The sequence below is a fragment of the Saccostrea echinata genome, unplaced genomic scaffold (genome assembly GCF_033153115.1).
Source record: "Saccostrea echinata isolate AGI-Se365-2 ecotype Australia unplaced genomic scaffold, CSIRO_AGI_Sech_v1 ptg000020l, whole genome shotgun sequence".
Classification (NCBI taxonomy): domain Eukaryota; kingdom Metazoa; phylum Mollusca; class Bivalvia; order Ostreida; family Ostreidae; genus Saccostrea; species Saccostrea echinata.
Window position 1 is genome coordinate 3,331,766 of NW_026889769.1, and position 72,089 is coordinate 3,403,854.

Sequence of the window (72,089 nt, forward strand, 5' to 3'; positions counted from 1 at the left end):
ATGCTACAAAGCATCATAGTGATCAACCTATAGTGACCTACATGTTGGATGTCATTTTTCTCAACCAACATTCTGCTACACTGCACATGAATCCCATAATTATTCTATTCATTTTTCTACATAAAATATCGCATCAAACAGGGGATATCTCAGTTTTTAAAGAAATTTGACCTAGCGCTGCAATATCTGATTGTTCACTATTTCATTTATAGATCTGTGCTTTTACAAAGAGTTTGTGAGAAAATTCTAAAATTTACATTATTGATAGGTTCCACTTACCGTTTTGTGAGTATTTAAATCGAGTAGTTCTTGAAAGGGAAAAAAAGAGTTCTAAATAGCTAAAGCCAAAAAGCACAATACAAGAAACACTGCTCTTGCATGTTAGTGTGTCTCCTCGACCCCAGCGGTGTAATATATGTATATACTCTTAGAGTTTTGCAAAATTTTAAATTTTTAGAAATTGACTCGTTTTTAGTTCTATGGCAACTGAAGCTATTTTGGATATTTAATCCCCCAAAACTTTGAGAGACAAACATCAATATAATGTACACTGTACATACAATTAAGAAACTAGATGTGTCGTAAAGCCACGAATGCCCCCACAGGCAGTCAAAATTTCAAATTGCAAATTGTAAATTGCACATTTGTAGCCGCCGAGATAATAATCAGAAATTGTGAATCGTTTCCAAGTTCAATGGGGATAACTGTCAAAAATTATCGGACCAGGACCAAATTCGAACTTGACCTGTACTTTCTGGTAAAATACCTGCATGTGAAATTTCAACCTTATACATACATCCCTACAAAAGTAAGAGAGCGAAAACTAAAAATTTTGTTACTTTTTTCCTAAGTTCAAGAGGGATAACTCTGTCAAAAATCATCAGACCACGACCAAATTCGAAGTTGACCTGTATTTTCTATTAAAATACCTGCATATGCAATTTAAACCTTATATATACATCCCTACAAAAGTTAAAGAGCGGAAATTGAAAATTTCTTTTTTTTTTCTAAGTTCAAGAGGGATACCTAACTCTGTCAAAAATCATCGGACCATAACCAAATTTGCACTTGGCCTGCGTATTCCTATGACATATCCATATGAATGTTTGCAACTGTTGCCGAGATAATGAACGAATTTCGTCATTGACAGAATGACGGAACAGGGTAATACTATATGCCCCGGCCATTTTATGGCGGGGCATATAAAATCCATTGAAAATAAAATTCCCCCTTTTGTTTCCATCAGGTTACAGTTTAAAATGTGCCCACCAATTACATTGTGCTATTTTTGTAAAAGTAGAAACAATGTGGACCAGATGCAAAAAATAAGACTTAAGGCCAGACGACACGTTCCTCGAATATCTGTTTTTGCATTCCTTTGTAATATACGAAAAATATAATATATAATTATCATTATATTTTGATTTCTAAACTATTTTTAAAATGTCTGAAAAACCCATATAGAAAACAAAAGATCATGATATCAGCAGTTCAAGCAATTTCTAGTATAGGATTATATAGGAAATACCATCCTCCGGAATCTTGCACAAATGCCTGGTAATGTACCCAAATTTTTTGTGAGGAAATTTCTTAAATTAGTAATATTTCAATCACAAAATCTTGGGAAAAGTTATTTATTTTTGAAGAACGCGTCGTCTGACCTTAATGATAAGTATTGGTTGGACATTTAATGAGAAAAATCTGATTTAACATTTTCAATTTTCATACTTCGTATCTCAATGGAACTGGTCGCCATTTTGAAAATTTTAGATGTTGAAGGCACAACTATACTTTTTGTTTGTTTATATTTTTTGGGAAGCTTTATTAAGATTGTCTACTGAAGATCATGTGTGGGAAAATCATAGAAGTGTCGCCCTTCCCCCCCCCCCCCAACCCCATATACATGTAAGTAGAGACATATTTTATTGGAGGGAAATTGGCTCTGGTGGAAGTCGCACAGAGTAGAATCTCCCCCCGGTAAATTGAATCTGGGGTAGGATTTCCGTAGGGGAAACCGTACTCTAGTGTCATTTTCCCGTGGGGGAATTCCTACACTTAGACCCTACGGGTAACACCCGTTTTGTATTCTATGCAAACAGTGTTACCAGACGATTTTATGACTTCAAAACAATCAAAATTAGAATATTTTCCAGGGAGTAGCAACTATCACACATTTTCTAAACTTTATGAATTAACTGAAAGCTCAAGTGTGCTTTTCTGATTGATCACCTGTTGTCCGTCCGTCTGTTAACTTATCACATTTTCGACCTTTTCTCAAGAACCATTGGGCCATGCAATTTTAATCATAGTATACACAAAGCATTGTGCAATTGGGCCAATTTTAATCAAAGTTTACACAAAGCATCCTTGAGTAAACTGAGAGGATTCTAAATTCTCCAAATGGACAAGCCCCCTTCCAAGGGAGATAATTAAGAAAAGACAAAATAAGGATGAGGTCATTAAAAAATCTTCACAAGAACCAGAAAAAGTGAAACTTATCTGAAAGCGTCCTGTGGTAGTGTAGATTCTAAATTGTTCAAATCATTACCACCAGGGGTAAGGTGGGGCCACAATAGGGGATGAACGTTTTACATTGAAATATATGAGAAAAATCTTTAAAAATCTTCCTCTTAAGAACCATGAAGGTTTAAACCATTATACCAAAAAAAAAAAAAAAAATTTCTTGGCAGAATATTTTGTGAAGTTGCCCCCCCCCCTTTTTTTTGTCAGTTTAGTTTTTTTTTTTTTTTTTTTTTTTTTTTTTTTTTTGCTTGTCAGATTTTTTTGGGGGGGGGAGTGCCCCCGCCTCCTCCACTTTTAAAACCTTTGCTACACGGGCCTGAGCAACACTGAAAATCAAGAGACTGAAGAGTATTCAAATGTGTTTCAGAAGAGAGAGCTCGAGAGTTCACCTGTTGTTTTCCGGAGTTAATGAAACTGTCCTGACTAGGTTTCTATATTGTGTAATTTCCGGTGCCGTGTGCAAATTTAAAGTTTATTTCCGTCGACATTTCCAGTGTGTGGAAGCAGGTAATCGTAGCTGAAATGTTATTGTGTATATGAAAATGATATATTAAACAAAATAATTATGACACCAAGACGATAATTAAAAAGTAAAGAAGAGAACGTTACAAATCGGAGGTCAGACTGGGGCGTACAGATCTCATGCAAACCATGTGTCAAAACGAGCATGTTACATTAACTCTTAACATCTGGATTAGGTGCAGAACCGTAGCTCTCTGGTTGAGAAAATTCGGACAGACATACCAGAGAGCTTCAGATCCAGGCATTGTAAAAACCTTCGATTTACGGCACTGCTGTTTTTGTCGCTTGCTTCGGATATTCTTTTTCAGGTCCGATACAGTACAATGCTAACAGGCTAAATTTAGTACATAGCTTGAATTACCTACACAGGATTGTGGTTAACTTTTAAAACCATAGGGGCCATGTGGGCCCCTAACTTTTCAAATTTTACAGGCCCAGAATGTGATCCATGGGCCCACATTATATGTAAATTAAAAAACAACCATAAATGTGATAATTTTTTTACCCAAATACTGCACAGGAGTTTTCAAAATACTGGAATTTTGGTGAAAATACTGTACATTGTTCATCTAAATACTGTACAAAATATCGACCAAAACTCAATGTAAGAGGTTCATTTTTTTAATTAATAAATTTCAACGAACAAGTGTACCACTGCATGCAGTGTTATATGTAAGTACTCATTTCAAGTAACTTTTGCAGCTTTTAGAATTTCAGCAATCCCCATGGTCAATGCTGAATTTCATAAAATGACTTCCATAGTATAGTACGTGTTTAATGTGAGAGTCTGGTCGTCTCCAGTCATCTGCATTTTTTTAATGATACTAACACAAAAATACGTGACATTTTGTGTACAGCCGGTACATATCACATGTATGAACAACAAAAAATCCTAAATTTTTCTACTTGATTTTTTTTATTTGTAGTATCAATATGTTTGCAGTATATGAATTTTTGTCATGTTTTCTCTTTTCAAAAAACTTTGATCCGATAATAAGTTCATTACATTTTGTAGTGTTTAACCTTATACAACCGAAGCGTCTATAGTTTAGCAAGGGGGCATATTAAATTATAAATTACATACAATGGTGAACCTGTGATGAAATTTGATTCTGTTATTTTATTGTGTGCATTTGACACGGTAATTCAAATTCTATCTGTGAATAACTAATCCGAATAGAGTGTGTGACAACCATGGCCGATTGTTACAATATTTCCATTAGAACATTCTCAAACATTTGCTCTCGTATCATCAGGTTTAATAGAGATTTAATCGCCATGTTTGATCTCAGTCATGTACATATTTGAATAATATGCTTGTATGCAACACAAATAATCTAGGTTAGTAGAGCATTTTCTTAAAAACTGAATTACATAAAATATGTGGTTATCCACAACCCTGCTACATTATGTAACATAGCTTTATTTATCTACCTGAAGTAACTTTACTTAGCTACTTATGAAACATGAAGATAACGAACAGTAATCAAGTTCAGAAGTCCATTGAAACAATACAAATTTGGAGCAGAGCAAACATGGATGTCTAAAATCATCAAAGGTGGGATCAAGTGCCATGGAGGAGTAAGCATCCCCTGTCAACAGATCTTACCTGCTGTGTTCTCATTGTCGTGATCAGGCAAATGGAAAAATCGTAGAGAATTCTGTGTAAAGATAGTAGCATAACAATTTGTATGAAAAACATCAGTCAGCATTCGACTTAATGATAGATTGTATTTGCTGACAAGGTCATTGTGTTGACCAGGGAATTTGTGTATTGTTGACTTTAAATGAGACTGTTGATATTCTTGTCTCATCAACTTATTTGTCAATAGCTTTTCTCATTTTAGAAATTGTTTGTACGTAGAACATGCTCTTGGGTACTGAATTAACTGGGAGACATAAACTGATGACAATGAATCATGCTTATTTTATAAATGAGCATTTTTTTCAGGATCTACAAAAATCACACTTTGATGTAGTTGTAACATAAAGGGCTGTTTGAATTTGTTGAATCTTATATAATGTAACAATATTATGTATAAAATGTAATGTTTATTAATAGACAAGTTTCACATTCTTAAAAGTTATCTCCCATTGTCGTCGTAACACTCTGTTTTCTTAATTTATCCCTTGTAACTTACCTGTAAATATTTTCAACCTTCAAACGCTATCGGACATTTTGATCCGTTCCTGTATTGCCATAGTATGGGGCAACATAAAAAACATAATGGACATATTCATTCAGATTAAAATTGTAAGACATTGTCCCATAAAGTTGGTAATGTTATAGAGGGAAAAGAGTGCCTTATGCTGGTTGACCCCAAATTGACCCCTCAGAGGGAAATAACTTTTGTAAATGTGAAAGTCGTCTATGAACAACATGCTTTTGGTGGAGGTATGCATATAATACAAGAAAGAATTCCTGAAGTAAGCAACAGAAAAGTGGCGACGTAAATCGAAGGTTTTTACAGAGTTTGGATTTGTAGGCACTAGCTCTCTGGTTTGTCAAATTTTCTCAACCAGAGAGCTACAGGTCTGCAGCTACATCTGGATATGTTCTTTTCATGTTTTTTTTTACAAGCCTTTACCATGTTTACAGGCTTGAAGTACACTTCCAAAATCTACACTATTTGGGGTTCTAGTATTAAACAGGGATGTTGATATTGCTCTTTGTTGGGCTGTCCAAAATACACTGTACATACAGTGTAAGCCTACTGAAGTACAGCAAATACACTTTAGGCATACACACTGAATTTCCTATAAAAGACTAAGGTCTTTGTTAGAACTGAAACGAATGTTCGAATATTCGCAAATGAATAAGTTAATGGCGAATATTCGAATGGAAATTTAGCATTCAAATATTCGGTCACATGATTTATACTTCAATGTTTACTTTGATGATTAAATTAAATTGGTACTTTGATGATAAAAACTTATAGTATTAATAAGGATTTAGAGCTACTTTATCCTTTCAGTATATTAATATTCAAGAGCTAATGATTTGAATTAAAAAATAAAACTCAAAATATTTGTTATTTCAGGTTGTAAAATACTATAATGGCAAGAGGACAACAAAAGATTCAGTCACAACAGAAAAATGCTGAAAAAGCTGCCAAAATGAAGAAAGCACAGGGCCATGATCAAAAGAAAGCAGCACAGGCTGCACTCACATACAAATGCACAGTGTGCATGGTGCGTATACAACTGTAACAGTACAGTTATGTATTAGACTGATGAGGTACCTCAAATTGTAGAGAACTTGTCTAAATTTTAGTGTGCCCTTAAATGGTAGGCTCTGGAAAAAAACAAAAACAAACGTAGCATATAGTGCCCTCTGAAATTACTTGAACATACCTACAGCTTGTTTATACATTGTATCATGTTCAGTGGTATTAAATTCTAAATAGTGTCGAAAGTTGTTATTGTTGTATAAGCGGGAATTTTATGTTTTCGCCATAAAATGGCTGAAATACTATGCAGCACAGTTAGGGCTACAAAAAGGGGGCGAAGCCTAATTTGTATGGGAAAAATTAACTATGACATCATTCAAAACCAACAATTCTTAAAAATACCACAAAATGAAATGATTTGCTATTTTAAACTGTAGGAGACCATCAAACTACATCAAAACTTACTACAACATGCTGTTTGTCGTTAGTTAAATCCCACATAACAAGGTATAAACAAGTCACTGGCGCAATGCACTTGTCGACGTGACGTCATTTCGTAAAATTTGACGCAGTTTGTATGCAGTGAGAGGCGGATCAAGTAATATTTTGTCACCGAAAAATGTATTCTACAATTAAATAAAATATTATTTACAGATATTTCATATGCCATTAACTTGGATTCAGTGTCTTCTTTACGATTTTATTAATATATTTTCCGTACATTTCCTATTTAATTGATACTGCCGTATATTTGTATGAAAGTACATCAGAGGGTAATGTAAGGGTCTTGATAAATCAATCTAGTGCAAGGGCATACACTTAATGGATCATAGTAAGCTTTTAAAAATCAACTCTAAAAGTATTAAGGTATCTGAAAAGTGCTGCGATCCTGATGAAATCCTCAAAATAATTTAATTATATCTATATTTAATGCCGTTAACCAGCAAAAAATACAGCATGCATATGCGGTCATACAAATACGATTTTAACAATGAAATAGCAGAATCTATATAGGATCGCAGCACTTTTCAGAAACTACAATGTGTTTTGAAAATATTTATACACTAAACTTAGAATTTTAACTTGGTTATGCCCTTGCACTAGTGAAATTTATAGATGACCTCAATACTGCAATTAAATGTGCTAAAATCACATGACTGTGGCATCACGTGACAAGTCTAAATATAAAATCTAATCGTCCTCAATATGTAGTTATTAACCATAACTGCATTTGTCCGATACATATAATGTACTAAAAATAGTCGCCATCCTGATTATGAATACATTTTTAATCACAAAAATTCGATGATATTTCCATTGCGCACCTTAACTGTACTGCGTACCAACTTGGCGAAATGTGCCAGACAAATAATCAATCAATTAATGTTTTTGATATGAAAATATATGTATGCAGGATTTTTGCACAATTTTGCAATTTATGTATATCTTTTTAATATGTCAATTTTCACTTCAAATAAATAATAAGGATGAAGGTAGAATGTAGACTAGTATTTTCTAGTATGCTGTAATCTGTTACAAAGTCTAAACATGCATATTTGTGCCTCTTATTTTAAGAGAAAAGGCTTTATCTGATGGTCATGTAAGATGTAAACCTTATATTTTTTTAATTTAAGACAAGAATTTCCATTGAAGAGAGAAATGTTTCTTTTTTGCTTTTCCAGTCCCAGATGCCAGACCCTAAGACATATAAACAACACTTTGAAAGCAAACATCCTAAGAGTCCATTACCAGACTGTCTAAAAGATATCTAATGGATTTACATGTATTAAAATATGTAAGTTTTGTTCAGTTCTGTTAAAGATGTTGAATTGATTAATTACAAAAGTACATGTATATTTTAAAACTTGTTTTACTGTAAATGTATTGTACAATATTTAGAGAAAGTTGACGTTACAACAAGTTAGCCAAGATTTGATTTACCTAGCACTTTCTGAATGTGCTAGATAATAAATATATACAAACATAGCATGCAGTGGTGTACTTGATTTAGCAGAGAGCGCTTTCCACCAATGCACTAAATAGAATAAACTGTCAAATATAATATGTTCACAGTATTTTCTAAAAAAATTTTAAAGATCTTTACCAGAATAGTTCATGTATTTATTGAATTACTGAATTGACTCAAAGTTTTCCAGTACAAGTCTGGATTTGTTTGGTTCTTCAGAAAGACATTTAGTGGACTAAAACATGTAATGTTTGTTAGTAGTAAGATCTCATATGGAAAATAATTGTACACCCATCTGGTAGGTGTGTTTTTAAATTGATATTAAAATATTTAAAAGAAAGTTAGTTTATCAGATATTTTTGAAATGTTGATATTTCAATGTGGTCATATGATTCAGGTTCAAATTATATTTCAGATTTGGTCATCCAAAAAGAAAGCAGGAATTTCTTCACTTACTTCTTTTGAGCTGATAGAAAACAAGTACATGTGTTGAAAAAAGAAATTTTCACGCTTCCAGAAGAACTGACACTCAACAAGTCTTTGGATTATTCATTTGGGTATCCTTGGTTTAAACATGACTATATGAGTAATATTTATCATAATTGATGAAATTTAAAGCACTGGATATTTATAAAAAAAAAAAAACAAAACAAAACTGGTTGTGATCTTCTGGATTTTAATGAACATTTTTGAATGTATACATTTCCTATTTCTTAAGAGCTAGGTTATTGTATTTGCCAATGCATTTAATGTGCAGGTTTGTTGCATTTTTTCCAGTTAGTAATATGTTTCTGAGTATTTTTGATAAAGGATCATGGTGTATGACAGGGAGGTACTCTGACATTGCAATATATTGAACAGTTATACTTTCTGAATTTTTGTGTTGTTTTGCATATTTGTTCATTGTATTTTGTTTTATTTATGCAAAACAAGAAAACATTATCAATATTTGAAATCATGAGATGGACATGTTAAAGCATTCATAGCATTCTTTTAATAACTGAAACAGTGAGTCAGTTAAATTTGTCTTTGCATTTACATATTAATACATTGTAATTGCATGAACTCAAAATATTGTTATAAACCTTTTGAGTAAAGTATTTTTTTAAAAATGTATTCTGTATTTCACCAGTTACTAAAATTACTTTCTATTTAGTTTTGCTGTTTTCAAAGAGGAGATGTCTCCAAGGAGTTTAAAGAACTGAATTTATTTTTGGAGAAAAAAAAACATCGTAAATATAAGGAAGGATACTGACAATACAAGCTTCTCAGTTTGAAATGAACAGCACAAGAGTGTAACTAGTGATGTAATTCACATCTAATACTATCCACCAAGATTGGTATAAGAGGTTACATATCATAGGACAGAATTTTCATGCTTCTTAAGAGCAATTGTCTGATTAGTCTTGTACGGTTTTTTAATAAATTCATGTACCGGTATGTGTCATCTGGCCCAAAACTAATCCCAACATTGTATGTAGTAGAACGACATGTGATTTGCAAGAATCCTCTAGTGTAAGACTCTTTACCTCTTGATTTTTTTTAAATATAAAACTGGCATATTATTTTGGTAAATTGGTAGACCTAGTTATTCCAAGGATTTATAAAAAGATTTTTTTTTCATAATTATTCTATTATCGTATGTTAAATTTTATCGTCTTGCAGTATCCTTGCTCCAAGAACATAAACAAATCTATATCTGTATCTCTTGATGATACCGCATGTTATTTTCATAAATTGTAGACTAGTTCTTGGGTGTTGATATTTTAAAATTCTTTAACCATTTATAGATTTAATTCCTTTGTAAATCTTCAAACCACCATCCATATTGTCACACTGTGCCTCTTGAGATAATGATTTGAACAGATGTTTTGATTTCATGAACTGTATAATTTTTGGTTATTTTGCATAACATTGTTCTGTACAACCTTGGACTCATACAATGCCTGTGCCATGGTATTTTTCATCCTACTTTGTAGAAACTTTACCTGCATCACATAAGGTTTTTAACATACATGTGTTACATACTACATGCACATGTAAATACTTTTTCTTGATAAAGAATGTAATTAAATTTTTTGCATTCCTTTAAAGGATACTTTACCATTTTACCCAGGTCTTGAAATGACCTAGTGTTCCATTTCTGTTTCCGATTCCCAGTATATGATACTTAAAACAGACTGGATTGAAATTTGCTTTTTGGTTCGAAAGTGTTCATTGTATAAATTGACTAACACAGATACCAAGAGTTTACCTGATTGTTAACTCAAACATTACATTGGTGTACAACATGTTCAATATACTTTATTCAAAACAATTAACAATAGTTTATAACTAAGAGTCTTACTGATAGATAACAAAACTGTTATAGTTGACCACAAACGCAATTTTTATATCAAAAAGAATTATTCCTTGAGTAATATCAATGCAGTTTATGATGAATTTTTCATTTGTTTCAGATAGATTATGTAAATATTTTAGTCCTCTGTAATCCCACGGTCTTGGAGCTCTTTCTCCAGACGATCAAGATAGCTGGGGTCTGGATATCCGAATCTGTAAAGTTATATAGAAAGCATTTTAATGAAATCTTCAATTTAACCTTAAATAAAAAAATAATTATAGAAAGAACAAGAGGCCTATGTGGTCCAGAACGCTCCTGTTTTGCACTAACCTGTTCCAGAGAAATAAATGAAACCCATATGAGGTTCAGTCAAATAATAGCCCTTATGTTTTATTAATTGTTTCGCTTTAGGGTTTAACGTAAAAGTCAAAATGAACTTCGTCATGTGGTTCTGGAAAAAAATGACCCACTAGTGTAACCTATTAACTAAATGAACCAATCAGCAACTCCTTTTCATTTCACTTTCAGATTAACAGGCAAAATGGCAGTTATGCCGGAAGATCAAATGCGAGAAATATTAGCACTATGTGGCTTTGAAAAATGATCAGCCAAAAATCTTAGAATGTTGCTAAAAAAAGGACTGCATGGTCATCTTGCCTACGGGCTTCGAGAAGCCCCTTAAATGCCGTCTTTTCTGACAGTGTCATAGACAAACAATTTTACTTTTTTTTATTGATACTTTTTTATTACACTCAAATCTTCTCCAGAACCAAAGATGAAACTCATATGGAAATATCTTCAGGTAATGTAAATTCAAATTTGTTAAAATCATGATCCCCGGGGGTAGGGTGGGGCCAACAATAGGTAGGAAAAATCTTGAAAAAATTCTTTTCTGAAGAACAGCAAAGCCGTGATTGGTTATATATACATGGAAGCATCCTCAGGTAATAAAGATTTTTAGAAGTTTGTTCAAATCATGACTCTGGGGATAGGGTGGGGCCACAATGGACGATCAAAGATTTACATATGAATGCATAGGAAAAATCTTGAACCATCTTCTTCTCAAGAATAGCATATCATGATTTGTCTTATTTATATGGAAGCATCCTTGGGTAATGTTAATTCAAATTGTTCAATTCATGACCCTCTGGGGTAGGAAGGGGACACAACAGGTGATTTAAGTTTTAGTTAGGAATATATAGGAAAGATCATTTAAAAATCTTCTCAAGAACAACAAAGCCATGATTAGTCATTTTAATACAGAAGCATCTTCAGGAACTGTAGATCACTAAATTTTAGATAGATAGATATTGACTCTTTATTAGCGAGACAGAATATTCATGAATTGTGGTTATTGCTCTATATAATCTTTTAGGAATACTAATATATGTGAGAATGAAATTTTGGCGAGCACACTGTCTCGTGTAATTACGCGAAAATAAAGTTCTTGCAAATAAAAAGTGATTTACAGTAGTATAGATTCAAGATTGTTCAAATCATCACTCCGGGGGGTAGGGGTAGGGTGGGCCCATAATGGAAAATAAAACTTATAGGAAAAAATCTAAATGGGGGACAGATAAGAACTTAATTTATGAGTTGTTACTGAATACTAGACTAATTATTTCTTAATTTATGATGTGTTACTGAATACTTTACTAATTATTTCGATGATCCTGACCATCCTATTTCTCTTGCTTTTAGGCAACAAAGCTGCTCTTATCAGTTTATTTTATACTCTATGGATTGTTGTTTTATACTCAGGTGACCGTTAAGGCCCTTGGGCCTCTTGTTAGTGTTTAAACATCATTAATATTGAATTTTGATAAACATCAGAATATTTATAAACATGTTTTTGTATTGCATTTTTTTTATTTTGACAATATTCAAAGTCACTTTAAAATTAACACCAAAGAAATACAGTTGTTACGTGTATTTCACATAAAAACAGAAGACTATCTCTTTTGATTGCATCAAACGCATTCCCGTTCCGAAGGCCTTGATATTTTAGTGTTTTGAACATATATATTTTGCATTTCTGAATGAATGTTCAGTTTAAATTTGTAAAGAGAGTACTACCCGAGATATAAATAACATTATTTATGTCTCTGGTACCACGTATAAATTAATTGTCGTCAAACGACATTCGAGGTGAACATTCCCCCAAAAAAGTCAGACCGGGGGGTGGGGGGCACCCGGCGAATGCGTTTCCTATATTTCAAATAATGTGTAAATCTTTGACTCCCTTTTGTGGCCATGATTTGAACAAAACTGATGGACAGAGCCAGTTTAAAGTGACCTGAAATTTTACCTTTGTGGTCCACCTTGAACGTTTGTTCTGTGGTGGATACACGGCCAGGAACACGTTAAGTTCCTTGACAGTACCGTTGTCAGAAGCCTTTAAAGTTAAGCACTAAAACTGGTTCGTTGTCATGAACATACAGGTAAGGTTATGATAAAATCCGTCCGGTGTCATGACTTGAGAAGACAGGTTGTGAGAAGTTTTTCATTTTTCAAGTTAAATTATCTATAACAATGTCTGAAATTGCAATGGGAAACAGGGCTGACACCCTATTTGGTGCTGTATGAATTTTAGCCGTTAAAAACAAGTAATAAAAGAGGAGTTTGGCGATATTAAACCCTGTTGAAAACACATGTGGATTTCATTCATTTTCCTTCCGAGATGTAATATTTTTTGTAAATAGAATATAATATACACACCAATTGGTGCAGACAGTATCAAGACATGTTGTAAGCCTTACAGAAAAATTGAGAACAAATTAAAACTGAAAATTTTGATTTATTTCAATTTTTGTCCGTTGTCATGACAAGATACGAAAATTCAGTCCGTTGTCATCGGTCCGTTGTCGCTACTGTATTGTATACACTACAAAGGACAATCTTGTGTTGTTTTAGGTATCGTTAAGCATGCCATCAAAAAGAGAGGTTTGACGGTACATATTGTCGTTTTGTACATATTGTCGTCGGCGACAGAATGTACCTACCCTGACTGCACATATCGTCGTCCATCGATACATATTGTCGCCGGCGACAATTTGTACCGAGAAAAACCTTTTTCTTCCTCCTGCGTAATGGTTGTATTTATTTAGCATTACTCGCAATACTGTAGGGAGAAATGGTGTTGCTCAGAAAATTGTGTCCAGCATTGGTTTACATGACTTTGATATGTCAAAATACCGTAATTCTTGAGATATCTGAAAAATCAGTCTATTATTTATTCTCGTTATATATACATGGATATGAGATTGAAAGTTATTTGTTCAGTAGAATTGTTAGCTGGAATTCATCTTTTGCTTAATTCTCATACAAGTGCCGATATATTGGTGTAGGGGTTGACACATTTTTAGCTCACCTGAGCTGATAGCTCCAGTGAGCTTTTCTGATCACATTTCTTGTGTCGTCCGTCTGTCTGTAAACTTTTCACATTTTCAGCTTCTTCTCAGGAACTACTGGCCAATTTCATTTTCAACCAAACTTATCAGAAAGCAAACATGGATAAAGGGAGTCAAGTTTGTTCAAATTAATTGTCACGCCCTCTTTCAAGAAAGTTAAGAATTAGTGAAAATTTAGTGACATCTTTAAATAATCTTCTTGAGAACCATTGTGTTAAAGAAAAGTTGAAACTTATGTGAAAGCTTTATTATTAAGTGTAGATTCATTTTTATTCAGATCATGTCTGTGAAAGGGTGGGTTACAGTAGGTGAGCAAAGTTTTAATAGAATATATAAGAATAATTCTTTCAAAATTTTCTTCTCAAGAACTTCTGGATCAGAAGAGATGATACTTATGTGAAAGTACATACATGAAGTATACTTTTAATTTCTTAGATTCTGGCACGAAAAAGATCTCACACTTTTCAATGGCCCTGAGTTCCGAGAATAGGTCTAAATTTTTGGCCCTCCACTGGCAAGTGGTGATGTCCTCTTATGAGTGAAAAATTCTCTAGAGGGATATTAAAACAACAAACAAAAACAAAATCAATTTTGTTCAAATCATAACCCCCATAGGTAGCGTGGGGCCACAATTGGTGATAAAAGTTTTCCGTTAGAATATACGGTATACTCTTTAAAAATCTTCTCAAGAACCAAACGCGGATCTAGCACCGGCGCATCCCAACCCCTCCCCAATCCCTATCCCACCCTGCCCCCTCCGTTTGTTTGTTTTTTTTAATTTTTCTTTGCTTTGTAAATTCTGTTTTTTTAACCTGTATATACTCTCAATTTTTTACACAGGTAAAATTTCATGATAAAATAATATATTTAACTTATACAGTAACACTCCTTCACACACAAAAGTGTTTTTTTTTTTTGTTTGTCAAAAAAAAAAAAATCTGAACCGCACCCCCCCCCCCCTTCTGCGTTCTGAAATTTTTGGATCAAATATTGAGAACAGCAGTAGGCCCGTGATTAGTGATGTTTATATGGAAGCATCCTCAGGTAGTGTAGATTCGAGTTTCTTTTAATCATGACCCGCGGGCCTAGGTTGGGGCCACAAAGGGCGATCAAAGTTTTACACAGGAATATATAGAAAAATTCTTTAAACTTTTTCTTCTCAACAATAGCAAAGCAATGATTAGTCATATCTATATGGAAACATTGCCATGCATTGTCAATCGATATGTACTGATGGACGGCAATATGCTCAGTGAGTGTTTGTACACATTGTCGCCGGCGACAATATGAACAGGACGACAAAATGTACCGTCACAATCACGCTGCATGAAATAGCATATGTCAATGTGATTTACAAACCAATTACATTCACAAATCCACCAAAAACAAGAGGCCTATGGGCCACATCTCTCACCTAAGCACTTTGGTTCGGAAATAGCAGAATTTTGAATTAGGTATTCAAAAGTTTAAATATTAAAGTGGAGGGGGGGGGGGGGTATGATTTGAACAAACTTGAATCTACACCACCTAAAGATGCTTTTGAACTAATATGACTAATAATGGCTTTGTTTTCTAAAAAAGAAATTTTTTATTGATATATCCTTTATAATCCTTTGTTTAACTATGATCCCCTGTTTGGCCCCACTGTTGGGTCATGATTTGAACAAATTTGAATCTACATTACCTGAGGATGCTTTTATTTTATTATGACCAATCAAGTTTTTGTTGTTCTTGAGAATAAGATTTCTTAATGATTTCAATAAACTTGAATCTACACTACCTGAGGATGCTTCCATATAAATATGACCAATCATGGCTTTGCTGTTCTCGAGAAGATTTTAAAAGATTTTTCCTATGTTATCCTATGTAAATTTTTGATAGCCCACTGTGGCCCCATCCTACCCCCGGGGGTAATGATTTGAACAAACTTGAATCTACATTACCTGAGGATGCTTCCACATAAGTTTCATATTATAGGCCGTTGTCTTGCCCGATTTTTATCTCTTTTTTTCGTCGGCCGACCAATTTTATGCATGTCAGTCGGGTAAAGTTATTTTTTTCGTCTGTGGCCGATTCAATTGAAGCACTCATTGAATAGTCCGTCCACCAACCTTCGATCATCGGCCGACCATCGGCATATAGTTTTTAAAGTCGGTCGACATTTAGGAATTGGGTTTTCATACAACTGTCGACCGAAGATGAAAATCAAACTGCGGCCTAGCGAACGATGATCGGGTGACGGTTGGCCAACTTATAAGTATTTTTACTTTTAAAAGTATTGGTGTTCCTAGGAATTAATATGACTACTCTGCGTCGCCCGATACTAGTGTCGGCCGATCATGTTTTTTTCAGCCGACGATACGAAAATAATTTGGTCGCCCGACCATCGGTTTAAATGTGACCTAAGCATAACATTTTAATTTTGTTATACTGATGATATACAAGGAATTGTATATGTTTGCATACTAGCTAGGACGCAGGTTCTAGCTAGATGAATTGAAAATAAAAACATCGCAGAATAGTTAGCACGTTCGTGTGAGCTGCTTTAAGACGACCCCGAGATTCAAATATACATGTATTTGTAGTATGCTTTGTATTCTTTTAAATTAAGCATATTTTTGATCATTTCTGTTGCATTTTATTGATTTACTTACATGTTAAGAAAAATGACACCGGACCAGATAAACTTAACATGTACTGACAACGGACTTTTTGCTTATAAACTGCGATTTCTTAAAACTTGTAAGCTACAAAAGGCTGTCAGTTGCCTAATACATTGAAATTGAAGTTTCTCTTCATATTTTAAAATAAAGATACCATTTCGATGAATTATTTATAAGAAATATATAAATTTCCGGCTCATAATCATGGCTTCACACATGGGCATGTGATCGCTAACCAAAACTCATCAAAATGTATTGTGGATATCAAATACATAAATCTTTGTATGGAATACTGAATGTTGTATCTATTTCCCAAAATACAAATTTATTCTTGGAATTTGTCAAAAACGTTAAAATTTAGGCATCATGTATAAATTCTTGTATATTTTGCATGACACCGGACGGATTTTATCATAACCTTACCTGTATGTTCATGACAACGAACCAGTTTTAGTGCTTAACTTTAAAGGTTTCTGACAACGGTACTGTCAAGGAACTTAACGTGTTCCTGGTCGTGGGATATCGTTCCACGTCACACTGATGGACAAAGCCAGTTTAAAGTGACCTGAAATTTTACCTTTGTGGTCCACCTTGAACGTTTGTTTTGTGGTGGATATCGTTCCACGTCACACAGTTCTCATTTCCGGTAGTTCTGGATCGTCCCACTGTAAATGTCAGTTTCTGATCAAACGCCCTCTGTAGTAATCGCAGACACTTCTGTCCCTGTTCTGTGTTTGGCAGATAGGCTGTTCGGCATGCTCCTTTGAATGACTTACCCGGATTTGGATGTTCTTCCTAACATAGACATGTACACTGTTACATGAAATGAAGATTGTTTTGTTGTTCTTTTGAAATATTAGTTATATTTAATACATGATTTATCAAGGACTGGAATCCATGGATGTTTGAACATCGAAGAAGAATAAATGCTATAGTAAACTCACCGTTTGTACTCCATCTGGAATATCATATTCAATAACAATGGCCTCCACATCTTCGTGTCCTGGGAGATGTCCCTTTGAAGTAAAGTATGACATAATGCCCGGTGGCATGTTTCCTTTTACTTCTCCATAAACCGTGTTACATATAGGACAAACAGGTTTCTCTCTCGAAAAATAATCATCGATACATTCACTGCAAAATATATGTCCACATTTATCCAGCTTCTTCTGGCAATCGACCTTATGTTCACTTTGACATACAACACAGAAGAAGACAGGGTCTGCTTTTTTTGCAGATTCTTCCTCATCGTACTTAACGACAACCACAGGCTCTCCCCTCTGTACTGGGCGCTTACCCTGAAATCGGGTTACCGGCCGCTTCACGCAAAAGTTCTGGAAGTCCAAACTACTTAGATCATCACTACCGCTGGAGAGGGATCGGACCAGCGGAGGCTGCTTTGGATCTATGCACTCTTCTACTTCATCACTGAATGTCACACGGGTGTTCAAATCATCAGACGTCCTAAAATTCACTGATTTTAGAAAATCATTATTTGAAATCTTTTCAACATGTTTGTGAAGTTGCTCCACCGGAAACATGTAGGAAGACTGCACTGAAGTGCCACTGTGCTCTGGGTCTTCACTTTTCTCTTGGAAGTGTTGGTCTGACACTTCACCAGGTGTTTCAGCTGTATTATTTGTGAGTGTTTGGTCCGAAAAGTTTTCGTGTACTGTATCGTGAAACATATCACTTGCCTGTTTTCGAGGGAGCGGATGAACCTGTTGTCCTTGAGTGAGTACTTCATTATTATACAGAGATTGGGAATGTTTATCATGATCGGCTGCAGAATTTTCAGCCACTGTCTGAGGTTCATCATCATCTGAATTACCCGTACTTATGTTTTCATTCATCTCTTCAATAGACTGCAGAATTTGTGATTGTAATGCCGAGTTTGTGGTTATAATATGGAACTGAGTTAGGGAAGATGCCCTGTCGTGATTCAGATAGGTCATATAAAGAGAAGGCAGAAGGATGTTCACTTGAAATGGGGGCTCTAAAAAACAGACCAATTTACGTTGAAATTATTTCCCAAACGTTGCAACACACAAAAATGTTTACGAAAAAATGTTGTTTTATAGAAAAAAAAGAATTTTGAGATATTCAAAATGTCCGGTATCTCTATCTTGAAAACTTACCAATTCCCAGAGGAATGGCAATACTACGAGCACCAAGCTCAGAAGCTTTCTGTATGGCATTCTGTAGAATACTTGGAACCAACAAAAGATGCTGACTTAGGTCCCCATCCGGTACAACCACCTGTAAGATTGCCTTACAATTTAGTTTGCCACCTTTGCAGCAGAAAACATTTCCTGGAGAACACACAGGATACTGTGCTTTTAACCTCTCTCGTTCAGTGACGTAGATATTTCCCGCTAAAGATGACACGGCCTGGTTTAACTGATCGTCAGAACTCCACTTTGTATCAACAAAACATAGAACTACATCGACTGGGTTCTTCGCATTTTCATTTTGAAGGTAATCTACTGTTAGTGTTTTATTGGAACCTGTGTGGCAGGTCAGTTGAGATTCTGATGAAGTATTTCCCATTGTTTGTGTCCTCTTTCCTGATGTTAGTGTATGCTTGGTAAATTAAGCGAATGGACACTATAACAACAAAAGAAAGGAAAATTGATAATACGATTGAAACAGCGAAATGTTACCAAACCTACGGAAATTAAAATAGGTCGAAGATGGCCAGATAATTGGCATAAGTAACAATTCTAAATTAAGCATATAAAAATTTTAGACGTTTTCCCCCTCTAGATTATGAAGTATATGCCCCACTATGGAATGTTTGTAAGAAATGATCAATAAATACTGAAGTATACTAACCTTTTACATATCCTTAGACATGAACATCTCATTCTTGCTCATGCATTATTACTATAATGCTTTCTCACCTTGTTTCCGATTGTGAAAATTTCCTGTTGGAATTTTTGTTCTTAATATAAATCTAATTCGAAAATTTTTATCTTCCAGACACGGTTAATATTGAACCAGATTAGACTGGTTTTCACATATTTTTTTTCTATCTTTTTAAAAATCTTTTTAATCATGTAATGGTCCTTATTAGTGATGAAACTGACAAAAACATCCCTGATAGGACAACATTTCAAATCGAAAGTCAATGGAAATTCCCCGAATGAATGTCACATGCCAAGTTAGAGTTATCTCCCGCAACCATTTCGAAGAGCAGACCATGTGTCGAAGGAAAGTCAGGAGCATGGGAATATTCTGTCCCAAGACCTTGACTAGTAGACAAAAAGAACATCCCACTGGCGGATTTACAGGGGGGCAGGGTCCCGCCCCCTTTTGTGTCCAAAATATACACAAGATTTAATAAATCAATTTTTTTGGTGTGGTTGTGCCCCTCCCCCCCCCCCCCCCCCGTTTTCAAGATTCCTGAATCCGCTACTGCATCCCCTCCCCTTTTCTTCTGTCACCATGTTTCTGACACACTAAAACAGAATTCAAAACAGGATAAATTTAATTCTGAAAGCTCAAAAGAAAAATACAGTTTTTAAATTTGGTGGTTTGTCAGTAATGCAATAACGGTCAACTTGAGGTACAATGTCCTTATAAAAATCCAAAAGAGCAATATTCTAATCAAATTTTCAGGCGGGGGGGGGGGGGGGGGCTTCCCAAATCAGCCACTCTTAATCATGTTAATCTCATAATTAATAGTCTGTCATATTTAATTGTATTGGAATGTTTTCGTGATCAAAAATTTGTTTGATCAGCCATACAATCAATACGCCGTATTCTCTGTCGTGATATTCTGCTGTTGGACGTATTAACTCGACAACAATCTTGAGTTAGTATAATTTATTAAATTCTACTGATTTTTCACTATATATGAGTGAAATAGACTTGCTCTTAGGGAACTGGAATCTTGCTGACTCCCTCATTGATATACTTTAACTGTATATATTAAGCTTGAAAAGGGTTTTCTATTCAGAACTGAAATAAATATTGCAACTCGAGCAATATTTATGGACTGAACGCTATGCCACGTTCAGCGGACTTGAGAGCACCGACGCTACATACCATGGAATGGAAAACTGCTTGTAAAAGTGCAGGTTAAAGAGTTAGTTCTCATGTAATATTTGCAGAATTATTACAATCTCGAATTTCTATGACCCATTTCACTTAAAAAGGTAAATGATATGTATTATTTATCAACAGAAATAATTCAAAGATAAACTGATTCAAATTAAGATTTCTTGCTATACATACATAAAATATTCGAAAATCTTTTTCTTCTACAGTTGTTATCGATACTACAAATAATATTTGCGGTTTTTTAAATGGAGAACAGCACTGTTATACCGTATACCGGAGATTACTTAGAGGATATAGGAAGAGAAGGCAGTCTCCTCATCAAATCATTATGCGATCATATTCGAAACATTACATACTCCGTGCCGAAGAAAAGCTTACACCTTTTGCATATCATGGAAGCAAGTTTTCGATCTGTACTTTTAATTTACTGTGGTTTTTATTTTATTTGTGGGGGAGTTGCATATCCTGATAAAAAGGTATCAATGAAATTTAAGTGTTACATCATTATTTCAAAGCTGAACTGTCTCGAGATTTCGAAACCCTTAGTAAAAGGATTATATAATTTTTCCTTCCTTCTAGGAAAGTACGACGCGGCTCATAAAGATGAACGACTCCTACTATTTTAATTTTAAAAAATAATAACGAGAAATATTTGTAAAGTTCTAATTAATTTTCCCCACATTTCACTTGCAGATTGTTGATGCCAATAACATTGCCATGGAGAGAAACTCAAGAAAGTGAGTATAAACAAATTATTCCTTAATTAATCTGCTCTTGACTAGGAAAAAGTAAACTGAACAATAACGACACGAAAATTAGATACACTATGATACATATCAATAGAAAGTAAAGTCGAAAAAATTGGTAACCATTATGTCAATTTCTATCCTACGCAATATTTTACATATATCTTTCATATTGGGGTGAATTAAATGAATAAATGTACAGAAGCAACTGCGTATTTTTTTTAATAAGTGTAAAAGGGTGCAAATTTTATTCTTGCAGTTTGAATTATCATTTTGTGCTATTGAGTAATTAATGAATAAATAAAAAACAAGATGTGTTTGTGAAACACTGATGTCCCCATATCATAGCTTATTGCCAAGGTAAAGTTTCTCAAGTCAAAACTCCAAAGTAAAGATGGCAAATTTCGTGCTACCCAAAGAAAGATCTTGTCACAAGGAATACACCTGTGAAATATGAAAGCCCTTGCTCCAACAAAAGTCAAAAGTTACGGGGAAGGTTAAAGGTTTTGCGGACAAACAGACAGATAGACAGACAGACGGACGGACGGACAAAACAAAAGCTATATGCACCCGTATCTTCGATTAATGGGGCATAAAAACATGTTCCATACGTTTAATTTTAAATAACTCGTGAAGTTTAATTTAGACATGCAGTTAATGACTAGTATTATACATGCAAATGGAAAACAAATAAGTCGTGAACAATTTATTCTTGGGAATGGCCACACATGACTTCAACCTTCAATAGACGAACAGACGAAACTTCCTTTAGGTCCAGGCATACATTTTGGATGAAATCTGTTTGAAAATTTTATTGATACTCGAATTTTTTTATAAACTGCGAATTGGTCGTTTTTGACATATTTTCTATTTATCAATGAAAATCTTTATTCTTGAGGATGCTTGAATTCTTTTGATTCTATGTATTTTAAGGCTTGTGGACGGTGCCAAACTGGATTTTAATTCATTCATTTATTTAATTTATATTTTTCTCACGATATCTTATTCATGGCCGTAGGAACCGGGGGGGGGGGCACGGGGGGGGGGGGCGTTCCCCTCCCCCAATAATTTTGCCGATATATAGAGTACTGTAGAAAACAGAGATACTATATGCTTGTGCCCCCTCAATAAAAACCTCTGATGAACCCCTTTTTTTGTTTGTCAAGGAAGTTTTGGTAGTTGGTAGTGCTTCCTCAACTTAAAATGTATCGGTGTGCCCCCCCCCCCTTCCAACTGAAATTGCTTCCTAAATTCTGCTTTTTCTTACTAAAAAGCAGTTGTCTATGATGTCAAAAAGCCTGGTCTTTAAATTTTCGTGGATAATGGTTGTAAAAAGTGCTGAAAAGTCATACGTTCTGATGCTATTAATTTCGGTAAACTTTAATTCTTTTATTTGATATTCTTTATCTTTCATCTGATAAAAATATTAAAAACAAATGCACTGTTGACACCAGAATAAATTCTGTCTTCATTCCAAAAATTTTTCTTTTACAAATATTATCAGAGAATATACAAGTAAGTCAAAATCACCTCTTCAAAATGCCAGTTATTGTAGTTTTAATCAATGGATGCAGTTTCATTATGTGTTACTAGCTTCTAATACTTCAAAAGTCATGTAGGTTTATGTGAAAAAAAGTAAAATCTGTGGGGAAGGACAATACTAAGGTGGTCTACTTCTTGACTTCTGTGGTATTTTCCGAGATAAAGTTAAAAAAGAACTTTTCTAAAATAAACCTCGAAAATATGTTATGCTCATTCTTATCCTAAAGATAATGGTAACTGTTTTGACCCCAGAGAGGGGTCGATATAATAACTGGAATCAGGACATATTGATATCAAAGGAATTCTAAGCTTCGTCATTTCCTGTACATTTGTCTCAATTCTTTGACTGCTACTGCTTTGCTCAAGTATCGAGATCCAAGCAGGGAGATTAAGACTGTTAAAGAGATCCAATCTTTTTCATTTAGTTAGCTATAATTGCTCTCGCTGCGGGTACCTCATGATTAAAAATTGCATATTAGCTTTATGAGCCATAAAAATTTGTAATACAAGGTTGTATGTATATAACTTGAAAGAATTATGCAAATATGCAATGGTGTGACATTGTTTCTACTGCTCCAGTGACCTAAATAAAGAAAAGAAATTTGTGTTTATAGAATCAGCAGAATCTGAGCAACCTATAAGCACTCACATGTGTATCAATTAATAACCATTTATATATATATATATATATATATATATATATATATATATATATATATATATATATATATATATATATATATATAAAATGCAATTCAAAACAATACAAGGTACTTCAAAACTGCATAAACATACAGACATACACGCAGCCAGTACAACTTAACAGGTTATAGTTGTTTGTATGTTTGTAAAATATTATGATTTCCTTCCAGGATTTGAAGGTACATGTTTGCCTCTTGGAAATTATTAAATTTATTTTTAAACCTTCAAAATAGAAAATAATATTTTTCTAAATTATATTCTTCTTTCGTAATTTTAAAAATAATGTATTCAGTATAGTATGAAACTAGAATCACCTAGATCAGAGTAAGAAAGTAAAGTAACAATTAAACCACTTCTTCACTCAACCAAAGATATGATTCTCCTCTACCATAAGCATTTCTCAAGTTATCTAAAAGGACAAAGACAATTTTCAAAAAGCAATCTGATCGTGCTTGAGAAAAATGTGGCTACTTATACCCGATTGATTTATCCTTCAGCAGTGAAGTCTAATAAAAAAACGTCTTATTATCGTTTTTTTTTTTTCTTCGGTCAATCAAAGGAGTTGGCATAGCTACCGAAATTTTCAGTAAATATAAAATATACGTAATACTATAATAGTAACTAGGTATTATGTATTTTTTTAAAAATATTTATTGAAAATTTCGATAAAATTGATAGGTTTGCAAACTCCTGTGGGTCAATGGAGCTTGTCTTAAATATACAGATGTATCTAAAAGATGTCTCTTCTTGAAAAGAAAATTAATGGTTTTAATACCTTTTCCATTTTAGTTCAGGTAGCCGTGGTGCCTCTTTCACGAACAACATTTCTTTTCGTCAGTGTGGAAATACGGAAGTATACCATAAAAATCAGAGACATCGGCGGAGCTCTAAAGGTTATGAAATAATGAGATTTAAATGGTCTGGAACAAAACAAACAAACAAACAAAATCAATTATTTGTTGTAGAAAGTAACTGAAGAAATTATGAAAGAAATTGAATGTCTTTGACATGGGGGAAGAGTTTTAATTTATATATAATATGTCAAAACAAATATATTGCAAATGGTGCAGAAGATTCAATAAAAAGAAATTTAATTAGGAAAGAACAGTTTTCTGGTCACTGAAATAGATATTTCTGTAGATGAATTAAAATGTAAGAGAATTGTAGCATATGGAAAAATATTGTAGAAGATAACAATTTTATTGAAGGAAACGATAGAAATTTTCATTTCATTAAAGCTCTCAGCTTGATCGAGAAACAATGTATGTTAGTATGGTGAAATTTAAAACGAAGAAATCAACATGTGAATAGTTAACATACTGAACAATAAAGATATGTAGTATGGTTACCGTACATAAATGATGGCAGTACAAAAATACATTTGCTTCAATTAAGACATACAATGTTAGATTTATCTCGCTCAGCAGAGTGTCATTCATTCCTTATTGCATGTTTAAAGTTTTACAACTAAGTATATGATATTGATTCAGTTTTCCACGTAACTTCGAAATTTGACATTTTCATTTACATAATTTTATTCAATTAAGTTCTGAAATGGCACAAGGACAACCTGACCTGGGGTGTTGTTAGATACTCGACACAAATCAGACCTCTTTTTCAGTGGTAAGTTACTTTGATTGCCTTATATCCATAGAAATCTCTGTATTTATTTAATTAAAGAGTATAATTCTTACTTTCTCATTGAATACTTTTAAAACATACATCTATATGCCACTTAGCACAGTTAGTGCGATTGTAATGTAAAAGGTGAAAATAACGGAACAGCTATAAAGTGATCAAACTCATAAATCCAGTAAACAAAAAGAATCGTGAACAAGGCAAAACAAAAAACAAAACAAAACAAAAAAAAAAAAAAAAAAAAACAAAAAAAAACCTCGGACCCTTGGAAACACCAGAGGTAGGAACATGTGCTTAGGAGGAGTTAGCATTTCCTATTAACCGTTCACATCTACCGTGAGCCCTATGTATTGATCAGGTAGAAGGAGTACTCTGTAGTCAAATTTAGTATAAAGGCAATGACCTAACACATGGTATGAAACATGTTAGACGAAATACCACCCAAGAATAGGTTGTATTTTCAAACAAGTTCATTATAACGAAGTAGAATTTGCGAAAAGATGACTTTAAATAAACGGGGTTGTTGAAATTCTTGTTACATAAACTTATTCGTCAGTAGCTTGCATCGGTTCAAAAAATTATCATATTCAGATCATTGCGCATCGAATAAGAATTGTCATGAAATGCAATTGCAAGATCATACGTTTGAAATAGCTATAGTAAGATTCGATAGAGTCTGTCTTCTTTTTTGTTTAAAATGGTTAATGCTTCTCCCCTTGTTATTTTCCATATTATTTGTTTATTTTGTCTTTTTTCTAATCAAAATGTAGTTTAAGGCCAATTCAAGTTTACAGTGTGACTAATTAATACAATCTGCAGGATTTTAAATACAGAGAATATTTATGATAAATTGTAAAAATATAGGGAAAAAGTTCCATCGAGATTCGAACCAGGGTATAAAAAATGTTTCTCTCGTAATTTTGCAAGCAGACTCGTCAACTGAACTATCCTCTTTTTATTCACTCCACCAATGATAATATGAGACAACAGGGGGAGTTATTTAATTATAGGTTAAGTTATTATTTTTTTCTTAGGGCAATTCTGTTCCAAGCCAAAACATTAATAAGATAATCTTTGCCTTTAAAAATGCCAATGAAAAAGCCTTAATTTGCGAAGAAGGGTGTCTTTCTGTATGCATTGGTCAATTACATCGAAATAAATCTCCAGCATTGAAAAAGGACACAAATTGTGACACTTTGAAAGATTAAGTTGAACATTTATATTCAAGGACTCCCTTATAACAGCCCCCCTCCCCAAATCATTTTTTCTACAAACCTTCGACTACTTTTTCTTCAATGAGGTCCTTTATCAGTAAATTAAAATATACATTTACTTTTTTTCTGATAGCCCTTTTTTAAATCAAGCATTAAAATTGTTCTCTACGTACTAAAAACTTAATAATCTTTCTTGTAGGAGAACATTCCAAAAGGCATTCAGAATATGGGCAAGACATTCCTATCTAAGATTCAAATATTCCCACCGAAAACCAGATATAAAAATTTTATTTGCTAGACTGGAACATGGTGATGGTGATTACAATGCATTTGATGGTCGAGGTAAATCACTATATTCCTAAATAAAAGAAAGGTGTCATTGCTTACAAATCCTTGTTATATGATAACTAAAAGGTTTAAAGATAAGTCTGTAAGGATTTGAAGTTCATCTGGATACGTACTTTATCAAATTAATTACTACTTCATGGACAATACATTCTAGTTTCATTAAAGACATTTTTTTTATTTACGCATTATTTCAGGTTTACATGCAATATTCTTCAAATAACATTTATCATTTTCCTTATATCACAAACTACATTGTACATGTATATCTGTTTGATCTACATTAATTTAGGAAAGCTTTTAGGACACGCCTTCAAACCTGCTAATGGTGGAACTCATTTTGATGACGACGAACGATGGACGTTAAAAAGTGGTAACTTTTCATTTGACCAGATTCATTTACCCACAGTGGCACTTCATGAAATTGGACATGCACTTGGGCTCGAACATATTTCTCCTCAGAAAGCGGTTATGGCGCCATATTTTACATCTTTGAAAATGAAACTAACATCTGATGATATTGCTCAGTTACGGGAACTTTACGGTAAATGTAGTTCCTCTGCTGAACACAATATCTATGTGCAACGTTATTGTTTTTACTAAATATACTCCTTCTAAATTGCTGCAGATGATCCACTGGATTTTTAGGTGAATATCTATGTTTTTGGTTGGTGTTTGAATATCTACAACAGTACACATTGCCTATAACAATTTATCAATATTGCCCCCCCCCTCCCCCCAAATAATCAAATTTAGATGCAAAGAGACACTTGCCATAACAATGCAGATGGCAAAAAAAGGCTCAAATGTCAAACTTTACATCGAGATCGAGGGCTATGGTGACATATTTTCTGTCCCCTACATGCAAGATAAATTATGTCAACATGCAAGATAATTATGTCCACATACAAGATGATTATGTTGCCATGCAAGTTACAAATCTTTAAAAAGAATCTTATTTTAATGTGTGTAAATTTACTTCCTAACGCCAGAATCTGACATCATAGATGCAACAAAATTATGTTAGCATGCAACTTATTTATGTTGACATTCAAGTTCTTTATGTTGACATGAGAGATAATTATAATGACATGGAAGATATTTATGTCAACATGCGAGATAATTATGTTAACATACAACATAATTATGTCAACATGCGAGATAATCATGTTAACTTGCAAGATATTTCTGTCAACGTGCATGGTTATTATGTTGACATGCGACTTATTTATGCCAATATACGAGATAATTATATGTTAACATACAAACGAAGATATTTTTGTCAACATGCAAGATAATTTTGTTAACGAGCAAAATATTTATATCAATGGGCAAGATAATTATGTTGACATGCGGTTTATTTAGGTCAATATACGACTTAATTATATCAAAATGCGACTTATTTATGTCAACATGCGACCTAGATATGTCATAGGAGATGATTATGTCAACATGCAAGATAATTATGTTGATATGCGACCTTTTTATGTACACATGCGATATATAATCATTTTAACAGGCAATCTATTTATGCCAAGATTGATTTTCATATCAACTCTAAATTTGTATGTTGACATAAATAAGTCGCATGTCAACATGATTATCTTGCATGGTGACAAAAATAAGTCGCATATCAACATAATTATCTAACATGCTGATATAAATATTTTGCATATAAACATAATTAACTTGCATGTTGACTTAAGTAAGTCGCACGTTGACATAAATAAGTTGCATGCTAACATAACTCGCATCTTGATATAAATAAATCGCGTGTCAACATAATTATGTTGCATCTTGCATGTACATGTATACTGGCGTTAGAAAGAAAATTTACCCACATTAAAATAAGATTCTCTAAGAAGATTTGTAACTTGCATGACTACATAATTTTCTTGTATGTAGACATGATTATCTTGCATGTTGGCAAACTTTTCTTATATGATGACATAATTTATCTTGCATGTAGGGGGCAGAAAAATGCCACCATAGAAGGAATTGCTATTGTGTCATGTCAAAATAATAACTACATATTAAAATATCTTAACAGAAGAGTGGTAAGTATCTGGAATAGAAGTTTGACAGCAGGATCAGTGCCATTTTTTAAATTCTGTCATACAAAATGAAAATATTAAACGTTAAAAAGTTAACTTTATAAAATTTGAAACTATAACTTACGAGGGTTGTTCGAAAAGTTCGTGGACAAAGTCAATCCTCGTTATACTACTTTCAAGAAATTTAATACAAGAACATTATCATATGTAAAAATATTTATTTTGTTGATGTGTGAAGTTTCATTCCATTCGATTTAATAGAAATCAATTTACTTTATTTTAAAATCAACATGTTTGGCTACCCCGGAGCAAACCAAATAATATTATAACGTCAAAAATATAGCGTCATGAGATTCTCAGAATATTCCCCCTATACATTTCACACAGTCTGGTCCAATATCTGCTCATTTAAAACGTGTCTCTATCAATTGAAATTCATTTTGTTAACAATTGTTCCAGTAGCATAATTTTGATGGTCAATGTTTTCTTTTTTCACCGCTTAACTATGCTTTCACAAGACCAGCAACCGTGAAACGCCTTTCTCTTTCCAAGACATTACTAACTGAACGTTTTTGGGTCGATTCTTTACAGATAATCCGTTTTCTCACAGATCGTCCTCGTCTGATAGAGTCTCTATCATTCAAATACCTCCTGGGCCATTTACACAACATATGCATGATCCGCTTTTGAGATATTCCATGTTTCTTACAACCTTTTCAGATTTTATTCTGACTTTTTCCAGAGTGCAACAGAAAATTATATCATAAACTGCTGCTCCGTGACGTTCTACGACGTCACCTTTTTCGCCTTTTTCAATGAGAACTACCTATTTTCAGAAATTGATTTCTTTTCCATGAAGCAAACTATTCAGTCATAATTTGGAATATTAAACGATGTAACAATTCTTAATTTGATGGTCCAGATTTATTTTGGTTTTCAGCCATTTTACAGAGGATATGACTACAGAAATTAATTAGGGTAATGTTTGTCAATTGCTGAATTTTGACTTGCTCCGCGAACCAATTTTTGCAGTTTTTAACTTCTAATAAGTTTGAAATAAATCAAGAAATTTTAATTTTTTCAATACAAATCATTTTAATTTATTGTTAAAATGTTTCTACCAAATTTGGGTATAATATGACGTTAAATAAAAAAGATATGACAGAAGTCCACGAACTTTCCGAACCCTCGTACACCTTTGTTCATATCGAGTTCGTCATAAGCTTATTTCTTCGATGAATACAATAAACTGTACAGGATCTGGAATCTTTATAAAAAATATAACAGCTTTGTTTTAATCTTAGATCGTAGAAGACCAGCACCAGAAGAACGAAAGCTTAAAGAAACATTTGTATCTACCTCACCACCTTCTAAAGAGGAAGTAGACAATGCAATAGATTCTTGCAAGGGGATTCGTGATCTTACCACTGTCCCGAATCGTAAGAATATCGTGATGCAAGTGATATTATCACTTATTTATAACTGCAGAAGTACTGTAAATTACCAGTTATTCTAAACTGAAGGAGGTTAATGTTAGCGTTATAAGTAAATTATTTGTGAGTCGTCTGTCTGTTGCCCAGGTTTGTTGTCTGATACATGTAACTTTAAAAACCACTGAGACAGAAAGCACAAAAAGTATGTATGTTAAACATTCCTGGGGGCGGGGGGGGGGGGGGTCATAACAGAGAATCACATTTATACTTGGGAATATATAGGAAAAATCAGTAGAAATAATCCTTTCAAAAACAATTGGGCCTTCATGAGTCATATTTTTATGGGGGCATTCTCAGGTTTACAGATTTAAAGCTGAAAACGACTCGTAAATAAGCATGCGCCATATTAGTTTTGCTATCTGCGGTATCAGCACTGGGGTATAACCTTCGCACTCGTTACACCTGACTGCTTTCTTGTCACGGGTACTTGCGTGGAATGTACGAGACGTGTTCTTGGCTATCTTAGGGCCGGTACACACGGTAAGGCTTACATAGTAAGTCTAAAACCTTACGTTTTGCATACCGTACGGACCTCATGTCCACACGCTAAGGCAAGACTTACAAGATTATAAACAACATTTTTATAAATTCCACGTGTTTTTCAGCCATAAACAGAGCATTCATTCATTAAAATAGAATAGATTATTAGGGTTTTGTAATAATTTTACCGACAAGTGCATTTACACTTCCTAAAAAGAGGAGGGGGTTTAAAAGAAGCTGTTGTGGACACTTTCACTGTCTTGTTCGAGAGTACTTTGTATTCACTTTAATCTACCCACGTTTATGGTTTGATTAAAATAGATTGACATTTAGGTGAATGGTTTTCATTGGTTGAGAAGAAAATGTCAGCTAAGTCTTGTATTAAGAAATAGAGCAGTGCTCTATTCGTAAGTCAGACTTATAAGGTTCGAAAAAACGTGTATTAAACGTGTACACACAGTAAGGTAAACGTAAGTTCCATGACTTATAAGGCAAGCTTGCATTACCGTGTGTACCGGCCCTTAGTTTACCTTTGTTTACATTTTATTGCATTTTACATGTATTTGTGTTCGTTTGTACTGCACTGGCCTGTGCAACTGAGGTTATATTTCCTTGGTAACTTTCTCTTCTGTCGTGGAAGAAGCACAGTTACTTTTGTCGCTACCTAGAGTTTTACAAAAGCTATGTAGTCCACACCGGTGACAACAGATTACACTGAACTGTGACCAAGTGAACGGCTTATAAAGGGACCGTACAGTTAGCAGATAATGCAGAGTAATATGGCGGACAAACACAAATCTCTGCTTTTTTACAAATTGTGTTGAGCTTTAAGTTTTGAATCATGCCTCGGGTTAGGGTAAGGCCACAGTAGCGGATCAAATTTTGACACAAAATCTCCTGAGGAACAGTAGGGCCACAATAAAAACGACATATTTTCAAGAATTTCAACTTAATGCAGATTCAAATTTATTCAACTCATGGCCCAGGCCACAATAAGAGATCAATTAATTGAAGGAAAAAGTTAAAAGTCCTCTTTTCAAAAGCAGCAGAGAAACAATTCCTCTTGTTAATATGCAAGCATCCAAATATAGTACATATTCTTATTTGTTCAAATCAAGGCCTCTGGGATAGACAGTGGTTCAAATAGAGTTTCAGATTTTTAAATGGGAATAAAATTATGTTTTTTGAATTATAATAAAATTTAGAGTAGGTGGGTTAAACAAAGTCATACTGATATGCAAACATTCCCGAATTGTTTGAATTCTTTTTTTTTTTTTTTACCAAATTACGAATCCTGTTGTCAAAGTAAGGCTTAAATAGGACAATTCATGTACAGAGTAAATGTATATAGGATTTTTAAAAAAAATCAGAGCAGTAAGGTCATTTTGATTATCCCCATGTAGTGTAATGGATTCAAATTTTTGTAAGGTCCTATTGGGACTAATACGTAGGGAATTTCCTGCCAATCTCTGATAAAGTTTTATAAACTTGTCAGGACACATTAGACGTTAACAGTATTTGAATATTGTCACCTTCAAAGGAGAATTATATTAAGGAATATATTTGTAGGAAAAGGACGTAACGATCTTCAAATTTTTACCGGAAACTTAACTTTCCAAGTCAGTTCTTCGGGTAAGAAAATCAAAGCCACTACGTGGACCTCCAGCATCTATAATGGCGTTCCCGGTGACGCTGATGCCGCTAGTTTTTACAAAGAAACCGGGATGCAATACTTCTTTAAAGGTACCTTTTCTTACATTCCATTATGAGACACTGAATGAAATATTTAAGGAATGAATTTAATAGCTACCCAAGTTATACTGTATAACCTGGGTTGGGACAATTTACGCTTTATAAACCACAAAGCGTTTTATAAAAAAGCGTTAACCGTTCGATACCAGGTTATACCAGTATAGCTATTTAATTCATTCCTTATAATTTAGTTTTCTTTCATGAGGTGTAGAGAATAAGACAATTTCTCTTTCAAAAATGCCTTCAAATTGTGCATATTTCAAATGTAATGTCAAGCGGATTGATACGTTTTTTACGTAAGTGTTTGTGACGAAGGCAGCACGGGTTATACGATATGAACTAATTTTCTATCCAATCAAATGAGGCGTTACAACCAAAATTAAATTATATGGAGAAAACGAACAGTATTCAAGCTCAAAAGTCAAATTAAAGAATACAAATCAGGTGCAGAGCAAGCACGGACCTCTAAAACATCAGAGATGGGATTATAGGTGCCATGGAGGAGTGAGCATTCCCTGCCGACCGGTCACACCCGCCGTGTGCTCTTTGTCATGCTCGGGAAACAACGGAAAAATCCGTAGACAATTCAGTGTGTAAATAATTGCCTATCAATTAGTATGAAAAACGCCATTCAGCATTTGACTTAATGATAGATTGTATTTGCTTACAAGGTCATTGTATCGATCGTAGAACTTGCGAAATGATGGACTTCAAACGAGACTGTTGATATTATTGTTTCATCATCTTCTTGTCAATTACTTACCTCGTTTTAGAAATTGTTCATACGTAGAGCATGCTCTTGCGTATCATATCAACTGAGAGATATAAACCCCCTATGCAGGTGATAATGGTATATTGCTACATAAGTAAGGGAAGTTGACGATTGAAAAGTTAAAGTCATCAAGTTTATCATAAAGCTTTTGTTACCATTAACCTCTTTTTCTAGTAAAATATCAAAATATGAAACAGATACATGTATGTCAGACTCTGTGGTATCTTTTATTCCAAGCTCACTGGGATATATCTTGTCGACATATGAATGGAAATAACTATTGTTAATTGATAGTGCATCATCGATATATCTAAATGTCGAGTTGAAGCCAAAGCAAGTGTTTTCTAGTTCTCATGTATTTTGAATAAATTCTGCTTGATATGAATACAGAAATAGGTCTGCTTATAACGGGGCGCTATTGGTACCCATATGCATGGAAATTCCAACAGATTGTTGGTAGACCTGGTCTCCAAAAACCACATAGATATTGCCAATTAGAAACTCAAACACCTTTTTAATATCAACTTCAGAGTACTTGTGTGTACAATCAGAATGTTTTTTAACAAGATAATTTTGCAAATGACCAATGACAAGGTAAATAAATTTACGAGTTTCATTTTAATTGAAAAAGCAGCAGCTGGTGTCAATGGTGTTAAAAAGCCTATTTTCAATTTGTTATTCAATTCAAGTGATTGGCACTGTCTGTGATCCAATATGTACAAGTAATCTTTAATTTTTCAATTTAGTTTTATATACAGTTGAACTTGTTTAATGTTATTTCTAAAAGGGTAATTTTCAGAGTTTTTTTTATTTAAGGTATTCAATCCCAAATAACCTCATATTCAATGAAATTGAATACATAACGAATATATTAATGTTGAATACTCAGTATATTTAAGAAATGAATTTAATTTTTGAAGATTCATGATGACATGAACTGCGACGCTTCACGCCGGCATATTTCATGAAGCGCGTTAGACATAAATCCTATTATTACTATCACCAAGTAAGAGTGACCTGTTCTTGAAGAGTTATCCCCCTCTTTTTTTCAATAAAATTGATGTTTAAAAAATTCATATGGAACAAAATATGTTTTCAATCATAATTATACTATTCTTAATTATGAAATACGTCTTTCTACCGAAACATTTATTGATATTCTTGTATTTTGATTTTTATTTTTAAAAAAAATTGGTTGTCCCCCAAACCCCAATGCAATCTTAGTTGATATTTACTGCTTTGGTAATTACATTTTTAAAAATTTTCTCTTCAATTGGTTTCTCTTTTTCTATAAAATGCTTTGAAATTATATTGCAGTATTATATACTTGATGTTTATTTAAGGAGAGAAAAGCAGGTCCTATTAGGGATGGAATACTTTAAGCACCTCATATACATGTAGTTCTCTGACATTGTTTAGAAGTGAATCTTCTACAGACCACTGATTTAGTTGACTTTGTTACGGCTTAATTTCTAGGGAAGGAGGTTTGGAAATTTCACGAACACCGCATTGCTGCAGGATTTCCAAAGACTGTAAAAATGCACAGTGTATTTGAAACTCCCCGTGCAAGTGTCTCAGTTACACTGTGGCATTCTACCAGACTCTTTCTATTTGGGGTAACATGTTTTAAACCTAAATCAATAAAATCTTGTTCAATTCCTGCATGAATATATAATATGGAATTCTAAATGAATAAATAAGGCCCATTCGTTCTGCAGTAATATAATTAAGAATCATAAAGCATCGACTTTAACTTAAATGATTATGAAGCAATCATATGCTGTGATGCTCGAATAAGTTGAATTCGGTATATTTTCTTAATCTCTCCCTGATTTACATATCTGATTATATGCTTTATAAGAGTCACACGTACTGGGAATGGAACCCTAGAACAGATGATACCAGAACAACAAAACCTAAGCCTACATACAGACACTGGCGGGGGCTTCCAGACAACATAGATGCGGCCCTCCAATGGAGAGATCGTTATGTCTACTTCTTCAAAGATGAGAAGTAAGTGTAAAAGATAACTAATACCAGGAATTTTAGAAAAAACGGTGTTTTGTGTGCTTGCCATGTCTATGCATTCTGCGAAATACACATTTTTCAAAGCTCATCATTTATGAACATACATACATGTATATGTGAATACTGCAGTCGATGGAAAGGAAAAATCCTTCTTTACCAAAGTTAAGGTGATTCTAAAAATTGATAAAGGAATCAAAACTCAAGATCTCAAAGGGTAAAGGGGAAAATAAATAAATCAAAATGCAGTTTGGCGACTTCGAAGGATTGCTTGGACATTAGATTAACACCCTTATCAAAAATAAAGAAATAACAGCTATGGTACAACATAAAAGTTTGGTTTCCAGGAAGTTTCATCTATATGTATTTGTCGGGAAAATGCACGAGTGTGGATTCGAAGTATTTTCTTTAATAAAGCGTATTCATAAAATTTTTATTAGCCAGTATACTTGTAAGGCAGGTGATTTCTAGATATATACTCATCTATATGTGGCATTTGGCTTGAGAACATTTTTAAACCAACCTGAACTATATACACGAAATCTTCAAAAAATTGAAAATATCGGACCACATGGTATTAAGAGTCCCTTTTATACAAAATGATGTACATTAAAACACTTCCACTAGTGTTTTACATCATTGAAACTTAACAACTTCATTCTTTTTGCGTTTTAGGTACTATAAAGTTCATCCCAGCAGAAAAATGGTCTTATACGGGTACCCCAAACCGATGCCGCCACCATGGCTAAGAAGATTTTGTCAAAGTAGAGTTAGTTAATCAAAGAATATAAGATCATAATGTTTGTCATATTTATCAGGATATATTAATAAATATGGAATTTGATACAGAAGTTATTTTGCATCTGAGCTGAAATTAAAGTGAGCTTTCGTGAATAAAGTTTGTCAGTCCTCAGCTGTTTGTTAACTTTCATTAATTTGACTCCTTTTAAGAACCACTGGAGTGATTTTAACCAAGCTTGACAGAAAGTACATTTGGATAGAGATTTAATTTCATTTTGGTGAATGTTTGTGTCCTCCTCAAAGGGGTTGATAATTAGAAAATACCGGTTAGATAAATAGAGAACATCATTCCAACCCCCCCCCCCCTCTTCTTTTCAGAATCGGTAAAAATGACAAACTTAGTGAAAGCTTCTGCTCCTTTTTGTAGTGTGTAGATTCTATGTGACATAGATGGGATCATAATAGGAAGTTCAAACTCTAACATATACATATAGCAATGACATAGGAAACAAATCTTAAACTTCACAAGGAAAAAAGTTACAAGAGTATTTGTGCAGAGGTGATTCATGTTTATTCAGTCAAACCATCAGATCAAGGATGGAGCAAATGGTTTAGGTATCAACGTTTTACAAAATAATCAATAGAAAAAAAACTTTCAAAATATGCTTTTGTAATTTATTATTTAAAGTTATTATACAAGGAAATATGTTCAGAAAGTTAAAAATGTTTATTATATTACCTCTTGCTTCAAATGAGAGTTATGTCATTCATTTTAATTATGTGTGCCAAATGCTGCGAAAAATGACCCGTTCAAGATGCAGGTATATATCAGAATATAGTTAGTGGAAGAACATGTGAATGTGTAACTATTTAACGACGTTATCATGTATCTTTCATGACCAAACAAAATGTGTGTGAAGAAGAGCTGAAGATTTAACGAAAGGTTGCAAATTCATATACTCATTGACATGGAGCACACGGCGGGTGTGACTGGTCGGCAGGGGATGCTCACTCCTCCATGGCATCTGGTCCAACCTCTGATGTTTTTGAAGGTCCATGTATCCTCTGCTCCCGATTTGTATTGTCTATATAGACTTTGAGCTTGAGTTTTGTTCGTTATCTCCATACTTCATGAATACATAACCCCGCTTGAAAAGTGAGGGGTGGAGTGGGGGTAGTGTATGTAGTGATGGGACTGTCCGTCCTTCCGCTACACTTGGGGGTAGCTATTCCTTATCCATAATTCCTCTTACACCACTGAATGCAATTTAATGAAACTTTCACAATTTTTTTTATTTAAGAAATAAATAACAAGTTTAAAAACTTCTCTGGGAAATGAAGTGGGTCGGTCACGTGATCAAATCCTGTGAAGGCCTTCTCAGAAGATTTGATCACGTACCGACCCACTTCATTTCCCAGTGAAGTTTTTAAACTTGTTATTTATTACTTATATATACATTTGAGACGGACAATCGAAATATAATCGAATATAGATATAGCACTAACTGTTCGTCGTAGATTTTAACAAATTACGCAAGGTGTAAATCGGCTTGAAAAGCGGTTACGCTTCAAATTCATCTAGCAAAGGATTCTGTTTTGAAGGGAATATTCTGTGAAAGGCTACTTGTGATCAATTATAGTGAGCATATTGGTGTCTGGGAATTTTTGTATTCATGAGAACCCATATTCGATGTTTAAAAAAAACACAAGAAACACTTCCGATGTTTGATAATAAAAAGTTGGAGGAATTTTGGTCGGAAAGGGATGGATGGAGACACTTGTGCGGACCAGTAAACTTGAAATCAAGTATAAAACTTTATCAGAAACATAAAATCTACGATTTCAGTAAAGCATATTTATTATGATGTTGACACGGAGACACTGGCGACAGGACAACGATCTCGATGATGGAAGTGTGCCTACGGAACTTCCGAAGTGCAGTGTTTGTGAGCTGTTTATGGCATGATTGCATTACATTGATATTTTCCAACAGATTTGAGAATTTATTGTGAGTAAAGTTTAATGAAAAAATTAGGCTATATAGCATTCAGAGGTCTACAAGAAAAATAAGGGTAAACGTTGAGAATGTGCAGCTCAGACATGAAACTTATAACATGTAACCGTTAGTTTTCCATTCTCTGTGTAAAGTCGATCAAGAACTGTATTAAATACTTGTTTACATTGTAAATAAAATCTTATGATTATTATTTTACTTGCGTATTTTGTACATTTTTATGCATGATAAACATGCTATATTTGCTAAGTAGAGTAAGTCTTTTTATGTAGATTACTGCGCTGTGTGATTAGGTCACGTAATGACCTATGACCTTCGAAAAACTTCATACAGGTATGAAGATATTTGCTCTCTGTATGTTTATATAATAGAGAGATACCACAAAGGTATATATTACACAATGGTATTGTCCATCTCTTATTTTACCTTTCAACTGGACACATATTTGGGATTTCCCATAGCAGAACATGTTCACTGCTTATTTCTATAAAATTTGGGGTACCCATCTCTTGTCCACGACTAGTACCGGTACTCCTATACAACCAAATAAAATTTAATGAGACTTAAGCTCAATATTGTTATTACGCGGTGCCATTGTGCACCCTTATTTTTACATTTCATCGGACAGTTGCCATCATATTAGATAAAGGGGGTGCCCATTTTAATAATGCAACTCCTCCTAAACCACTACATAAAATTCAATAGAACATATACAGAAACTTTGCCATATACTCATAAGGGAGCGGGGGATACAATTTTGTGAGCTCAGTGCTCACAATACAATAATTATTTATCTTGTTAATTTTTCGAAGCAATGAAAGGCATTTCCGAAAACCTTACTTTAATACCTCTTTCGTAAGCCTAGTCAGTTGTATTGTGCCACTTCCCCGCCTGCTCACCTTAAAGATGTTAAGGAATTTGAACGGGATAATTTTGATGATTTAATTAATAATCTGTAATCTCAAAAGAGGCATACTTAATGTATCTATTTGACAATGTACATGTATAAAAGAGGAGGACCATTGGATGAGTTGCATGCGCGGATCTAGAGGGAGGTCGGGGGGGGGGGGCTGGAATTTGCAGAGTTATTAAAAATATTGTATATACTGAAGCAAATAAAAAATGACTTTGCCCTCCCCCCTAGAAAACGTGGATCCCACTATTACCACCACGAAATAGGGTTTTTCACGATTGGGTAATGGAATTTACGTTTTTGTTTGTTTGTTTGTTTGTTTGTTTTTTTTTTTTTGAAATTTTCTGGGTTTAATACGCTTAGGAAGGAAATTTAGGTTATTTCTTTCTTTTTTTGCTTGTCAAGAAATTTCTGGATAGGAAAATTTTTTTTGACTGGGTTGGAACCCCCCCCCCCCCCCCGAAAAAATTTCCTGGATCCGCGCCTGAGTTGTATAAAACTGTTCCTTGAACTTCGAATAAAATAAAAATTCTGACCCATTGTTAAATTTTCTGTATTTTTTTCGAAAATGACAGGGACTATTTAATATTTTTGGCAATTTACTGCAGTCTATAAATTCAATCAACTGAATATGAATTGCAAGATTCGTTGAAATTTGTGGATATCAACGTTCGCATGTGCAAGACAAAATCCCAATTTATTATACATGTATATCTGAATGAGGAACTCTTAAAATACTCTCAATTTTAGCTGCAATTCCATTGATTTAAAACAAAATAATATAGTAAGAAACACGTGATGGAGATTACAGTTTTGGTAATTTCCATTATAGATAATTCATGAATATTCGATATCAATTACAAGATTATTAACTATCTATTGTTGTTCGATGTGCATTTAATCATAGGAGAATAGACCGTAAGAGATGCCACACATTGTGAGTTATTGTTCATTAACAAATCTTAATACCTTCATTTAATCTTTTTATGCTTCCAGTGGAGGTGGCGGAATATTTTTTTTTAAAGAGTTTTATGTTTCATGAATTTAGATGATGTATATCTACTATATCCAAGTACTAATTAGGTTTTGGAATAATGCATATAAATCGAGTTCTCATGTAACGAGATCTCCGGTTATACCCAAAGCATCCTTATTTTTTGTTTAAATTTAAGATGTTCAGCTTTGATTTCAGTTTGATTAAAACCAACCCTCACACTTGATTATTTTTTTGTCGCGGCGTGGGACAGAAATAAATTGAGAGCAAACGAAAGGTTGATTTAAAGCAGAGTGCTTTGTCTTCTTGCCGTTTGCGTGAGCGGGAGATTCATGTTCGAATCTGAGATGGGGATTTTCCGGCTCAACTCTGAAGCTGCAATGAAAATAGTTAAACAATTTCCTATTCAAATAAAAACAAGTAGGTTATGCCTCTAATATGTTAAAGACATTATTATCATATCACAGTCAATGAGAGTTAATAAAGTTGCAATGAATTTACGGTTAAAACAAATTTTTAAGAATCACCGACATAATACCCATTCTGAGATCGATTTCTGGTGAAAGGAAGTATATTTTAACGAAGGATATAACACTGAAGATTATTATATGATATGAGTTACCTGGGTTAAATCATAATTATTTGCTTTAGTGTAAATCATATACGGTACCAATTTTGATGCACCAGATGCGCATTTCGACAAATTATGTCTCTTCCGTGATGCTCATGCCGAAACATTGGAAATCCAAAATATTTAAATAAAAAAGACTTTGAAGAGCTGAAAAAGGTGCCAAAAACTGGAGCCAAATACGTCGAAGGATCAGAGCTATGCATGAGGGAGATAATCCTTAATTTTGAAATAAATTCCTAAATTTTACCACAGCAATTTAATATATATCCGTATTGGGCTATAAATAAGCGAAATACAGAATAGGTCGACAAAGTAAATAATACTGTATTCGAACTTGTGTTTGATTGTCCATACTTGTACAATGATCATAGGGTACAAACATTTTTTTCCGTTTTGATTAAGAATTTTTGTAGCTTTTTAAACATTTTAATATTGTTTCTAATTTTGATGTCAAATGAATAAAAAAAGAAACACTAGCAAATTGGAGAAAAAAATATATATAATATTACATGTATAAATGATTGGGAAATTTTTACATGACGTTGACAAACAATATAGGATGGGGCTATGGCATGTCAAACGTTGCAATATTCGATTTTTTTCATTTGTATTGTATAATTTTCAATTTATATTCTATAATTTTCCGTTTGCAGTGTATAATTTTCCATTTGAATTATGTAATGTTTATTTGTATTATATAATTTTTCATTTGTATTGTGTAATTTTTCATTTGTATTGTATAATTTTTCATTTGTATGGTTTTTTTCATTTTTATTGCATAATTATAGTTTGTATTCTATAATATTCCATCTGAATTCTAAAATTTTTCATTGGTATTGTATACTTTTTCATTTGTATTGAATAATTTTTCATTTTTCATTTGTATTGTATTATTGTTTAATTTGTATTGTATAATTTTCAATTTGTATTGTATAATTTTTGATTTGTATTGAATAATTTTTCATTTGTATTGTATAATTTTTATTTGTATTGTATAATTTTTCCTTTGTATTCTATAATTTTTCTTTTGTATTGTATAATTTTTATTATTATTTGTATTCTATAATTTTCCATTTGTATTCTGTAATTTTTCCTTTGTATTGTAAAATTTTTCATCTGTGTGTATTGTATAAGTTGTATTATATAATTTTCTATTTGTATTGTATAATTTTACAATACAAATGGAAACGTATACAATACAAAAGAAAAATTATACAATACAAATGAGATGGAAAGTTATAATATATATCGAAAATTAAGCAATACAAATGGAAAATTATAGATACAAATAAAAAATATACAATACAAATAAAAATATATATACAACACAAGTGGAAAATTTTACAATACAAATAAAAATTATACAATACAAATAAAAAAAAAATATAATACAAATGGGAAATTATACAATACAAATGGGAAATTATACAATACAAATAAAAATTATACAATACAAATAAAAAAAATTATACAATACATATTATAGAATACAAATAAAAAATTTACATTACAAATGAAAAATTATACAATACAAATAAAATTTTTACAATGCAAATGAAAATTTATAGAATACCAAGTGAAAATTTTACAATACAAATTGAAAATTACAAAATACAAATTCAGAATTATACAATACAAATGGGAAGGATCGAATATTGCAACGTTTGACATTCTATAATACGACTATGCACCGTTATTTAAAGATGAATCGTTTGTTTCATCCCCAGATTACATCGTATAAACATCGAACAGAACTACGTAGAAGTCATAACACGAAAGATTTGAATGAACCAAGTAACCTTTGACATCGCTTTTACCGATAATTTTCCGCACTTAACTTTTTCCTCATTCATATACTATCAAAACAAACGCCTGAGGTGAGACAAAATTTGCCCCCCTCTTTTTATTTCCTTTTATTTTTGTAAAACCTATGCGCGTTTGAATATCGGAATCGGATTTGTTTTTATATCGACCAATGCCTATGCGTCATTCTCTTTGAAATACAGTAGCTGGACATTCGAGAGAATCCAAATTTGTACATCCTATTGATTCCCACACAATTTTGAAAAATGTGTGTGTCCAAATTTATTTAAAATGCATACAAACTACCAAATGTCACAAGAAATTAATCAATATGTTTTTATCTAGACTGCATACTTGTTAAATGTAAATCGCCGTACTTTAATTATCCAATGAAAACTGATCATTAATAAACGAGTCGTGGGATATAAATAAAATTTTTCAAAAGTGTGCGGGAAGATTATCCAGCAATACGAAGATGAAGCCGTGTGCGATATGTCTTCTTGTTCTCTGTTCCCACTTGTTTGCAGAGGGCCAAGGATTCGAAGAAACTCTCAATATTTTTGGGAGTGATGGTGGTGCTAAAAACTCTGATGATTCTTCTATTTTGGAATTAAGTTATCCAATGCAACGAGAGCATGAAAATATAAATCATTTTAGCACCTCTTTACGAAAAAGAAAAGATTTAGTTACGAAGAGAGGACATACTTTCAATCCCTGGGGAGGAAAAAGATCCAAGATACATTTCGCCAAAAGAAAAAGAATAGTGTTTGGAGAATCAAGAGACACTTTGTTGCCAAATCGGAATTTCAAACCTTTGCTTACCATTTCTCTTGGAAAGACTTTCCAAGATCCGGTTTATCCAGAGGCTATAAAGAACAACGATGGATTCTCTATTAGAAAATTCGAAGACACCTCTTATAAAACCGATTGGACGAGAAACAATGAAAGAAGAAGTTTAGATTCCCAGGGAAGACGCAAATCACGAACAAAGACCATCTTGTCAATCGGTCAAAACAGGAAACCTAAGCCTTTTTGGGTTCAAAATAGTAAGTTGGGAAAAAGAACTTTCAAATTCTTGGACGATGAAAAACAAAATGACGATGATTCATCATTTGAAGAGAACAGACCTTTATTTCGATAGAAGAAATATGATACAAGACAATAACAAAGGAAAACCAGTATTTAGTTCTTGGGGTGGAAGAAAATGATCAAGTTTTTCCTGACATAACAAGCACTAAGAGGACTATAACTATGTTTATCAAATAAATATTCAGCCCAGCACCTAATGAACATTTAACACATATAGTCAGGGACTTACAGGATCCGCGTTCTTATAGAAACCGTTACCAATAAACTTCGGACTGTGATTACGTAATTGCTTGTTTAGTATAAAATTGGAGAGAAAAAAAAACTAATTTTCAATTTTAGTGAAAACAAACATTTTCAAAAGTAACAAAAACTGTTGTTTTTTTTAAACATACAATTATGTACTTGATAAAGCAGTTCCTGGATGAAAAAAGTGAACAAGTCTTGCTCGGCAATTTTTACATGGCTTTTTTTAAAGGACTTATGAAGTGGTTATTGTCTTGAAGAAAAAAGCAAGCAAAATACGGTTTGGTCTAATGCCTTTTTTCTAGTCATTCACATTACTATCTAGGAGTGTATAAGACTTTTTTTTCATTGATAGATTTTTTTTATGCCCGTTTCAGTTACATCTAGCAAATGAAATAAATTTAAAAAAAAAACAAATATTGATTATTTAAGTGTATTTAAGTGTGAAAATAGGAACAGTGTTACAGTTCGAAGCAGGTTCTAGAAGAGTGTTAATCTCCTCTGTGTCGGCAGATATTCTCTTTCCGGCTGAGCTAATCTTTCTGTTACGAACTCTGCATTTGACCGTAATACTATGTAACAGAAATGTATTTATACTGATTTTTGTTTTTCATTTAATCCCCAGGGAACGCCCGCTCTAAGTCCAACCTTTTCTAAAATAATATTTTTAATGACCTTTCCAAATGAATCAAACTTTTTTTTCGAGAGCAGACCTTCCCTATAGGGCATTTTGATCAAATATTACTGAAAATGACCCCCTAATTAAGAAATATTTACAAATCTTACAATAATACATTAATTTGAGTGTTCACTTTCTGATGTATTTTTTTTAAATTTTAAATTGTGTCTATCATTTTTGTCTATTGTTCTCCGATGGAGATCCTTTGTAGGATCAGTAAGAGCACCAGAAAAAACCAGACGTGTATGTTCTGGTGAATTTATAATATATACCTGAAACTTTTGGTAAATGAAAAGTATAATGAATGAAAACAGTCAACATAAACGCTGTGGTATTAACATTACGGACAATTTGATCTGTACACAAGGAAAACTGGTCGCCCGAAGGTGTTGAAAACAAAAACTCAAAAAGGAGTTAATTGGAGTAATCTTATATACCCAAAGATTTGTAACTCATTAAACAATAAATTAAGTGAAAAGGTTATTGCTGTAACGGTAAACTGTCGGTCGTTAGTGAATAAGGACGTTCTCATAGGTCAGTTACTTAGGGATGATAAGGTTGATTTTGCTCTTCTTACGGAAACCTGGTTTTCTGATGACATACAGCATCAATTTGAAACGTGCGATTTAAATCAAAATGGTTATAAGATAAGCGTGGCAAATCGGCAAAACCGAATTGGTGGTGGTATTGCTCTAACATGTCGGACAGGAGCAAACATGTGTAAGATAAAATCCGGAATGAAAAAATGTTTCGAATTTGGCATTTGGAGGCTTATTTTTAAAAACATTACCGTGCATATAGTAGGAATTTATAGACCCCCATCTTTGTCAACACCAGCACAATTTAATGCCGAGTTCTTTCAGTTTATGGAAGAAGTTATACCAAAGTACTCAAATTTAATGATCATGGGTGATTTCAATTTGCATATTCATGATGAAAACAGTGCAATATCTGACTTTAAAGATTCACTGTTTGCAATGTGTTTAGAGCAGCACGTCAATTTTACAACACATGTCGGCGGAAACATCCTAGATTTGGTTATGACAGAGGCCGTTGGTGGTATAAAAGTACTTCTATGTCAACCTGGAGTATTTGTTTCGGATCACTGTATTGTTAAATTATCCTAAATGTGAACAAAGAGTACAACTGCGCGACGGAACTTTAAAGAAATTGATAGTGCGGAATTTGGGCAGGATCTAAGTGAAATCGTAATCGATTGTGAAGATGTTAATCAATCTGTCGATAAGTTTGAAACTGCAATAAGGGATATTTTAGACATTCATGCCCCAATAAAGGAAAAAACGCGGATTGTACGAGCACCAAAACCATGGTTTACTGAAAATATTCATCATCTTAAATGTGTTTCACGCAAGGCAGAGAGAACATGGAAAACTTATAAACAACAGCATCAGTACATGGCCATGAAAACAGCGCGCAACAAGTATAATTATGAGTTAAATCGGGAGAAAAAACAAGTTTTGAGTGAAAAAGTACTCAACTTTAAAGGAGATTCCAAAAAGCTGTATAGGTTCGTTTCGGAACTTTCCGGTACTAAGACAGAAAATCCGATGCCGAATGCTAAAAGCGACGCAGCGCTTGCGGAAAATTTTGCCGACTATTTCATGGATAAAATAGACAAGATTAGACAATCATTAAAACATTTTGATAATTTTGAACCAAGGCATAAAGATGTTCCTTCATTTAGTGAATTTCAAGAACTCTCGCAAGATGAAATAAAAAATCTTATTATGGAACTCCAAACTAAATCTTGCGAATTAGACATCTTACCAGCCAATATTTTGAAATCTTTTTTAAATGACCTTTTACCAAACATTACGAAAATTGTTAACCTTTCATTGAAACATGGTATCTTTCCAGCGAAATGGAAGCAGGCGATCGTTAGACCTCTTTTAAAGAAAATAGGTTTGGAATTGGAGTTAGCGAACTACCGACCAGTGAGTAATCTGTGATTTCTTTCAAAACTTATCGAAAAATCCGCTCTCTATAGACTCAATTCGCATGTTAATGAAAACAATCTACTCCCCAAAAATCAGTCGGCATACAGACGTTTCCATTCTTGTGAATCTGTAAATGACCTGCTTGACTCTATGGAGAAAAAAGACGTAACGGCTCTTATAGCAATCGATCTCAGCGCCGCATTCGATACTGTAGACCACGATATATTAATAAAAGTACTTCAAAAACAATATGGAATCTGTGGCTTGGCATTGAAATGGGTAGACTCATACTTGCGACCTCGTGGCTGCCAAGTATGTGTAAATTCCATTTCATCATCTGTGCGTCAGTTGCAATGCAGCGTTCCACAAGGTAGCTGCTTAGGACCCTGGTTGTATCTGGCGTACGCAGGAACTATATTTGATGTCATTCCTCCTTCCATATCAGTTTTCGGCTTTGCAGATGACCATACCGCAAATACACGCTTTAATCCAACGTCGAAACACAGCGAAATTGAGGCTATTCGCGAGCTTGAGGATTGCGCAAAGATTATTAACAACTGGATGAACGCTAATAAACTTAAAATGAATGCATCAAAAACAGAATTTATTCTATTTGGCAGTAAAAAACAACTAGAAAAATGTGCTACAAAAGTGATTAACATTAATGAAAATGAAATAAAGTCCGTAGAATGTATACGATATTTGGGTGCATTTTTAGATGAAAATCTTAATTTCAAAGAACATGTAAATAGGAAATGTCGAACAGCAATGCTAAATTATCTAAGGATCAAAAGCATCCGCAAATATTTAACGAAGGAAGCTACGGAAATTTTAGTTCTATCATTAGTTATTTCACATTTAGACTATTGCAATGGTATTTTATTCGGCATAGCACAATACGAAATTAATAAAGTACAACGAATTCAAAACATGTGTGCCAAATTGGTTTTAAATCGGAGGAAATATGACAGTTCAAAAGAATCTCTATTTGATCTCCACTGGCTACCGATCAAAACTAGAATATCATTCAAGATTCTGACATTCATGTATAATTGTTCAGTGGGCCAAGCACCAGAATATTTAATTGAACTACTGTCAAAACAAACTTCAAATCAAAAATTGCGCTCTTCCCGAAATTCCGAAAGCTGTCACATAGTCCCATTTAATAAAAGAAAAACTTTCAGCGACAGGAGTTTTAGTACCATCGGACCAAAATTGTGGAATGAACTGCCTTTGTATATTAAACAATCAAAATCTATTGATGATTTCAAAAACAACTTAAAAAAATACTTCTTTAGGGACTTTGATGCTTTATTTTAATGATTACTCTCCATGTATATTTGTACATAATATGTAAAAAAAAAAAATTTAATACAGTTTTACTGTACAACGCCATTGAATACGTTTGTGTAAAAATAGGCGTTTAATCAAATAAATCAGTTTCAGTTTTTCAGTTTCAGAAAAGAAATAAGTGAAATAACATTTTCCCAAGTTTATTTTCCAATGTTTTCAGCATTAGAGTTTTAAAATTCATTTAAGTGTTAATAAGATATTTCATTTCTATTGATTTAATTTGATATTTTTGTAATTTGTTGTCTTTAAATAAAATCAGTGATGGTAATTAATTATTATGAAAGACTTACAATTATCACCAAAATGAAAATAGAATTGTCAATAGTGGGGACCCCAGTTTATTCTTCAGTGTTCTACTTCTCCACTGACCGGTTTGCACATTTTGTAGCTGATACAAGTAAATTCAGTTGTCTGGGAGACAGGATATGTTGCTTTAAGTTTGGAAATTATTGACTTTGATAGGATTTTTTTTAAAAATATATAAATAATTAATTATATTTATCAGAAATGTTATTATAAAGAAGACATTTAACGTTCTCATAGGTTTACACATCGCCGCTACGTAGCATTCTCGTTCTCAATCTCATATTCTCTAGTGCTTTATTGGCTTAAAAACCTCTCCTGAAGAGATATGTTGTTAGAAGATGGTATTGTCCCTGTTGTGTTGAACATACACAATGCCAGATGGAACATGAGAGAGAGAGAGAGAGAGGATAATTTCTGTATAACATTGGTAATAAGGACAATATTAGTAACTTCAATCTCAAAAGTAGTACGCAAAACAACTAGAGGCTATGCAAGGAAGGAGTTTTGCCTTTAAGGTCAAGATCTAGTTAATGACTTTAGACTGTCCTTTAGTGCTAGATCCATTATGACGTCATAATTGATTTCAGCTTAATTTTCCCCGTACTTTACAGCTATAATAGAATTATGTAGAAAGTGAAGCATTTTCATTGTATTCAGTTTGAAATCATGTCAAAAGTAACCCCGATATCTATATTTAATTTAATATTAATTTGAAGTAGAGGTTAAGGAGAAACAAAGAACCGTTTTCTGAGAGACTGTAGGCGGTAATGATATATTTCTTTTATCTGAGATGGAAAAAACTTCGATATTTATACCTGACTTTCTTTGTTTTTCATCAAAACTTACAGTTTAAGATATTTTTTTGTCTAGTTAATCAAAAAATTATGTCCAAAGACACGTTACTTTACTAAGCTTTATTTGAAAAGGATCATTAAAAGAATTCGTTTCTCAAATTTGAAAAAAAAATTATTTAGTAGATTTTGACTGTTTCCTTCTGCATTTCTATGTGTTTCATGTCCTTGTGTATGGCACGCCGATTGCTTCAAAATTATTTTCTGCACGACCTTAAACAAAAATTACACGAGTAAGTAAAAACTTACACAAAGTGAGGAAAATATACACAAAGTTATTGAAATTTACACAAACTATAGAAAAACTGCACAATCAACAAAATATTTACACGATATAGTGAGAAAATTACACAAACGTAAAAATGAAAACTGCACGAGTGAGAATACAACATCGACATAATACGCAACGCATTCTCATTGCGCACATTTCATTAATATTCATTAGAGAACAGGTCAATGTGGCTTGGATGCTTGAAACATACTATAAATACAAAAGGAGGAGTAAAGTGTTAGTAATCTTTTTAAAAAAGATTCTTTTAAAATTCCGCTAGACTCTCAAGAATATGTACAACGTATATTATACATGTAGATAAATTGACAGGCACACAATCTTAAACTTGTAGTATATGAATACTCCCGAATAAAAAAACATTCTACAAAGAATACCTGTATAGATAACGTAAAAAGGGTGTGTGTGCATATTACAGTTGTGTTTAATTGTTGGATTTTTTTTAGTAGGTCATTCCTCTATATAGCAATTTCTTTTGAAAGTTTAAAACAATGACATATAGGCCTAAATTAAAATAAATAAAAACAACATGTGATATAATACAGGAGAGTTAACAACAAATCAAACTCAGTATTCTCCTCCACCACCCACTGAGTGTACTTTTGGTAATAATCAAGGATGTGCATGCGTGACCTTTTCATACAGAGATCCCTCCCTGCTGGTTCTGGAACGAAAGACACCTGTACCCTAATCGATTTATAGCTATTTGACACACAAATAATACCTTTTAATTAAAGATTACTGGCAATTCATACAAAGATTTTGAAGCAATGTTGCGATCATCTGGGTTGTGGAATTTGACCGAAAACTTTTTGGAAGACTTGTCAACAGTAAAGAAAATCGAGCAAATAATTGCGCAACTGAAATTTTAATATTGAAACACATATCTCACTTTTTGATATATGTATATAACAAAGTAGTACATGTAGTCTTAACTTTTGACCAACGTGTGGTGATTTCATAAAACTCCATGAAACTGTAAAAAAAATTATACAGTCGTCATGGTCGTTTTACTTATGTGAATTAAAGCTTAATTTTATGTTGTTTTAATGTACCGGCGGTAGTCTATTTTGAATAGTTAAAATGCATATAACGTAGTGAAGAAAATTTAAAATTATGAAATACAGGCACGTAGTATCGTTTTTGAAAGGGGGCAGCCAGATTTTTTTTTGACAACCTACCTGAAAAACCCTAGACAAGCAACAAAAAAGGTAAAGTGTCCAAACTCGAAAATCCTATTTCGTGGGGGGGGGGGGGGGTGTTCCACCTTCCACTTTGTTTTCGAAACACATTATAATACCAAATTACTTTGATTTAAACTATCCCACAACGGGGGGGGGGACCAGCTTTTCAGTGGACATTTACAATAGAAGTAGGTTATGTTTGGAAAAAAAGGGGGGCAGGCCCCTACTGATGCTACGTGCCTGAAATATTTTCTAAGAATACATATAATAGTCTATCGAAATCAGGATTGCAATTTAACTGATTTGTAACGATATTGTAAGGCCAAATTCAAGAAGATGTACAAGATGAACTTAATTAGCTGAGATTTGGCTACACATACATATTTATTTTCAATGCAGATTTTGACAATAATAAATTTGCACACGGTAATAAAACAAAAATTTCTTGAAGTTTATATTCATCATATGTTTTCTTATATTTATTCGTAGCCATGCTCGAAGTAAAAACAAGACCTGGTTGATGCCATTGATACACATGTACAATATTGCTATAAAGCAAACTTTTTAATTACATATATACGTACAAAATTCATATTGCATAGATTAGGCTTTTTAACTCATAATCTGAATTTTCAAAAATGTTAGATATGCACATGAATAATCTTTTAAAAAGTGGAGCTTGTATCAAATATGTTCCTTGAATGTTATTGAAGATTATTTTCATTTTATAATTATACAGTCATGTTCTTTTTATAATGACTATATCTTTGGGTAAAAAAGTGTTATTACAAAAAACAAGTGTTCGGATAATTCAATTCAATTCAATTCACTTTATTGACAATTACCATGTCGGCATACAGTCATGACATAAAACGAATTAACAAGAATAATACATACATATACAAAATGACAAATGTGAGTTGAACAAAATAATGTAGAGTATATTCACATATTTCTAAGTATTCATTGCTGACTTTCTTTTCTGGTGTCAAAGCACTTTTTCAAAAAACAACATATCCTTCTAGCAGTTGTAATATTTGTAGGATTGACAATTTTTTAATTTAATAATAATTAAAATTTTATGCATACAAATTCGAAATGTAAAGAAAATTTGTTATCTTGGAAAATCTTTGTCAAACCTCGAGCTCCATAAAGAACATGATTTATTTGCGTTTTTCAAGAGCGATAAAACACGTTCTATGTTCTTTCTATTTATTATAATATCCATTCCCATTTTCTTATTTGTAACATTGCACGTAGATGTATTTAGTTTAATTCATTATATTTTAAAATTTCTGACGTGTCATTATGGTCCAACGATTTGAAACTTTAATAAATACATAGATTCAGATGTTGCGACTCAATCAATCCACGAACCAGATCCGCCACTAATGCCATTAGTTTTACCGGTGCCAGGATCATTTGAGTAGAGTTTTGTTATTTCATTTGGACAAATTATAAGTAACAAAATACAAAACCGCATGTATATAAAGCACATAGAGTATATATTTTTCCTTTATCGGTCCTTTTTATTAAAAGTGAAAACATTTATCAAGTAATCGCCATTACGAGTGAGGGTAACGCTTTCCCTTAAGAATGTCTTGTTTTTTATTGAGCAGTTTTTGACTGAAAATATGCGATATCATGGAAGGAATTCATAACAGTGTAGGCTACAGATATCCAACCAAAATTGATATCCTCATATTTTATAAGTAAAGATACATGTATAATTAGAAATATTTTTTTATGTTTGACTTTAAAAACATACTGTGTATATCTAAGGTCAGGGAATCCCCACCTTTTAATCTTTTTGAAAATAAAAAATATCCAGCTAACCCCCAAATGAAAAAAAAAATCTGCTCAAATGAAATCATAATTAGTACAAATGAGAAGTATCGAAATAAATTCTACAATTTAATGATTATAATCAGCAATAATTCTGCCATCATTTTCATGAAGAATCCACTTTATTAATCGTTTTATTATGCATGTGTTAATTTTATTTTATACAAGTAATTTCTGTTAAAGTTGTATCTGTAAGTTAGATAATTTTAAAAGGCCATAGAGCGTATATTTAAAGAAAAAAAATCATTCTATCATTTTATTAAAGCAAGATCTGTTTATCGTTAGGAATTTAGAGTTTGCTGTGTATTACTTTTAGTTCAGAGTCGAGTGCATCATATGGAATGGTACTTTTCCTCCCGCATTATAACACAAACATGCGATTTCTTTCTTGTCACAATTTATGTCCGGCATCATATAATACCTCCATATTTTGGCTAGGATCTCGGTCAATATAAGAAAAATATAATATCTCCGAACAACTTTTAATTTTTTTCACACAGTTCACAAGAAAACACTTCATTCGTTTGATTGGCATTAGCTAGAAATCGGATCGAGTTTTAGCAAAGAAATAAAGAAGCAAACAAACATGCATATCATCGTCAACGCCATTTTCTCTCGATTACATCCAGCATTCAAGAAGAGATAAAGAGTACAGAAAACCAAGAACACAATGAATATTCTATGTGCATAATAATGATATGCGCAGCTGTATGCGCAGTAAAATTGCTTGTGTAATTTTTAGTTTCCTCTGCTCGTGCAGTTTTTGATTTTACGTTTGTGCATTTTATACCCATTAATCGTGTAAAAAATTTCGGATTCGTGTATTTTTCGTTATGTTTGTGTTAAAATCTTTCAAACTAAGTGCAATTTTTACCGATACGTGCATTTTTATTTTACTCGTGTATATTTTTCATCAAGCTCGTGTATAAAATCGTGATCGTTGTGCAGAAAATAATTTTGAAGCAATCGGCGTGCCATACTTGTGTGTTATGGTGTATTATGGTATATTCCTCTCTTAACCTTTTTGCATACCAGGATTTTCTTTTCGTCTACAACTTAATCCAATTAAACGCAAGCAATGTAAATGTAATACGAAGATGAAGTATACAAATAAAATTACATACGAAATTGTATAGTTATGGACTTCTGATGAAATGTGAAGATAACGAAGAGTGATCATGCTCAGAAGTCCATTTAAACAATGCAAATTATAAGCAGAGCCAAAATAGACCCCTGTAAAAAGAGGTGGGATCATGTGCCATGGAGAGGTAAGCATGCCGTATCGACCGCTTACACCCGCCTTCTGCCCCTTGTCATGATCAGGTAAACGGAAAAATCCGTAGACAATTCATTGTGGAAATGATGGTCTAACAATCTGTTTGAAAGACGTCTGTCAATATTCGAACCTATAACAAACTGTATTTGCAAACAAGGTCATTGCATCGACCAAAGAATTTGCCAAATGTTGACTTTTAAGGAGATTGTTGATATCCTTGTATTATCAACTTATTTTTCAATAACCTACGTCATTTAAGAGATTGTTCGAAAGTAGTTCGTGCGCTTGTGTATCGAAGCAACTGGACACATAAATCCCATATGATGATTATTGGTTGCTACACAAAAAAGGGAAGTTGACGATAGAAAAGCCATCACGTTTATCAGAAAGTTTAGTTGTTGGTTTGCCATAAATGTCTTTCTCTATTTAATATCCAAATATGAAACAGATATGTGATGTCATTTTATTTCGAGTTCAATAAGATATATCAAATCATCATAAGAATGAAAATGAATATTTTTAATTGATTAAACGTCGCTGATGTAACTAGATGTCGAAGGTCACAGCAAGAGACTTCTTTTCATATAGAGGATGTGAAGACAACGAATAGTTATCAATCTCAAAAATCCAGTAGAAAAATAGGGCAAAAACACGGACTCCATGAAACAATGAAGGTGGGATCAGGTGCCAAGGAGGATCGAGTAAGCATCACCCGCCGTGAGTCCTATGTATTGATCAGGTATAAGGAATATTCTGTCTCCCTAGGGCCCATGACGGGGGTGACCGGTGGACACAGAATACTTACTCCTCCAAGGCACCTGATCCCACCTCTAGAATTTCCTGCGATTCGTGTTTTATGCCTCTTCACATTGATTGATTGTATGGATTGTAGTTTTTCTTTTTAAACCAATCACTGTTCGTTATCTTCATCTTTTCCATCCAAATTCTACATAAATCAAACTGTGAAACATTCATATCAAGCAATTTCAGCAACATATCAACTATCCATAAATTTCCTACACAAAATATCTACCTAATCTACTTGTACTCAGTTTTATTGAAAGGAGAAGGGCCTACTTCTCATAACAGTGTAATTTTCTGTTAAGATGAAAATGAAATCAAATCAAACTTCTTGTAACAAAAGATTGAAATATGACACATACCCCCTCCCCTCCCCCCCCCCCCACACACACACACACACAAAACCACAAAAATGTATATTTTGTAATTAAAGCCTTATCAATCGTCAATTTTAGAGCTATTTTTTTCATCTGATGGCCATTTCGCATAAATTCTCAAAATCAATTCTTCGAAACATCACGTCGCCCGCGTGGCGCAGTGGTTAGAGCGTCTGCTCTAGAGTCGCGAAGTAAGGAGTTGATCCTTACGTCGCGGGTTCGAATCCCACTGTGGGACGTGGAGACCGGTCCTTCGGATGAGACCGTATAAACCGAGGTCCCGTGTCGCAGTAGGTGCTGGCACGAAAAAGATCCCTCACTGCGCAATGGCCGTAAGTGCCGAGTATAGGACAAAATTTGCAGCCCTCCACCGGCAAGTGGTGGCGTCTCCATATGAGTGAAAAATTCTCGAGAGGGACGTTAAACAAAATACAATCAATCGAATCATCACTTTGGTCGTCCTGTTCATACAAGGCAACTTTGAAAATTCCAAACAGGCACAGTGTGTCCATATGATCAACAATATGTTTACCAGTCTTGTAAAGTAGGCTTTCCCCTCTACCCCTCCCCCCTCACACACACACACACAAACACGGAAAACTGGCTCTAGAGTAGGATTTCACCCCGGAAAATATGCTCTAGAGTAGGATTTCCCCTACGGAAATCCCACACTAGATTCAATTTTCCGGGGGGAAATTCTCCTCTGTGTAACAGTTATAGAATTCGATTTCTTCCAAAGCCAGTTTTCCCCTAATAAAATATTATGTCTTTACTTGTATATAAGGGGGGGGGGGGGCATATTATTACAAGTGTCCCTTCGATAATATTCCCACAGGTGTTCTCGCAGTAGACAATATTAACGAAACTTCATAAAAAGCATCATCAACAATTAAATCTAGATTTGCATTCAACACTTGAAATTTTCAAAATGGCGACCAGTTCAATATGAAAACTGAAAATTTTTAAATCGCGTTTTTTCCCAGTAAATGCCTAAACAACTCTTCTGAAGCACTAAAGTCTTATTTTTTTATCTGGTCCAAAAATGAGACAATGTATTCGGTTCAACAAATTTTTAAATTGTAGCCATGGTAACAAAAAGAAGGAATTTTATTATACCCCCCTCCCGCTTGAAAAGCTGGGGTATATAATTATGGGATGTCTGTCCATACGTCTCTACGTTCTTCCGTACGAACGTACACTTAGGGGTACCCATCTCTTATCCACAACTCCTCCTATACCACTGAATAAAATTTAATGAGATTTTCGCAACATCTTTATTACATAGTGTCATTGTGCACCTCCTATTTTACATTTCAATCGGACAGGTATCTGGAGTTTCTCATAAGAATACACGAACACTGCCATTCTTTCTATAACATTGAGTGTACCTTCTCATATCTGCATCTCCTCCTTTACTACTGAATAAAATTTAATGAAACTTAAAATTTCACAGAATCTTTATCACGAAGTGCCATTGTGCATCTATTTTTCTTTTCAACCTTACAGATATTTGGGGTTTGTCCTATATAGTAAAACCTGGATACAGCCATTCTTTCTAGAATTGAAAGGAGGGGGGAGGGGTACCCATCTCTTATCCGCGACTCCTCCGATATATCTGAATGAAATTTAAAGAGAATTTCATATAATCTTTGTTATATGGTGCCATTATGCACCTCCTATTTTACATTTCAATTGGACAGATAAATGGATTTTTTTCTCAAATTGCATTTCAAACTACATATACAAAGTATTGATGTGTTTCTCCAAATTTCCAGGGTTTAAATATTCAAAATAGCTGTCGTTGCCATGGAACTTAAATGGATAAATTTCTAAGAATTGAAAAAAATTAGGGAAAATCCTATTCTGAGAAAGAAAGAGGGAAAATTTGGCTTTAGTGTGAGATTTCCTTTTGGGGCAGTACGTCCTACTCTATAGTACATATTCCGCGAAAGAGGGGGGGGGGTTATAGAGGAAATCTTACTCTACAGCAACGTTAATGAAAATTGCACAATCTTTCTTGAAGAACACAAGACATTTTAGGTACTTTTATTTCTGATCGAGTTATTCCTCTTGATACAATCCATTAATTACCTGAAGCTGTCTAACTATAAGAATAAATGTCTCTTCTAAAAAAAAAAATGGTCATTTTCTTCTTTGAGAAATGGACAATGCTAGGTAAGACTAGAATGGAATGTAAACACGATCAAATAGACCATTCAAAGAACGACTTTCATACAACAATCTACTGTAAGATGTTAAAATGTCAACTTTAATTGGTGATTAAAATAATTGAAACCAATAAACCATTGATAAATGAAGATTATGATGGAAAAGTATTGACAGAGAAATATTTCAAATGAAATATTTCTCAGTCAATACTTTTACATCATAATGAATAGTACAATAATTCTATTCATAATGTAGAACTAATCTTCATTTATCAATGGTTTATTTGTTTCAATTATTTTAATCACCAATTAAAGTTGACATTTTAACATCTTACAGTAGATTCAATATTTATATTTTTTCCGTTTTCTTCTTTTTAGGTCACCTGAGTCACTCAGGTGACCTATTGCTATCTCTTTTCGTCCGTCGTCGTGCGTCGTCCGTCGTTCGTCGGTCGTAATTTTTTTTAACATTTTCAGCTTCTTCTCTGGAACCCGCGATCCAATTTCAACCAATTTTGGCATATAGCATCTATGGGTGAAGGGGGACAAAAATTGTGAAATTCGTAACCCCTGCCCCCCTGGGGCCTGAGGGGTGGGGCCAAAACCATCAAAATTAATGCAATCTTTAAAAATCTTCTTCTTTACTCCTGGACATCAAGCAGTCAAACTGTTGGCATGATTGTAATAAGCATTGAGCCCTCTACCAAAATTGTGAAATTCATGGCCCCAGGGTCAGGGGTTCTGGTGCTAGGGCGGGGCTATATAGATCATATAGTGAAAGTGCATTATTTCTTTGAAAATCTTCTTCTCTACTCCTGGGTATTATTGAAACAAATTGAATACATAGTTATGATAAGCAAGGGTGACTCTACCGAAATTGTGAAATTCATAGCCCCAGGGTCAGGGGTTCTGGTGCTAGGGCGGGGCTATATAGATCATAAAGTGAAAGTGCATTATTTCTTTGAAAATCTTCTCTTCTCCTGGGTATTATTTAAACAAATACATGGTTACGATAAGCAAGGATGCCTCTTCCAAAATTGTGAATTTCATGTCCCCTGGATCAGAGGTTCTGATATTAGGGCGGGGCTCTATTTATTATATAGTGAAAATGCATTAATGCTTTAAAAATCTTCTCTGCACCTGGGCATATCAGAGGCAAAAAGAGTAAAAGTTTTAATAAGGAAGGGTATTTTTACCAGATTTTTGAACATCAGAACCATTTGGTCAAGTGTTCTGGTCCAGGCCAGGGCTCTATTAATTTGTATTCTACTGAGAGGAGTTATTCCCCTTTGCCATTTACTTGCGATAATTTTAAATAGCAATTCTCTGTAACCACTTAAACTTCTTTGCCACGCATGGTCACCGATTTTGATGAAACTTTGCCCATTATTACAACTTGACACCAGAAACATATATCAAATAAAATTTCGTTGCTATGCGTCTTGGTTGCCATGGTAACAGCCAGAAAAGTTGGAAAAATTGAGATTTTCAGCGTCTTTGAATCTTTATTAAGCCTTAATAAAGACTAAGAAAAACAAACAAACCATTCTCACAAAAACCCGACACCTTGTTGCCACTTATGTTGTAAAGAAACTATTTAGAATTTATCTGTAAGTAAGTTGTAACCATGGGTACATTTGGAATACATTTTAGATGCTGAAAAATGCAGAAAAACGCTCAATATTCACTAATAATAGGTGTTAAATGATCAAACTCAATCAACAACCTAAGAAAAAACAATAAAAATATTTGACCTTAAGTAATTAGGTATTGGCAATATTATTCTAAAAATAACTTTCATGGTTGCCATGGTAACACAGTGTAACCATGCAAAATATGTTGCTAAGATTGGGTTAATGCTACTATCTTCAGGAAAAACAATAAAATTCATGACTGGCACATATACATCCTTAGGACCTTGCAACACCTGCAACATAAGAAAAATTGGGATTAATTGTTACTTTGCAGTGTAACCATGGAAACAATGTACCAGTTGTTTAAAGTGATATTTTTTTGCTGCCTTAGGAATTTACTTACTTTTTATTCAAGAAACATATTATTTGACTCACCTTGAATAGTACTTATCTGGAAAAACTAAAGTTGAATATAATATATTGATAACGTTTGTTGAAAAATACAACACTGTTGCTATGGTAACCAAGAAGGGAAAATGTTCGATTTTGTTAATTTTATATCAATATGAAACCCTATGTGCCAGCTTTTTGCATCCAGTTAGAGATTGGGTAGCAGTCAAAATTGAAAGTCAGGTTAGTTGTTCATAATTATCAATCATAAAAGTTTTGGGAATCTACATACAAGGGTACGTATCCAAGGAAACAAAATATTTTTCAGATTTTTATGCATATTTTTTCGGCTTATTTCCATAGCAACGCACTATTTAAAGAATTGAATTTGAATTTTTTGAAATGTGAAAATTAGGGTCACATGAACGTCTTTAAAAATTGATCATCAGTTATATAAAAATATGCTTTTTAAAAAGATAGGATAAGATTTAAACACTAAGAGAGTAAATTTAAAATCCCTTCTTGGTATTAAAACCATGGCAACCATTGCCATCCTGTAAGAAATATCATATTTCTTCCTTGGTATATGTTACAAGGATCTTTTGTCTATTATTTGCTTGCGTTTCAACCTATAATTCTTTTTTATTCTTAAGTGTATGATTTTATAAAATTAAACGGGCAAATTATTACTTTTGAATACTTTGTTTCCATAGTAACGAATGTAATAGTTGATTTACCAAACATGTTTATCGCGCATTTAAGACATCAGGCCTTCAACTTTCAGAAACAATCATTGCCACTTGTTTGCGTTGCTGCAAACGTTAAATGTGGGGCTCTGAACATGTTGAAAAATGCCATTTTTCAAACTTTAGGACATGTTGCCATGGTAACCATGACACGTAGCAACCATTTTCTGCCTGATTTGAGTTTACAGTATCAAAGACTTTTATCATAGAGAGTTTGGAGAAATTCGGAGACTATGCGTGCCACAGCTCCTATATAAAAGTTCAAGTCGTTACAGAGAATGGCTCTTTAAAATCACTGTAAATAATGTACTTGAAAGGTTAATAGAATAAGAGAATTATGCAAGAATTTTTATTGTATAATACAAAAAGTACTTTCATAGTTTTAATGATCAGGTAGACTTGTAAGTAACAGATAAATAAAATGAGACAAAAATAACTTGTCTTATTAAATTTTCATCAAAGACCAAGAGAGGCCAATGTAAGAGATTTCAACAAGGAATTAAAAGAGTACAGAAGCACTGATTATAAGTCTGTCTGGTGAGAGTGATAAATGGGGAACAGATTAGAACCTAATTTATGTACTGTTAATGAACACTAGACTAATTATTTTGTTGATCCTGATCACCCTATTTTTCTTGCTTTTGGGCAACAAAGCTTCACCTTTCAGTTCATTTTATACTCTATGGATCCTCTAAATTGTTGTATTATACTCAGGTGACCGTTAAGGCCCTTGGGCCTCTTGTTTCAACATGATTTACCTGCAAAATTCCAATTTAAATGTATACTTCTTTTCAAATTTTGTTTACTATCTCTAGAGATAGAGTATATACATGTACATGTTCATGTATGTATACCATTATCCTTTGTAATAAGTCAGTTCTAGCATCATCGGATCTTGGACTCTCTTGTAAAACTTTTCGTTATTCTGACTTTTTACATGATACATCAAAAAGTTGTATCCAAAAAAATCTCACCTCTTGTTTTAAATCAAATTTTTGCTCCGAAGATCTAAGATTTCACAGAAGAGTTCAATTTGTTGAGAATTTCATTCATACAAAGACTTTGTTCGGCATCTTTGATATTTGATAGTTAAATTAAAAAGTGCTTTAAAAGAAAAGAAGGAATTTTGACAAGAATAATACTTTTGCAACGTTTTTTTTTTTTAATTTAAGTACACTACCATTCTAAAGACAATAATGTAGGAAATAAAACATGCTAAAAACTGAGGAATTCATTTGAGGTGCAAAGCTATCAGTTGCTGTCCATTCTCTGAAAAATCACCTTAAGGCAAAGGAAGCAGAAAAGGCAGAAAATGTATGATTTCTCAATGTATTAACATGTACTGATTATTATTTTAACCTATAGGAAGTTCCATCTTTCCATACATTTATCAGAATTTTAAACAGAATTAATGATCATGTCACTTAATGTCTTTATTGTACTTGGCCAATAGTGTCATTAATGGAAAAATTCACATTTTAACTTACAGAAGTTAGTCATTTATTTCTTATGAAAATTCTTCTAAAAATTATTAGAAGATGAACAAGGAAAAAAGTAAAATTATATAAAAAATGATGAATAATATCTAAGCTGGAAAGAAATCGATTTATTAGCACATTATACTAAGCCTGTTCCCAAATGATTTATGTAACGGCTTATCTCCCGCTAGGTGACGTATCAGTAGAAGAGAAGTGTCATGCTGACAATAGAATTTTCTTAAGAATCTCCACCAATAACTGAAATAATCAGCAAGTTTTGAAATGTCTTCATGTCTCGAATAAAAATAAACTGGTCAAATTTAACGTGTTCTTGACGAAGAGAGTCATTCATTTGTAAAAACAGATAAGGCAAATTATGAGGCGAAGAAAACCATTTATAAACCGAGAGATGTGAAATACCTCGACAGAACTAGACCAAATACAAATGTAATTTGTCCAGGAATGACGCAAATTTTTGATATCTGTTTCAGCAATTTTTTGGAAAAATGGCAAAAGGAGGGGGGATGAAAAGCTTCCCCCTGTAATTTTTACCGTTAGACAGAAAATGAAAATGGCGAAGATAACGATCAGTGATAGATTCCCAAAATATTTTAAACAATACAAAGAACAAGGTACGGTTTCAATACAAATCTTGCCCTGTGTTTTTCTTAAAAATAAAAGTGATGTAAAAAATTAAAACGCATGCTTTTTGAATTATTGAAATTCCATGCAGAAAGATCATACAAATCTTTTTTCTCACATTACCTTCCAAATGCTAATTGTGACGTCATAAACTTGTGCATTTTCCCGTATTTTCTTAAAAAGTTGCAGAAGACATCAATTTTCAATGGAATTTTCTTTCAGATAATATTGTCCACAGGCATCGCCCACAAAGATATGTGATTTTTCGAAGAATTTTACACAACATATCTAAAAATTAACGTGGGCGACGGCAGTGGACACTATTTTCTTAAGGAAAATAACCCTTGAAATGGGTCATTTTGAGGCTTTTTCTGTTTAAAATAGAGAAATGCATCAAATTAACGACGTCATATATCCAGAATGGTACTCAATCATGCTATATTCTTTCCTGATTTATTACAGTCATATACTCAACTAATATTTAAGCCAGTTTCAAAACTTTTTGAAAGCATTAAATTTTTAGGGCACAATAAAGCTAAAACCATACCTTCTTCTTTGTGAACAGGGCATAAAACACTAACCCCTGGAAATTTCAGAGTTGGGATCAGGTGCCTACAAAGAGTAAACATCCCCTGATGATAGAGCATTCTTTAAAAGGTCTCGTTTCATAATCTTTGATAGTATATTCGAAGTGGATAAAGTGACGATAAACTAAAGAACACGTATAATGAGCTTAAAAGTGCCCCCAACAAAACAAGTTTAACATATGTGAATTATTTTGATTCAGAAAAAAGGATTTGCTTATAAATCTTGTATTCTTGTGGTTAGATCAAAATATAACGTCTACATTCAGAAGCAAATCACAATAGAATATAAAATATGTATATTCAAATTTAAGATGTTAAAAAAATTGACAAAAAAGTGAAAAAGTAGAGAAAAATTAAAATAGATATTTTTTCTGTAATCAATCGATGCCCAATAGATAGATAAGGTTCTTCACTGCTTAAGAATTGAACAAATCGACTCTTTAATATCAACAAGTGTTTAAAATTTGTGTAAATTAGTCAAATTTTAGAGCTGGGATCACATCCTAGGAGGAGTAATCGTCCCCTGTTGATAGAGCATTCTTAAAAAGGTCTCGTTTTAAAATCTTTGATAGTATGTTCGAATTGGATAATTGATGATAATTTAATGAGCTTAAAAGTGTTTGCTACCCCTAAAAGCAAGTTTGACATATGTGATATATTTGATTAAAGAAGGAATTGTTTATAAATCTTGTATTCTGTATAGTTGGATCAGTATAAAATTTCTATCAGAAGCCAACAATAGAATATGAAATGCATTTAAATTTAATATGTTTAAAAAAGTTAATTAAAAAAAGTTAACACTCACAGTAAACGATTCACTGTTTCATAATTCTACAGTAAAAACTACACATTTACACAATCAAGACTGCACTATAAATAAATTGTATCGCAATTGCACATTGACAGTAAATGAATTAACTATTTTACGAATTTAAATGTTGTTATAAACATTTAAAGAACATGCTCAACTTCAAAGTTGGCAATTTTTGTAGGCATGGTTTTATTATAAAGCGTTTCCTCCGCTGATATTCAGGCAGTGACTTTGCTTATTCATATGACCATATGATTCATATGTTGGTTTTCTCTCTTTGACTTAAAAATTCATCGCATATTATGAAATTATTGGATATATTTTCAAGTCATCAATTAAAAAATGTACATGCACTACCATGTTGTTACACATATACACATACGATATTTTGTTGGTTACTTTTTTCTCTCCACCTAATCTTCTAACTCTTGAGATTACATATTGAAATATGTACAGATCTGTCTCTTTTGCACTGAGAAGTTTGTCTCTATTGTTCTTTTTCTTTTTCCATAAAATAAATAAAGGTTTCCCTGTCGGATGTTTTTTAGAGGTCCGTGTTTGATCTGCTACCGATTTGTATTGTTTCAATGGACTTTTGAACTTGATTACGGTTCGTTAGCTCCATATTTCATTCCAATAAGATAGAATTTTGTTTCACTTTATAAATATATTTAAAACATTCTTGAGGCAGAAAATTTTAGTAATGAAAAATGTTAGTTTGTAGTTCACATTATGAATAACCTTTAAAAAAAATACATGAAAATATCAAGATAAAATTAATCAAAGTCATATATGGCGTATTTTTTATATAAGTTCAGACTTACTAAAATTAAAAAGATCTTTCTATTTGTTTTATTACTTTATATACAGATAGGAATTTCCTGTAAATTACACTATTTAAATCAATCGCATTTCATAGATATTAGAAATTTAAAACAATAACCGATTTATTTACCGACTCTGCATTTAAATATCAGACACAGTTTAAAGTCACTTTAATTATAGAAACGTGGGGTTATTCAAGTTCAAAATCGGTGAAAATTTTAATTTGAACGTAAATAACAAATATCATGTTCCTCTACATTTAATCTCGTATTTTTATTTTTTTTTTATAGCTCAGATAGGCCATATATAGATTTAATGAATAATATAACACATTTTAAATCTTATGTTTCTAAACAGGTATGAATCAAAACGATGTTCAAAGATTATGAGCAGTGATAGATTCCAAAAAATCTACAAACAATACAAATCTGTGGACAGGGCAAACAAGTGACCCCAAGAATTCCAGGGGTGGAATCAGGTGCCTAGGAGGAGTAAGCATCTCCTGTTGACAGGTCACATCCGCCGTGAGCCCCATGTATTGATTAGGTAGACGGTACATTCCGTAGTCAAATTAAGTATAAAAACAAAGGCCTAACAATTGAAAAACATCAGCCAAAATACGACCGAATGATAGGTTATATCACGTATACTCATGTTAATTTGTTTGTTTGTTTGTTGTTTGAGAATTTTTCACTCATATGGAGACGCCACCACTTGCCGGTGGAGAGCTACAAATTTTGACCTATACTCGGCACTTAGGGCCATTGAGCAGTAAGGGGTCTTTTTCGTGCCAGCACCTACTGCGACACGGGACCTCGGTTAATACGGTCTCATCCGAAGGACCGGTCTCCACGTCCCACAGCTTGATTCGAACCCGCAACGTAAGGATCAACTCCTTACTTCGCGACTCTAGAGCGAACGCTCTAACCACTGCGCCACGCGGGCGACCATGTTAATTTGTAATTCACATTATGAATAAGCTTTTTTAAAATACATAAACCAATGAATGAAAAATATAATAATACATTTTAAAAATGTTTCTATACAGGTATGACGTTTAAGGATGATATGTTTTTATTCCAGGTAGTAGCAGAAGTTTGCAGATCGTTTTCTTGAGAAACAATTTTTAAAACTGCCACTGCTTACTGCCACTGCCAACTCCTTACTACAACAGATGTTATTACCAACAGTAATATATTTAATATACATCTTTAAAAGCTGAAATATTACAACAAAGGAAAATAAATGTGTGGATCTTGGAATTTACACAGATAAGAAGGCTGAGAAGGTATCTACTTTTAGACAACAAGACTTCCTGATAAGCAAAATAGCAGAAAGCTCATATTGAGTGGACGGGGTGAGAATTATGTTCTGATAAAACGGCAAGAATGAAAATCCAAAAATCCTTTGCCTCTTTAGGAAGCCACTAAGAGGGAGTGGGGTTTGTGGAAAATGTGATAATCTCTAAATAAGGTAATGAGTTACATTAGCCATTAAATTGATTTCAATTAAGCCGCTGCCACTAAACAGTTGGTCAACAGTGCAGTTGGCTATCGTTTGTGCGTATATATATATATATATATATATATATATATATATATATATATATATATATATATATATATATATATATATATATATATATATATATATATATATATATATATATATATATATGAAAAAAGAAATGTATAAATTATATATTTCAGGGGTTATTCTTTGAATTAATTTTTTTGTTTACTTGATTTCACCCTGTACGATGCAATCCAAACTGTGTCAATGTAATCTAATAATTAATTTCATCATTATCAAAGATATTAATTACATTTTTGATGTTGAAAACACATGGCTACTTAAACTATTTAAATGTAGCGCATTATCAATGCGGGGGAAGAGGTGTCCTTGTTTTTCTTGTTCCTTACTAATGATGAATATCCCAAAAGTGTAGTTTTCAGAGAAGAATGATTTGTTTAAATGTTGTAGTAATTATTTTTGATTTTATCGACATGAATTGTTGTTACGCAAACTACGATCATGTCAACAGAGAGGGAGACACCAGATCGTTTAATTGTTTACGTATTTTGTAAAACTTTGCCTTCACTATTAATACTAAAAGAGAGAGCCCGTCAATGATAAAAGACTTAGGCGTAATTATTCCTCTATAGCCTCACGGCCTTACTCCGTCTCAGAAAATTATTATGGGCGTCCCATTTCACTTGTCAAGAGAAGATTTATGTGCATTAGTGTGAATGGTAGCTCTCAAACTACATATAATCGCTAATTATTATCTTTCTATATTCATAATCAGATTTCATCGGGTTCGGAAAAGGTGTTCGAATCGCAGGAAATGATAGGATCTGAGAATGGTCAGATGAAATTTAACAAAAATCCATAATCTTAAGTTCGTTGCACTCTCTAAAAATTAAAATCTTAGTTAATGTATCTATTTTGATGAAATGATTACACCCACTGCAAAGAAAGTTTGGATGGTATATATATGAATCGACATGTTTGTTTGCATGTTCTTCTCAGTTTCTTGGAAACTAGTAGTAAAATTCGTTTTCATATATCATTTTTACACAAAAGGCATATTCTACGTTCTCTTTGGGTACAAATCCATTGTCCAGTTTCAGTTGGTAACTTATGATTTGAAGTTCTAAATCTAGCTTTAGATTTTATTTCTCCTCTGATGATTAAGGCCCAATTCACATAAAATTGTTGTCCAAAATTAAGATTAGTGAATAGATTTTACATGTATGTGACACTTTTTGAGGAATTGTTGCAATTTGATTCCCATTGTTGTTGAAAGCGATCTGGTAATTCTTGGTTTAATTCTTGTTTTAAACGGTGTATGGTCTGTCTGAAAGTTCGTAAAAGAACTGTTATTTGCGAAACAAACGCTCCTGTTTTTAAAGAGGGTACTGATGATTAGTTATTCACCTAAAACCAGTTTTAATGTCAAAGATTAATATCAGAAGGAAAGCCTTACGTGTTCTGCTAAAATTTTCTAATGGAGAGCACTGGCAACTTACTAAATCACGGTCATTTTGTCAATTTTTGCTAGGACGATAAATTCATTATCTAAATATTGCAATAGTTTTATTAATATACATGTAAGTAATCATGGTAATATATGGAAAAGAAATCAGATGTATGAAATTGTTTTTCTCTAGAGTCGTGGAGTAAGGAGTTGATCCTTACGTCGCGGGTTCGAATCCCACTGTGGGACGTGGAGACCGATCCTCGGATGAGACCGTATAAACCGCGGTCCCGTGTCGCAGTAGGTACTGGCACGAAAAAGATCCCTTCCTGTTCAATGGCCCTCAGTGCCGAGTATAGGTCTAAATTTGTAGCCCTCCACCGGCAAGTGGTCTCCATAAGACTGAAAACTTCTCGAGAGGGACGTTAAGTAAACAAACAAAAATAAATTGTATCCATGTTAGCTAAAGCGTTACTTCACTGTAATGGGGAGATATTTTAAAATTGATTTTGCATCAGATGTTTTAGGAACATATTTTAATATTTGATAATATAAATCAGATCCGTTTTGAAATAGACAAAAGTACTTGAACAAGACATGAATCTTCTGTTCAAAAGAAAAATTGCATCAAATTCCAAGTTTCTATTGCTATAAAAAAAAGTGCAAACAAAGATTGCATGCACAACAATAATTTTGTTCACACAAAAATAAATAAGACAATAGTGTAAGTCTGAGAGTCAAATCAGGGAAAATATCTCTTGAAAGTTATGTATGATTTTAAGCATTGGGATTTTTAATGAATCAGTTTTCAAACGCAAATGTTGACATCCTGACTTCATCATTATAGAATGTGTCAGACAAGATGCCCAGACGTTCCAGTTGCATTCATATTAAGTTATTTTTAATTGGAATTTAAAGATCTGAATTCTTGTTAAAATGTCCTTATGTAAAAGTTTATTAAACTTAAGTCTCTTAGACTGATGACATTTGATCTATTCTTATACTGCGTAAAAGGAAAGGATTTGACGTCAGAAATAGTGCCAGTATCATTTTTTTCAAATTGAGCTGTTTACATTTTTTTTTTTCATATTTCTGTAGATAGATATATTTCTTAATTAAATCGCACAAGAATTTAATTATATTCAGGGTACTAATGAAAAACTTTTATATAAAAGGGAGAATTTTGTTAAGAAAAGTTATCTACTGTTGCCTTGCCAATTCCACTATTCATAGGACAACTCGAGTCTATTAAATATTTAGCGACAAATACGCAGGATGTATTGATTATTTTGATTGTTTGGATCTGGAAACAGAATATCATACAAGGGGTATCTTACCTCCCATTCATTGTATCAAGGAATTTCAGCTTTGTTTGCTGCCACAATTTCCTTTGGCACCTTAAAAGGATTGAGACGCAATTTGATTTCAATACATTTATTTGTAGGAGGGAGATAAAATGGCATAATGGTCAACTATTAATTTGATTTTTATGTCCACTTTTCTTCCAAGTTATTATATCGCTGCAGAGAAACCTTAAGAATAATTTGGGTTGTTTATTGTATGTAGCAACTAAAAAGCAATGGTCTCTTAATCTTTTAATCGGGCAGTTGGATTTAGATATGAGAATTCTTTGCAGAAGCATTCTTAATTTCCATGTTAATATTTAAAAGTGCATTCTCCCTGTAAATATCATTACAATCAAGTCATTTTATCAGCACATACTCTACAATTTAAAAGTTTCCGAAAATAATCTGATAATTTGAAAATTGCGGGCATTTTTTAAAAAAAAAAATTCGGACGATAATTATAATTAAGAAAATGAAAAGGTAAATGACGAGCAGTGATCGATCTCACAAAATCTACAAACAATACACGGACCCTAAGAAATCCCAGAGGTGGGATCAGGTGCCTAGGAAAATAAGGCATCCCTTTTTGACAGGTCATACCCTACGTGAGCCCTAGGTATTGATTTTAGTATAAAATCAAAGGCTTAACAATTGGTATGAATCACCGATAGTTTTACCAATCGGTGGTCTGTGCGTTATATTATCCATCATCATCCAAATTTGTTTCTTCAAACTTTTAACTAATGTAAAGTCAATCAGTTACTTATTCTCAAGCAATGCTCAACCGAATATGAATGACATTACTTTTTAACTCATACTTTAGAAATAATCCAATGATAATGCTACGCGTAGGAAGAATCTACAATATTACTACCAATTGGAAATATATTAATCTCTATGGGAAGTGAAAATTAGTATCTAGCATTGCAACAAAAGTTCTCATGAGACTATGCCTGACGTAAGAAAACAACCGAATAATGCCATGTGTTCCTGTGTTAATTTAAACATAGTAATAACTTTACCTTGATACTCATAGAAAATGATTTGTACGCTGGATTAAATAAGTCTTCTAATGAATGTAGTTTTTTGCTTAATGTCAGGATACGCCATTTTGAAGGCAAACTGCAACGGTTTGGATTGTCCATTTGTTAATATTTAATTCAGTTCCACCATAATTTAACTGACATAATAAACCTTCCAAAAAGGATGAATTAAAATAAAACAAATTTACACAATACAAACAAACAAACCAAATGATATCTTGCATTGCTAGCTGGTAATGGTCATTTCTCAGGCCTCTCCAATAAGCTCAACAAATAAAATCTCGAAATGCCGTATGGTTTGCTTGGTCAAAGATATTTTTTGTTTCCAGTGCTTATTTTTAGTAACTTCAGATGTATTTCTCTCACACTTAAAATTCCGTAGGTTTCAGATAAGTTGTGATTTTCTGTAAATAGAGATTTATACATGGCTTTTTGTTTAATGCTTATAGGTTACAAATCTTTAGATTGTTTATTTTTTATTTGTCGAAATGATGCGGTATAATTTTCACTCCTCAGGAAGATGCAATTGGTGCACGTATTTTTCAATCAATGAATCTACAACAGATATCTAATTTTTTGGTTAAAGTAAATGAAATTCGCATTTCATTTTCCTGTACAGCATGTGTAAATAACTATATGAACGTACACTTTTTATTAATATGAGCTCCACAGATATTCATCTTGTTGCAAGCAAAAATATAGACTTATGTATTAAGGGCCCTTGTTGCATGAATTTTTGTTCAATCAAATTGAGATAAATTAAGTCTTTTTAGCTGCAGATTTGAGCTACTGGTTGAGAAATGCGGACTGACAATTCTGCAGCTTTCTCTTTTTGTGACCACTTAGCATAAATCAAAGTGACCTTTTTTGTATTTCACGGTAAACAATTAAAAAGGGCCTATAAAAAAAAGATATACAGTAAACTTTCGAAACACATGCTTTTCAAAACGTGTTAATGACGTTGTTGGCACATTTGTATTTCCTATAGCATTCTCTTTGTGAACAAAAAGAATTAATGCTTCTTCTCAAGTGCACTTTGGAATACAAACTGGTAAGGTACGATTCTTGTATCATGTCAGATTTATTTTTTATATATCTATATAAAAAATTATCGTAAAAATTACAGTATATCCCTTTTTTCAAATTTTTTATTTTATTTAAACATGATATGTATCTATTTTAGTTAAAAGTTTCTCAAGGAACTGTAGCTCTACTAGCCTTCACTTAAATAAGTGAATAACAGATATAGATTTTGGGAAACTCATGTCATGATATTGTGAAAATTATTCTTATGTTAATCCCCCTGCTCCATGTTTACAATTTTTTTTTTTTTTTTTTTTTTTTTTTTTTTTTTACAATTTTGTTATGACCAATTGCAAAATCCTGTTTAGAAAAAAAATGATTCACTATTACCAATAATCATGAGGTCTAAAATATAATACAAATTCTTCAGAATGTAATTGCCAAGTTACCAATTTATATTCAGTACCAGTGAATAAGTGCATTTGTAGTCACATCCGTTGCTTCGATCTTTGAAAAGAGATTGATTTATAGAATTTTGTATCCTTTGGTATTTACTTTTATCATCCTTATCAGGTACATGTACATGTGTCATTCAAATAAAGAAAAAGATGAGTAGTACCGGTATTTGATAATGTTTCAATCATCATCATTTTTATTATTTAATTTCAGTAACTTTGTTAATTCCAATTAAAATAAATGTTCAGAAAACTCAAAATTAACAAAATGTTTGCAGGCTGTTTTGCGGGAAATGAATACTGTATAAAAGAAAGAAATTCATGTTGAAATGACTTGCTATTTCAAATATTCTTTTTCTTGGAACTCATTTCCTATAAATCGTGTATACTTCCAATGAGAAACATTTATCAACAATGTGGTCAGAATTAAACAAACTACAATATTCACGTACACTTGCTCTGTTTTATATCGTTTGCACATACATCTACTCACAATTATAAGCTTTTGTTATCCAATAAATGGGGACTTAGTGACAAACATTACGTTATCCAAGAGATAAAGTCAGATTGATATAGAAAATTGCACAAATTATTATAATTAGAAAAAGGAACAAAAATCGTCTTTTAATAAATTACTTTTTTGTGTTTTCTGACAATCTTGAAGAGATTTTTAGGAGATGATACCACTTTTATAATTTTTGTCATTTCTACAACTTTTATTTGAACATACCAAGGATTTATAGGGTTTTTTTTCTTGGTCACATTTTATTCTTCAAATCCCTTTTTACCTGGTGTACAAGAAAAAGAAAAAGTAATGATTTTTGGAGGGAAGATAACTTAAATGGATTCAGATTTCGATTACTTTTTATATTCAATACTTTGTAACTGAAAAATTTTAGATAATCATCACTTTGAAATTCCATGAAAGTCCTTCTGTTTTACTGTCAGCTGTTAAGGAAAAAATGGACTTTGAAAAAAAAATCATATAAAATTTACATATAAAAATTTTCTACATCATTTTCAGCATTGGGTACCTGCCACATTTTTCCAGAAATTTTATTTTCAAAGACAGTGAAGTATTAGTAAACAGAAATCACTGAACTTTATTTACCTTTATTGGGAAAATACATGCAAATAATGTTTTCAATTACTCTATCTTGGTGAAATACCATGTTAAGAATACTGAAACCT

General features: G+C 33.0%; 2 protein-coding genes across 2 annotated transcripts; one reads left to right on the plus strand and one right to left on the minus strand.

Moving 5' to 3' along the window:
* Positions 1-10,493: 10,493 nt before the first annotated feature.
* LOC133189938 (uncharacterized) lies at positions 10,494-19,645 on the minus strand. The gene is made up of 5 exons (XM_061325379.1): positions 19,431-19,645; positions 18,734-19,202; positions 17,540-18,591; positions 17,173-17,390; positions 10,494-10,734 (listed from the first exon to the last, which is right to left on the minus strand). The coding sequence occupies exons 2-5, from the start codon at positions 19,143-19,145 to the stop codon at positions 10,659-10,661; spliced, it is 1,758 nt and encodes a 585-aa protein (XP_061181363.1). The 5' UTR covers positions 19,146-19,202; positions 19,431-19,645; the 3' UTR covers positions 10,494-10,658.
* A 1,708-nt stretch (positions 19,646-21,353) lies between these two features.
* Positions 21,354-36,206, plus strand: LOC133189939 (matrix metalloproteinase-19-like). The gene is made up of 10 exons (XM_061325380.1): positions 21,354-21,397; positions 24,440-24,543; positions 25,198-25,273; positions 26,702-26,844; positions 27,140-27,391; positions 30,206-30,340; positions 32,444-32,617; positions 34,875-35,014; positions 35,260-35,411; positions 36,099-36,206. Exons 1-10 carry the CDS (start codon positions 21,378-21,380, stop codon positions 36,199-36,201), a joined length of 1,299 nt encoding a protein of 432 aa, XP_061181364.1. The 5' UTR covers positions 21,354-21,377; the 3' UTR covers positions 36,202-36,206.
* Positions 36,207-72,089: the final 35,883 nt, after the last annotated feature.

Excerpts from the sequence above, each read along its gene's own strand:
- LOC133189938 (XM_061325379.1), bottom strand. The coding sequence starts at position 19,145 with ATGGGAAATACTTCATCAGAATCTCAACTGACCTGCCACACAGGTTCC. Across the intron at positions 18,592-18,733 it reads TGCCATTCCTCTGGGAATTG|AGCCCCCATTTCAAGTGAAC; the intron begins GTAAGTTTTCAA and ends TCTGTTTTTTAG. Across the intron at positions 17,391-17,539 it reads TTCCAGATGGAGTACAAACG|GAAGAACATCCAAATCCGGG; the intron begins GTGAGTTTACTA and ends TGTCTATGTTAG.
- LOC133189939 (XM_061325380.1), top strand. The coding sequence starts at position 21,378 with ATGGAGAGAAACTCAAGAAA. Across the intron at positions 25,274-26,701 it reads ATCAGACCTCTTTTTCAGTG|GAGAACATTCCAAAAGGCAT; the intron begins GTAAGTTACTTT and ends TCTTTCTTGTAG. Across the intron at positions 35,412-36,098 it reads TACTTCTTCAAAGATGAGAA|GTACTATAAAGTTCATCCCA; the intron begins GTAAGTGTAAAA and ends TTTGCGTTTTAG.